Consider the following 69,484-nt stretch of genomic DNA (forward strand, 5'->3'; position numbering starts at 1 on the left):
TTGCCCAAAGCAGTCGTCAACCCTTGATACTGGCTTCCTGCCCTTTCTTTCTTCGCTCCTTTCCTCAATGTACCCCTCCCCTGCTATGATTCCTGGGACCATCTCCCAGAAGAACAACGGACATCAAATACTTGTGCCAAGTTGAGAAAGCTGCTCTCTCTCCCGTGGCCCCCGTTGAAGGACCCAATATTTATATTTTGAGTGTCTTCCAATCTCTATCTCTGACCACACTCCAAGCCCACCTAAGTGCCCTTCGGGTCCTGGACACGGGAGGTCTCGGCCTGTGGCTGATGCTTCCTGCCTGGTCCCTGCTGTGCACTTGGCTGTGGGTCCTGTCCATCCAGGGCTCCCGGGGTGCTCGGGACTGGCCATGCTCCAAGGCTGCCAGAGGGACAAAAGACAACAGTGAGTTCCCGCTGACGTTGGGGTTCCTGGAGGGTCCTGGGGTGCTAGGATCTGTGTCATAGTCCTCATGGCTGAGCCCTCCCCTCCCCACCTAGCTGTCTGCCCAGCTGCCACATGCGAGGCTTGGGTCTACTGCCCCTTTGCTGGACTGATTGGTCCAAGGCCTTCTGTTATTGTTGCCATGCTTCTATGATCAAGTTCTCTGAATCTTAAGTGCGGTGATTTCAAGCCAAGGTAGTGGCTTTAGGGATTACTTGGGAGAAAGATGCCAGCCTATCCTGAAGAACATCCCAATATCCCATTTATGTCCCGTGTGTAAATAAAATCTCAGTGCCCCAAGTGAGGGTCCAGGGACATATCCTTCCCTTCTCTCTCTCCCTCTTTAAGAAAACACTTACTGACAGTTTGTGGAACACACTTCGTAGGCACCTAAGTGCTTCACACCCCCTTAGTTCACACCCACAAAAATCTTCTGTGAATCCCAATCACAGAAGAGGAAACTGAGGTTTAGCCCAAGGTGATGCGGCTGATGAGCCCGACCCACGAGCAAAGCTGAAAGTCTGTGACGTGTCAGTGCGCACGCTCTGCCCTCAACACCCACTCGCTCAATTAACCAAGTCTGTGTGCAGGAGGAGTTTTACCTCCATCTTTTGATAAAGGAACCAGGACTTGGAGCTGCCTACGATCCGAAGGCTCGTAGGTGATGCTCAGGACGTATGTGGTACCCTCCTCGGGGCCAGGGGGAGCGCAGCCAGCTGGAGTGGGGGGAGGGAGCTAGATTATGCTGTAACTCTGTCTGCAAACCAGACCCGTGAATGGAGAGGACCAGGTGCCAGCAATTCTCTGTGCCTCAGTTTCCCATAAAATGGGTCTAAGAATGGAGCCTGCCTTCATGAAGCTGGTGTGAGGGTTAAGCTGGGGAGACCATGCTCGGGCTCCGCACAAACCAGATGCTGTATCATAAATGGTCCCTGCTATTGATATGGGAGACATAATAGTCCTTGCAGAAATATTTGAAGATCAGTGACTCTCCACTAAGGTATAAATTGGAATAGAATTTAACACGTCTGAGACAAATTAGAAATAGGATGATGAAAAGATTAGCTTGGATGGAGTCAGGAGCTGGGGCAGCCCTTTGGCAGAAAAATCCAAAATCAGGGCACCTGGGTGGCTCAGCCAGTTAAGTGTCTGCCTTCAGGTCAGGTCATGATCCCAGGATCCTGGGATCGAGTCCCACATCGGGCTCCCTGCTCGGTGGGGAGCCTGCTTCTCCTTTTCCTTCTGCCTGCCACTACCCCTGCTTGTGCTCGCTCTCCTTCTGTGTCAAATAAATAAAGTCTTAAAAAAAAAAAAATCCAAAATCAGAAGGGTGAGATTTGAGGGAGCTCTAAGGAGCACATGAGGCAGAGCTGGGACACAAACTCTGGTTGGCCCGCTCTGCCCTATTCCTGGATCCGTGTCTGAATCCGCCGCATGTCTTGACCCTTCTGCTGACTATAGCCTTGAGGGGTGGGACTCCTGCTGCTGTAATGGAGTCCCAGCTCTGTCCCTGGGCATGACCGAGCCCATCCCAGCTCCATGGCTGTGGCGCCCCCTGGACAGGCCTGGCTTGGGGAGAGCTGAGGTCAGCTGGGGCCAGGGTTCCTCCTTCGGGGGACAGCTATTGCTTGCTCAGGTGAAAGGAACCCTGGGCCACTCTCCAGGTGGTTCTGTGCTGTTGCCCAGTGCATGTCTCTCCAGGACCCTTCCTCCAACTTACTTTCTATGGATGGGAAACTGAGGCACAGAGCAAGGGCATGGCTGGCCCAGGGCTGCACACACTTGAGCCACTAGGGCCTGCATGCCTCATTTGCTGCTTCTCCCCTTACGGGGTCAGGACTTCCATCCTGACCAGCTGTGGGTCTGTATGAAAGTTACTTAGTATCTCCAGCCCTCAGTGTCCCCACCTGAGAAGTGTGGCTGCAGGCTCCGTCTTGCTGACTAGACATGGAGGGTGGGGGACGCGTTCTCTAGAGCCTGATGGGTGTCCAGGTGGGGTAGTGAGTGGTCTTCATGCTCTATTACCTAATGGACTCTGGGTGGCCTAGGTTCTTGGAAACCCAATGCTTCCTGTGGGCACTCCTAACTCCTCAGTTGGCTCATCTGTAGAATGGGTGATGGTGAGCCTCAGTTGTCCCAGCCCTTCCAGCTCTGCTGTCCTGTTCAGGCAGCTGGTGCCAGGTCAGAAGAAGGGCACAGTTTTCCCAGAGACCCTGTGAGACCCCAGGAATCATGGCCTTGGCTGAACGCACCAGTCAAGACCTGGAAAAGCTGAGCACGAACCCAGGGCTTTGAATAAAAATCAAATTCAGCAGTCAAAGCCACTTCACTTGTGTTTTCTCTTATAGGGTTGTCTGGGAGTCACCATGAGGGGAGTGAAAAGGAGAAAGGTATTCATTCATTGGTGCATGCACAGAGTCTTGGTCATCTTCCCCTTCCTCTCTAGGCCTCAGTCTCCTCATCTGTGAAATGGGGAAAACAGCCTGTCACTCCAAAAGCTCTTTGGGGACAACCACACATGGGGCTTTGTGGGTACTTCTCTCCTCTGTCCATACTCTGTATAGCAAAGATTTCTAGATTTCTAGATTTGACTAGAAAATCCTACAAATGTTGGAGTTGGGTAGGGGTCCTGTGCTTGGCCCAGGAGACAGAGAAGCTTCCCAGCCCCCTCCCCATCCAGCTGTGTGTGTAGACATTCTGCTCCTTCCCTCCCAGGCCTCTCCTCCCTCTGAGGGCTGCCTGCCATGGCCAGGCCTTCTTCTGATGGCTATACCGGGCCACCTTGAGAGCCCATGCTACCTTCCTGAGGGGGCTGCAGAGGACTTTCCATCAGAGTGAGGGATCCCGGACACGGGGGGGCACACTCACATTTGGAACTCTCCCAGGTGCTGGGAGCTTATAACAAGCAGGTTCCCTGGCTCTTGACATAGGAGAGTCCCACCCGGCAGGTCTGGGAATGGGCCCCGGATTCTGCATTTTGCACAAATGGCCAGAGGCTATGCTGACACGGGGGTTCCCTGGCACCACGTTTTGAGAAATGCAGGTGTGGTGACTTATTCCCCTGCCTCAAGAGGGGTCATAGAAGTAGCTCAAAAGAATCGAGGTGATGGAAGTTCGGGGAACTGCCTCCTGCTCTAACCCAATGAGCTAAGGAGAGCCCCACACAGAGCGGCTGTCACCAACCCTTCCCTACCCCGCCCTGCCCCCAACAGGTACTGAAGGAGGGCCACAGGGGGAGGGGGCTCAGACCACAGGGAGGGCAGAGCCCCACTGAGGTTGGGATCAAACACTGACCTGAAGCCTCTCTGGTTCTGTGTGGGTCCAGGGGTCCGGGGGGAGTGTCACATGGCCGCCTTCAGCCCCCCTCGGTTCCAGGCTCCAGCGAGCTGCTACTTTTAAGTTCCCCGTTTGAAAACAGGAAATAGGCTATGTGACCCGCTCTTGGTGCCCCAGCCCATTGGCTGATGACAGACAGTATATGAACCCCACTGACAGGTGGCCTCACAGGGCAGGGGTGGGGCAGGACGGGGCAAGGCAGGGCCAGCCCCGAGGGATCCAGTTCTGAGGGATCTAGATGGGCCTCACACAGCCTTGCAATGAGCTTGGCTGTCCCTCAGAGTCTCAGATAGTCTCTGGCATTCCAGCAGCATCCCCTATCCCGCTTTAATATTCATTATCCTCCCCTGCGAGCTAGGCCTGATGGGAGTCTTCATGCTCCACTGACAAGTGCAGAAACAGAGGTTTGGATCACAGAGCTGCAGGGATCAGAGCCAGTGCCTGGTAGGGAAGGGAATTGGGGTAAACTCACAGTTCCACTTGGTGCCTTTCTCTGGGCAAAACTGCATTCAACTCTCCCAACAGAAAGTACTGGGGAAGTCCGAGCTCTGGGCTGTGATATGATTCACAGCCACGAGTATTTGTGACCTTGAGGGTAGGAGACTGGGACAAAACAAAACAAAACAAAAAAACGAGCCTTGCCAAGAGGGCCACCATGTATTTCTTCTGAGCTAGGATCCCCTCCTTCCCCATTAGAGGCAGTCCCACTCAGAATTCTAACTGGGGTCCCTTCTTTGCTTTTCTTTGTAAATGACAACCTATGAACAGACCCCGAAACAATAGAGCTTAATTGTACCTACCTTGGAATTTTATATAAATTGAGCCACGCATAGAGTTTGTAGCTTTGGTGTCTTGTTTCCTTCGTTCAACATTTCTGTGCATAAGACGCATCCACTTGTGTGTGTGTGTGTGGCTGGAGTTTTTTCATTTTTGTTGTTGTGTTGCTACATTATTTGAATACATCATTATTTCACCTTATGTTTTTTTTTTTTTTTTTTTTTTTTTTTTGGTCTGTGAATGCACATTTGGGTTATTTCTGGTTTGGGCCACTGTGATCAGTGCTGCTGGGGATAATCTTCCATGTTTATCCAAGCGCCCATGCTTCTGAAGGTGAAACCTGGGTCTTAGATTATGAACCGCTGAATAGCTTTGGACTCTGCTGGATTACAGCAAACGCTGCCCGCCCCCCACCCCCCGCCCCCCCCTCCCCGTGGCTGTGGTCTTGGTGTTCCCAGGCACCACCCCAGCGCCTGTGACTTTTAGGTGCTCTGCGACGCCCCCCTACACTGGATGCGGTCAGTATTTTTTTTTTATTGTAGTCCTTCTAGTGGGCGTGTAGTGGCGTCTCATTATGATTTTAAGTTGCCTTTCTCTAATGAGGAGTGACATGGAGCATCTTTTCGTGGGCTTAGTTTCTATCCTTCTATCCTCTGTTCCATTGCTCATTTTAAAAGAAGAGCGAATTAATGAATTAATTTAGGGGGCCGGGGCAGAGGGAGAGAGAGAGAGAATCTCCAGCAGCGGACTCCATGCTCAGTGCAGAGCCCAACTCGAGACTCGATCTCGCGACCCTGAGACCATGACCTGAGCTGAAATCAAGAGATGGACAGATGCTTCCCGGACTGAGTCCGCCCAGTTGCTCATGGCTTCTTTTCTTCATGGTTTGTAGGTGTTTTTCATGCGTTCCTTTGGATCTACATGGTTTTCAGTATTCTGTCTCATCCTGTGGCTTGCACTGTACTCTCTAACTCTCTAAATATGGTCTTTGGATGAACGCAAGTTGCCACCTTGAAAGTATTCAACCTTATCAGTCTTGGCTTTCACAGGGCATGTGGTACCTTAAAACCGTGGAGAGATTTCTCTTCCATTGTTCTTTCTCGTTGATTCTGCAACACCTTGGCAAGCCACTGGGAGGTTTAAGCAGAGTTGGGATGCAGAAGGCACTTCAAACACTTCTGGTCCTTAGCAACCACGGAAGAAGGTGTTGGCCCCTTCTGATGCTCTCAACACCTTTCCAGTGTGCCTTTCTCATTTGGGGTTCTCTAATGCCCATAGAGTAGTTGTTCATGTATGGCGTGAGGTAGGAGTCCCTGTGCTTTCCCTCCATGTTTACCGGCCTTGTTTATTGAAATGGCCACCAGGTCCCACGGCTGGGCAGTGCTGTCACTATGGAAAGGGTATCCATGTATGTCAGGGTGTGGGGCGCTCGAGGGGAGTAGCCTGAACTGTGTGCCTCTGGCTGGCGGGCCGGTGAGGGGCCGTACCTCACTCACCTCTGCCCCCCACCACCCCAAAGAGGGCCAGGCATGGCTGGGGGATGCCGGCTCTGTATCCTTCTCCCATCTGCCTGGGCCTGGAGTCTTCGAGCCTCTCACCCAGCAGCCAGCCGATGTGGGGGAGGGGTGTGTGGAAGCTGCTGCTTCCTCTTCTGGGCACAGGAGGTGTTCTCCGGAAACCCCCGAACACGCAGGGGTGTCTGGCTGGTGTGGGAAGGACTGAGCTGGCCCAGGGTGGTCACGGTTGGCCCCCGGCTGGCTGTTGGCTCCCCTGGGCCACACAGAGCTGTGTGCAGTAGAGAAGGGCAGGCGAGGCCCTGTTAACATGGGGGCAAAGACGGGGTGTCCCCCCACTGTCGGGCTGACACCGAAGCCTGAGGAAAGGGCACCACAGGAAAATGCTGGCATCTCAGAGTCTGGGTGTCTCTTCCAGAATTCAGACAAGTTGGACCTTTTCAGTGACTTCCTCCCACAGGCAGAGTTAAGTCCAGACTCCCTCTGGAGGCCTCCTGACTTGCCACTTGCTCACTTCCTGACCTCGCCCTGTGCCACGCCCAGCATTACCACACGCCAGACTGCCCGGGCTGCTGTCTTGACCTCAGCCTGCCTGGTGCCCTGTCCTCGCGGTCCCTTCAGCCAGCAGCAGCCCTCTCTTGGTTCTTTCCACAACTGGTTCTTTCTCATTCTATGGCTCGGTTGTCCCTCCTTGGCGTGACCCTCCCTGACCCCTCTGTTAAGACCTACCATTATTTTGCTTCTTTGCCAGTCTCAAATGCCATGATGACGGGGACTTTGCATGTGTCAGCATTGTGTCCCCAGTGCCTTCCCCAGAGCCTGCCACATAGGGGGCGTTCGGCAGTAGTGCGAGACACGGGCGACTGGGTGCCTGCAGAGAAGGGGTGATTGGACCCATGACTCACGTGTGACCTCGGCAGGCCACCACCCCTCTCTGATTCTGCTTTCCTTAATTGCAACCTGCACCACTCCTAGCACCACTGGGCAAGTAACTGAAGGGTGGGCACTACCCCTCACCACGGCTCCAGGTGTCTGATGAGCTTGATACTCCAACACTGACATGCCCCCTTTGATAAAGGTGTGTCCCCACAAGTGTGGCGAAGAAAACCCGAACTGGTGAGGTGTTCATAGGTGATGCAAAATCGGGTCATGTCTATCTTGTTTTCCTGTAGCTGGGTGAACACACAGAAACCTTTCAAAACTCTCAAAGGTTCTGGGTCACCTGGGTGGCTCCTTTGGTTGAGCGTCCGACTCTTGGTTCCAACTCAGGTCGTGATCTCAGGGTCCTAAGATTGAGCCCCATGTTGGGCTCTGTGCTTAGCTTGGAATCTGCTTGAAATTCTCTCTCCTTCTCCTCTGCCCCTCCCCTGTTCACACGTGCTCTTTCTCCAAATAAATTTAAAAAACAAAAAACAAAAAAAAAACAAAACAAAAAACAAAACTTCTCAGAATTTCTGCTACCGTATGATCCAGTAATTCCACTTCTGGGTATTTCATCAAAGACAAAGCGCTAATTTGAAAAAAGACTGGCATCTCCATGTTCACTGCAGCATTATTTTATAACAGGAAACAACCCAAGTGTCCGTGGACAGATGAATGGGTAAAAAAAATGTAGTACCAAGATATAATGCAATATTATTCATCCACAATAAAGAATGAATTCTTGCTATTTGCAACAGCATGAGTCAACCTTTCACATACTACATGGAATAGATCAGGCAAACACTTGGCAATGTCTTACATGTGGAAATTAACAAGGAAACAAAAGCTCATAGATACAGAGAATGGATTGGTGTGGGGGGTGTGAAATCAGTGAAGGGGATCAAAAGTACAAACTTCCAGTTATAAAATAAATAAATCATGAAGCTATAAAGTACAGTTAATACTATATATACTGTATACTGTATCATTTATTGGGATGTTGTTAAGAGAGTAACTCATCACAAGAAACAATTCTTTGGCTATGTTCTATGACTAGACTTACTGGGGTAATCATTTCATAAAATATACAAACACTGAGTCATCATGTTGTATACCTGAACCCAATATTATTATAAAAATTATTTTTCAGAAAAAAAAAACCTTCAAAGGAGCTTAATACTTTATTTATTTATTTATTTATTTTTTAGTAATCTCTGCACTGAATGTGGGGCTCGAACTCATGACCAGGAGATCAAGAGTCAGTGCTCCTCTGACTGAGCCAGGCAGGTGCCCCAATACTGTGGGATTTTAAAACTGGGGCCACAGACTGGGCGGGGGGGCTTGCTATGGGTTTTCTGAGACATAACAGGTCACGAAGATTCACACCTATATTTACTTCTACGAGTTTTTTATTTTAGCTCATACATTTAGGTCTTTGACCCATTTTGAATTCATTTTTGTAGATATGAGGTAGGGGACCAATTTCATTCTTGTGCATGTGCTTGTGGCAAATGGTGCAATTTTCCCAGCACCATTGGATGAAAAGACTACTTTCCCTCCTTCGCTTGTCTTGGTGTTCCTGTTGAAAAGCAGCTAACTTTTTAAATTTAGCCATATACCATGGTGTCTCGCTCTGCTAAAAAGCATACCTCTGTAGCATCTTTTAAAAATAAATTTCTATTGAAATACAACAAGCGTAAAGGAAAATGCAAATATTGTAAACGTCTAGCTTGATCAGTTTTCACAAGGAATTCACACCCATGTAACCGCCACTCAGATACCAAAAAAAAAAAAAAAAAAAAGAACATTACTGGCACCCCCGAAATCCCCTTTGTCCCCACTGCTGGTCACAACCTCTAACCTCTTCCCCTGTTGTAACCTCTATCCTGGCTCCCATCACCCTACCTTAGTTTTTCCTGCTTTTGAACTTTATATAAATGTTATCAGAGAGTATGATGCTTTTGCATCTGGATTCTTTCACCCAACATGATGTTTATGACGCTGTGACTCTTGTGGGCTCCAATTTCATCCACTTTCCTTGGTTATTAGACTAGAGCATCATTGTTGGTATATTCACTTAAATATTTATCGCATGCCAGTTCTTGTTCTAGGCCTTGAGATAAGACAGGGACCAAGACAGAAAGGTTTCTCTTACAGACTAACATCAAAGACAGTAAAACAGGAAATATACACAAGGTGTTGTATACAGAGAGGTGCGCTGGAGAAAAATACAAAATAAAGCAAGGAAGGTGTGCAGGGGGAGGGGGTGCCGTTGTACTTAGAATGGTCAGGGAAGGCCTCCCTGAGAAAGTCACACTTTTAAGTAAAGGCCTGAAAGAGATGAAGGAGGGAGCCATGTGGATTTCTAGAGGAAAAACATCCCAGGCAGAAGGAATGGCAAATGCAAAGGCCTAGTGGTGGCAGCAGGCCTGGCATGTTCTGGGAACAGCCAGGAGACCAGTGTGGCTGGAGCAGAATGAATGAGGAGGTAGTTCAGAGAGGGAACTGGGGGCAAACAGCAATTTCAAGGACCTCCACTGGCTTTTCCTCTGAGATGGGACTCATTGGAAGGGTTTCAGCAGAGGAGTGATATAATTTCACTCTCGCACACACACTCTCTCTCTTTTTTTAGACCGACTCCCTGCGGCTGCTGTGTTGAAGACTGTAGCTGGAATCACGGACAATGGCTGGGAGCTCTTGCCATAACCCAGGGGAGAGACGACGGCGATGTGGTCGTGGTGGATAAGGTAAGAAGTGGCTGCATTCTCTGTTCTGAAGGTCAAGCTGAAAAATGTGCTCCCAGGTTGGCCATGGGATAGGAGAGAAGATGAATCAGTTCCGTCGCTCTGTCAGCGTTCTTCAGTAATTTCATCGTTACAGATAAGAGGGTGGTCAACATCCTGTAGATAGATCTGTGGACCATCGGAATGATTTCCCTGGGGTAGAGGCAGTCCTTCTAACTCAGCAGCCATCCCCCACCCCAGGCCACTGCAGGCCGCCTGTGCAGGTATATACCTAGAGGCAATGTGGGGTGGTGATCAGAGCCAGAACCTTGGTGCCGGACACCTGGGAGCAAACCTTAGCTCTGCAGTCACTACCCATGGGTTAATTAACGTTTCTGTGCCTCAGTTTCTTCACCTATAAATTTTAAATAATGATAGCCAGTATCCCGTAGCTGAGATTGATTGGGTTAATATAGGTAAAGCCTGGTGCATAATAAGCATCATGTAAAAATGTCAGATATTTTGGTTTACATGAGAAAATGTCCAAATATGAGCGTTTTAAAAGGAACGTTTTAATACCTTCAACGGAAAACCAGTGTCACTTGCGCGGAAGAACTGGAAACCATAAAATGAAATAAATGTAATTTAATGGAAGCAAAACAGCGCTGTTAAATTCTAGTTAGACATCCTAACAGAGCCGAGTGGACCGGGCAGTGGTAGACAGAGGCTCAAGCCCCATTAGTTCCAAACACGGAGGGCTTGCTCCAGCTGAAACACAAGGTTTGCAGAGCTTTAAATGCTCGCTCTACTCTCACCTGACATGTAAACCCATCACACTTTTGAAAATACTGTTCTGGGACTTCTCAGTATTTAAGGCTTTAGATGACTATGGGCTTACTGGTTGTCAAAGGGTGCGGCGGTTAACTCTGGCTCCCACAGCTTTCCTAGGTTTTCCTTCCACAGGATGTATGGGGCGTGTTTCCGGAGCGGGTCTCTGGTTCCCTCTAATACAAATGTGGCTCACTAAGTGGGACACAGTTAGTCCCGGGTCCCATTGACTTGCTGCCCAGGCCTGTTCCTGTTCGCCCTCCTGCCTAGTCTCGGGAAACCTCTGGGCAGCCCAGGGTTGGGCGCGGGGCTGGGCCCTCCCGCCGGGGGCTAAGGGAGGGTGTGGCCTACCCCGCAGGTTGGGTGGGCCCATTGCGGGGCGGGGCGCCCGGGCCGGGGTTGTGCCCGTAGGGCGGGGTGGGTGGGTACAGCGCGGGGGAGGGGCGCCTGAACCCGGGGTCTAGGGCGTGCGGGGCGGGGTGTCGGGAGCGGGGGGGTGTGGCCCGCCGGGCGGGGTGGGTGGGCAGAGCGCGGGGGCGGGCGCCGGGACAGAAGGGGCGGGGCCTGAGAGGAGCCGGAGTGGAAGTCCGAGCCTTGAGGGTTGTGCCCAGACCGCAAGGCGGAATTGGGGCGCAGGTGATTGTGCGGTGAGTGCCCCTCTACGCTGCACGGGAGCGCAGGGAGCTGCGCCCGGGACTCGGACACTTGGCTTTTGAGCTGTCCCAGGCGTCGGGCTTGGGGGGGGGGATACCCTGGTTTTCCCTTCGGGAGTCCTGGGGTCTAAATGGAAGGTCGAAGGAAAAGGGGGAGTCTCGAGGTAGCGGAGGCCCCTGGCGGACAGCGGCTACAGAGGATGAGGAGGCTTGGGGGCGTGAGCAGGACTTCCGGGCCCCCTGAAACTTTGAGGTCTGGAGAGAGGCTGTGTGCTGCCATCCTGACGGGTTTGGAGGGGGAGCCTGCAGAAGGAGAAGTTCCGAGGCACAGGGCTGGCCTTGGAATGAGATTTCAGTTCTTAGAGGAAGCCTCCTCAACGCTCAGTTGCGACTCCTCTTTTTGGGCCGCAGTTTCCCCATCTTCATCATGCCTGTGAATGGGTGGGTATAGGTAGCACTGCCTGGATGGTCTCTAACCCTGCCCATATGGCCTTGTAACTCTTAGGGGAGCCTCCTGCCTCCTTCCTTCCCTTGGTGGGTGTGCAGACCTCTGCTCATCCCCATCCCTTCCCACAGGGGCCCACACCCGGGCCTGCCCAGCCTCGCATCCTCTGTGCCTTCTGCCCTGTCCTTTGGTCCTCATGTTGGGGAGCAGCCATCCGGTCCTACTGTTTGCTTTCCAGGAAACTAAAAAGCCTCCCCAAATCTCCTCCCACAGCTGGATCCCTGGCTGTGTGTCTGCTCTTGGTTGTCTCCCTCTTTCTGACCCTGTAGGCTTCTCCTTTGTGTGGCCTTGGTCTCCGCATGGACTGTTCTTGTCTGCCATGTCACCTGTCCCCTTGGTGAAGATCAGAGTGACACTCCTGTTGCCTCTGCTCTCCTGTCCCCATCACTGTGCCCTTAAGTTCGTTGGTTACTCAGATCCCCTTTGCCAGTTGGGGAGCTGAGGCTGGAAGGGACCCCTATTTAGGCCACCCACCTCCCACCTGGTGCAGGACCCCTCTGGCTGCATATGGTCAGTGATGATGACTTATGGGGGTGCCTGTTCATCGTCCTGCAGCTCTCGTTACACTGAGCTAAAATCGACGGCTTGCAGATTTCCACCACTCAGTTCCACTTCTGTCTCCCGGAGCCATGTAGAGTCAATTCACTTTTTTATTCATTCAAATGATCTTTATCGATACACTGGGTGAGACACTGGGCTGTAGCAATAAAAAACAAAAAAAGTCCGGATGAAACTCCCTGCCTTAATGGATTTCATATTCTAGAAAGGAGTAGGACAACAATCAAATAAGTATATACATGATCTATCAGGCAGTGAGAGGTGCTGTGGAGAAAAACAAAGCAGACAACGGGGGTGAGGGCTGGGCTTGGGTATTGCAGGTTTATAAAGCATAGTCAGGGAGGGCCTCTCGGAGGTGGTGACAATGGAACAGAGCCTTGAAGGAGGTGAAGGGTGAGCTATGTGAACATCTGAAGGGAAGGACAGAGCACCCGTGGAGGGAAGAGCACAGAGTCTGTGCAAAGGCCCTCAGGCAGAGGCATGCCTGGTGGGAGCAGGTCCAGCTTGTTCCAGGAGCAAGGAGGAGGTCAGTGCGGCTGGAACAGGATGGGTGAAGAGCGCGCGGGGGGGGGGGGGGGGGGGGGGGAGGTTAGTAGGAGATGAATGCGGAGAGGTAAGGGGTCAGGAAGTGGGGGTCCATTGTGTGGGGCCTTGAAGGCCACTGTGAGGACTTGGGTTTTTACTCCGAGTGCAGTGAGAGCCACTGGAGGACTTTGAAGAGAGGAGTCACCTGCTCTGAGTCAGGGCAGGAGGCTGAGGGGGAGGGTAGTGACCTGACCGCCATTGCCATGCTGGGGAGAGACCCTGGGGGCTTGTATGCACAGCATAGAGGCCATGGGACAATATCAGATTTTCCGATTTGGGGTCAAGTTTGAAGGTAGGGTCAGGAGGATTTGGATGTGAGAGAAAGGTGGAGTTGGGGATGACTTGAAGGTTTTTGGCCCGAGAGTCTGGAAGCTTGGAGCTGCCATCTCCTGAAATGGGGGCTGTTTAGGGGGAGGAGCTGGAATGCTGACTTGTGCCTACTATGTCTGAGATGCCCGTTATGGGTCCACGGGCAGGTGCCTAGGGGCAACTGGGAAAGTTTAATGGGGGGGTTGGAGCTGGAAATAAAATTTGGGGCTGGCATTTAGAGCTGTAAGAGCCGGCGAACTCACTTAGGGAGAGAGTGGTACAGAGAAGAGACACCCGACCCGGGAGCTCTGGGGCTCGCAGCAGCAGGAGCCAGCCAAGGAGACAGACAGACGGAGCGGCCAGTGGGATGGGAGAAGTCAGAGATGGGGTGTCCCCGATGGCAGGGAAGAGCGTGCTGCGAGGGGAGAGAGAGCCGTTCTGATAGATGCCTTTGGCCTAGCCAGCTGGTCGAGGGCTGAGAACCCAGCTGAGACAAGGACAGTCTGGGGGGCTGTGCCTGGAGGGGACAGGTGGGAAAGAATGGAGGACAGCAGTACAGACAACACACGGGATTCCTGCTGTGAAAGGAGGTTGGGGAATTTGGAATTGGAGCTGCCAGAGGAAGAGAAGGCTCTGGGTGTTGGTGGGAAATGGTCTGAACAGGTGATATAGGGGCAAGAAACAGGACTTTAGGGACAATTTTTATGAAATAGGGGATGATTGGTCATCTGTTTTCTCTCATGCCCAATTGAAGTCAAAGCAGGAGAAACTTAAGTTGGACATGATGGTGAACTTCCTGAGCTGGTTGTTTGAGGACCGCAGCAAAGCCAGGTTCTCCCCCAGGGACGTTTACAGCAAGAAAGGACAATGCCTGCTCAGAAACAGGGTTTTGACCAAATGCATCCTTGGGGATTCTTCCTGCTTTGAGGTTTCTGGAAGGAGGCCAGGGGAAGAGTTGGGGCTTTCCAGCTGCTGAGGGGGATAGAGCATCAGCCCTTAGAGCTCAGGCCTGCCTCTCCTTCCTGGTGTCTGCAGATCCTTGATGTCACTGGTTGGATGTGTGTGGCTCAAGCATTTGTCAGTTGCTCCAGACTTGGGGTGTTTGGGAAGGACTCCTGCTTACTCTCCCAGGTTGTCCCCGGGGGGTGAGCACAACTGGAGGGTGTGTCTCAGGTCCAGGGAGTGGCTCAGTGCAGGTCATGGTGGATGCACAAGGCTTTACAGCAGAACTGATGAGAAAGACCTAGTTACTGCACAGTAGCTTGGCCAACTCTGGCTTCCAGGCCATCCTTCTGGGATTTCCCCGGGAAGTGGGGTCTGGGTGAATCCAGACCTGCCAGCGTTGTGCCACTCAGCCTTGGCCTTCCTGCTCAAGGCTGTGCCTGCTCCATCAAGCCTAATGATCTTTGCAGGGGGAGAGTGTGGTCTAGGTTCTCTGGATACAGAGGAGGGAGGAGCTGTCCATCCTCAGGCATCGGCTAGGTAAGAGGAGTAGGTATTGTCCGGTCTTAAGTGAACTTTGCAACATCTTTATTTCCTGGCTGCACGCCTGCCCTCCAGGCATGGGGTCAGAGGGAGAGTGCCCACCCCATGTCTGGGCTCTTCCCAGAGGGTGGTGGTTCTTTTCCCCAGGTCCTGGGCAGGAGTGGCAGTGGTGTTGGGGTTTCCACAGCCAAGAGTCATGCCAGGGCCAAGTCCAGAGGTCTTCCTACCTGTCCTGTTCTCCCCTCTCCCATCTCTCCATGTCTGCCGTCCTGACTTCTCTGCCTGGCCGTGGGCCCAGGGCGGAGGCCTGCCTGGCCAGAGAGAATGGCCCTATAGAAGCCTCTAGATGGGGAATGCCCTCCCGAGCTTCCAGACATGCAGGCAACTTTGCCTTACCTTATCTCCTCTCTGGCCAGCCCAAGGCTTCCAACCTGAGTGCTGGCAACAGTCTGAGTTGGAGATGTCTCCTTTTCCTTCCCTTGGCTGGCATAGGAGGGCAGGCACAGAATGTTCCAGGCCCTCCCCTTCCTCGGTAGATTTTTGACTCATGAGCATTCCCACCGTGCCTCCCCGAGGCTCTGCCCTGTGCCAAGCTTAGGGATGCCAGGATGAGTAAGACCCAGGCTTCTACTCGGGCCGAGAAGGGGGAGAGACACATAAACAGCATACAGGAGAGAGACAAAGTCTCCAAGGGCCTTGGCGTCTCCTCCCTCGAGTAACTCAGAATGTCCATGTTTTGGAAAAAGAAGGAGGTGTTCCTCTTCCTTTTCCCTTTTGCTTTCGCTTTCTCTGGGCACTGCACCCGTCCATGTCCCTGATCCCTGTGACAGTCGCGGCATGGACCCACCTGAGAGACTTTCTTCTGCTGCTTGGGGACCCTCCCGGGGCCTGGAGCTCGGAGAAATCAAAAACTTCCCCTCAAACTCCCAGAGCCCAGAGCCTGAAGGCTGAGCCCAGAGTAAGCCACGGGCAGAGACGACAGCATAAAATGTGGTGAGAGAGTGGGAAGGAAGCGAGGGCCTGGGCCGGGAGATAGTTGGGAAGGAGGCGGTTTCAACTGGGGTCCGTGCTCCCCCGAACTTTGAACTGACTTAGTGTACACTTGGATTTTTGCTTCACCTGGGCTGAGATCTTTATAGCAATGTTCTGGTCTGCCCCCTGGGGTTGTGGTGGGTTACCCTAGCAGGCATGGGCTTAGGGGCCCTGTGGGGGATCCCAAATGTGGGGGAATTAAGGGCATGGATTCTGGAATCACACTGCTTGGGTTCAAACCCCAGCTCCACCTCATCTGCCTGGGAATCCTTGTACAAGTCCCTTGGCCTGTCGGTGCCTCGGTTTCTTCATCTGTAAAATGGGTCGATTGCAGCCCCTGCTTCAGAGTGGTTGGGCGGGTTGAATGAATTCACATGTGGGAGCACTTAGACCAATTGGCAGCCCTTCACATGTGCTTAGTAAATATCAGCTGTTACTGGCGAGAGCACAGCCCTCAGCCTGAATCCAGCCAGCAGGGCAGAGCCTGCTCCTAGGGACCCAAAGAGAGTTAATTTCCAGATCCCTTGGGAATCCTTGCTCTGACTATTAGCTCAAGCCTTACCAAGCCTTCTTGAGCCAGGGATGAAGTGCAGATTTGGAAACCAGGAGCCTTGCTTGAACTCATGGCTGCTTCAAACTCTCTGTAGGACCCCGAGCCCATTTTTTGCCTTGTCTGGGCCTCATTCTGTACATCTGCACAAGGGGGAGCTTGGAATCCTGGACTGGGTCATGTCCCAGCAGAGCCATGGCCTCCTCAGAGTTGGGGTGGGGCTGACTCGTCACTCCCCACCCCCGCCCCCACTGCCCCCTGCCTGCCTTCAGAGGAGTTCTGCACTGACCTCACTCTCCTCCCCAGGTTATGAAATGTGTACCCAGGAGGCTTTCCAGGCTCAGAGGAGCCAGCTGGTGGGGTTAATTGTCTCGGGGTCCCTGGAGGGCTTCGAGAGCATCCTGGACTGGCTGCTTTCCTGGGAAGTCCTCTCCTGGGAAGACTACGAGGGCCTCAGCCTCCTGGGCCAGCCGCTTTCACACTTGGCCAGGCGCCTCCTGGACACTGTCTGGAACAAGGGCACTTGGGGCTGTGAACAGCTCATCGCGGCCGTCCGGGAGGCCCAGACCGACTACCAGGCCCGGGAGCTGTCCAGCTGCTGGGACCCCCACTCGCCCCACCCAGCCCGGGACCTGCAGAGTCACCGGCCAGCCATCGTCAGGAGGCTCCACAGCCACGTGGAGGGTGTGCTGGATCTAGCCTGGGAGCACGGTTTCATCAGCCAGTACGAATGTGATGAAATCCGGTTGCCCATCTTCACGTCCTCCCAGCGGGTAAGGCACTTGGGTCTTGGGTAATCAGAATTCACGGGAAAAGGGTGCTTAGTCACCAGGACGGATTTGTCTTGGGGGGGGCGGGCTGGCCTTCCCCCTAACAAGGTCACCCGGCAGGTAAAAGTTGTTCGGGACCCGTTCTCTGTGTCTTCAGGACTTCTCTGCGGAAACTCTCCCTCCTTAATCTCCCGTCTCTTCTCATCTGTGAAGCATCAGTAAGGTTCTCAGGAGAAGTCAGTGACTTGATTCGTGTAACCCTTTCGGCAGTGTCTAGTGCATAGGATCCACTCGTTATCCGTCCCATTGGCCGCCATTAGTTGTGTTACAACGGTACTCTGTACGCTTTTTGACGGTCTTAAATTAACAGCTCAACATCAGAATTCATTAAGTTGTATTTCGTAATTAATTATTACATTATATTTAATAGATAATTTAACATTTAATTGCTACTCGTTCATAATTAGCACACTGTGGACCAGTGCTGTTCACTTGTCTATGTTGGATTTCTGATACGAACTTGCTTTTGGCTGATAGACATTCAGAGCTGGGGTATAACTCCCTCTGAAAAACGCCATTCCATGAGACCGGAGAAGTGTCTTTTGGGTGGTTTTGAAACTCTTTATTCATTTTACCCTAAAGAGCGACCCTCAGAGCTCTTGAGATACAGATGGAACCGTCACTGACATCCCCTTTTATGTACTGGAGAACTAATGCCCAGAACAGTGGTTTGATGGCAGGGAAGTCCCGTGTTGGACCTGGTACCTTGACTCCCTTGTTCATTGTTAATGTATGCATTTATTTATTCAGCCAGAATCTATTTTTTTAAGATTATTTATTTATTTGAGAGAGAGCAAGCATAAGTGAGGGGTGGCACAGAAGCCCAGGGAGAAGCAGGCTCCCCTGCTGAGCAGGGAACCTGATGAGGGACTCGATCCCCAGACCCTGAGATTGTGATCTGAGCCCAAGGTAGACACTTAGATGATGGAGCCACCTAGGCACTCTGTTGGCCAGATTCTGTTTAGATGCTGTTTAGTATGTGCCGGGCTCTTAAAGCTTCTTGAAATAGACACTAAATAAATACTCATTGATGGAACACCTCAGTTATTGAATGAATGAATGAATGAATGAATGAATTGGAATTAAATGGCAGTGTGAGGATGAACCGAACTGGGGAATGTTCTAGTTTTTATTTGTCAGTTAAAAAAATGTCTTTGGTGATTAGGTGAGTCTAGGTTGGGACCGATGGGATAAGCCAGTGTGTCCTCAAGGCTGTTTGAAAGCTGGCTCAAGGAGGCTGCATGTTTACAGAGCTCACGTGCTGTGGGCCCCTCTTGTTACTCATCAGTGCATGTGAAACCTACAGTTCTACCCTGGGCCGGCCCCAGCTCCTCAAGCCTGGCCCTGTGGGGGTTCCAGAAAGCATGTTTGTCATTGCACCTGCCCTGGTGTCTTTTGTGATCCGTTGTGGAGAGTGAATCAGCCCCTTTGGGAAGTTCAAGGATTGTGTCTTGTCATCTTTGATCCAGTGTTCAACAGTGTAGTCTGGTGTGGATGCTCTGAGGGGTTTCGAGAAGGTAGCCTCGAGCCTAGAGGGGACAGGACATGCATCGAGGAGGTATTTGGATTGATGAGAAAAGGAAATAGGGTAATCATGGGCCAAAGAAGAAATCATAAGGGAAATCAGAAAATAATTTAGAACCAAACAGTAATGAGAATCTGATTTATAAAAATGTATGGGGTACAGCTAGAGTGGAACATAGAGGGAAATTTATAACCTTAAATGCTAATATTAGGAAAGAAGCAAGGCTGCATTTTAATGAGCTAAAACTCCATGTTAAGAAAGGGCTGGGTGGACAGCAAAAGCACCCGTCGCTGGGACTGTGCAGAGCATGTGGCGGACAAGACCTCTGAGGGTTATAGGCATTTCCCAAGGGACTGGGTGGCCCGAGGTTTAAGTTTCTGGAATGCAGCTTTTCTCTAAGCTTTTTCTGAGCTCTCTGATTCTCCAACTTGATGGGTTGCCTTCTGTGGCTGAATTTCTGATTCATTGTGGCTGGCATTTGTGGTATGTCCAACTGACCTATCCCCCCAACCCAGGACTGCTTTGTTTACTCTCTAAACTGAACTTGTAATTTTCTAGAAGGAGGCGGTTGTCATAGATTTCAGGTTGAGGACTGAGAAAATGCTTCAGTTGAAGAATTAGATGCAGTGTTGCAAGAACTAGATCCAAGTTGTAGAACCAGATCCCTTAAAGACCCAAACAGTAGTTTGCTGAGTGAGTGCCTACCATGTGCCAGGCATGGTCCATAGCCCTTGAAGGTTGTGATTTCTATGCCACACTACAACCTTCTCGGCGTGTCGTGTTGGTTCTACTGTTTCTTAACAATAAAGGAACTGTCCAAACCACCATCTGGGAAGTGGCCCAGCTAGAGTTCCAATCCAGGCCTGATTGTCCCCAGAGCAAATGCTCTTCTCTTTCTGACATGAAATGTGGGGCTTCGTGTGATGACCTTGCGCAGTTGGGTGTAAGAGTTGTCAGCAGACTTGAGGCTATCAAACCAGCAGTCCATCTGACTCATGCACCTGCTCAGGCTGCTAGGCCAGGGTCAGACTGAATAGCTTGACTCTTTTGTGATATTAACTGCAACACCTTTAACTTGGGAAATGTAGCATGCCAGCAAGAAAGTGTTTAATTTCATATGGTGTGATTTCAACATGTTCCCATCACTCACAAAAAGACATAGAATGTTACTAGTATTTTCCTCCACTGCTACCCGTAGCCTGACTTTCGTGTAAAATCATTTCTTTGCTTTTCTTCATAGTTTTGACACCTTATGCAATAATTCTCCAAACAATGTGTTTTGCTTTGAAAAAGTTCTAGCAAGCACAAGCATAACAGTGTCAAGGAAAGAGATGTCCTGCCTTTCCTTCTTGGATGCAGGCTTCCAGGGGCAGGGAAACTGAACAGGGCCTCAGAGACTTGGTCTTGGCTTTACTGTTTGGAGGCTTTCTAAGGGCTCCTGCTGGGAAGTCAGTGGGCAAGGTCATTGAGTGAGTCCTGAGAGCTGGAGGGTCTGGTATGGCAGCGATGAGTCAGAGGCTGGATGTCCAGGAATAGTCAGAGGAAGTGGGCTGCTCTGTGTGTTCAGTTGTAAGCTTCTCCAAGGCTCTTCCAGCTCCCAGGAATAGGGAAGCCAGATACTTCACAAGGGTGAAATGGGTGTCCTCAGCTGATCCAGGCCACAGGGGTTGAGAGAAAGAATGATATTAGCCTGTGGTGTAGACGAGCCAAATATAGATAAGGATTAGAGCCAGGTGTGCCTGGACATCTAGGAAATAATTCCCCTGAACATGTGTGACTCTTAAGTCACGTTGCTCCAATCTCCTTCTACTTATGGTAGAGCCATTATCCTGAGATTTCCCTTCCTAGTCCTCTTGTGTTGGTTTTCTTCTATCCTGAGTCATCTAGTCTTCCTTTGTCTTGGTTTGTTCTATTGTGGGAGATGATATCTTCCAGAATCTGTAAAATGAGTATCTGGGAATTAAAATTTTAAGCTTGCATATAGCTACAAGTTTCCTTGCACTTGATCAACATTTTGGTTGGGTATAAAATTTTGGGTTGGTCATTATTTTCCCACATGAGATGCTTTCTTTGGGCATATGATGCTCCTTAGTTGGCTGCTCATGACTGAAATAGACTCCCTAAAACTTACCGGAAACTCAGAGCCTATAGGTGAAACCTGTCTACCTTGCGTTTCACTGTAGACGTTTAGGAAGTGATGGTATTTGTATCTTTAGACCATTCCTCCTAGGCTGGTCTGACTGCCAGAGTTGTGGGACCCCAGTGAGTAAGAGGGCTGGCCGGTGATTGTGGTGGAGAGAGGTCTCTGCGTTCAGCACTCATTGTGCACATGGTCATTTAAACCTTCTTTTGGGGGCATGATGCCCACGTCCTTTATTGTGCCTGCTGCCTCCCAGTCCGGGGACCCTGTTTTAGCCTTTCCAGATATAAATCTCCATATTCTGCCACGGCAGGGCAGGAACAGTTGCTGTTGGCTTGGAGTGGGTCAGGGGAACAAGAGATCTGTTTTTGTTTTTGTTTTTTTAAAAGATTTTATTTGTTTATTTGACAGAGAGAGATCACAAGTAGGCAGAGAGGTAGGCAGAGGGAGGGGGGAAGCAGGGGAGTCCTATTCGGGGCTCTATCCCAGGACCCTGAGATCATGACCCGAGCTGAAGGCAGAGCCTTAACCCACTGAGCCACCCAGGTGCCCAAGAGATCTGTTTTATAAACCATGTTGACTCAACCCTCCTTACTTGAATCATTTCCTTTGGTTCTGGAGGTACCTGATGCTCTTAATTCCAGAGATCTTTATAGAGTCTGAGATACATGTTATGTGGTTTTCAACTTGCCCACTGTTGGCTTAGGATCCGGCTTTCTGGGTTCTTCTAAGTCCATTACTAGTCATTCCTTTGGCAAGTCCTTGAATGCATGCTCTGTGCCAGGCACTCTTCTAGGTGTTGAGGAAACAGCAGTGAGCAAAACAGACAACAATCCTCATCCTGGAGATGCTCATGTCCTGGTGCAGGGCGATGGACAATAAGCAAAAGGAAGCAAATGACAGGGCACGTTGGAAAGTGATGGATGTGCTGTAGAAAATAACTAGAGTGGGTCTGGGGTTTGAAAGTTACAGGAAGTGGAGGTAGTGATGGCAATTTTAAATAGAGTGTTCGGGGAGTTCTCAAGAAGGTGATATTTGAGCAAAGGCTTGAAGGAGGTGAAGGAAGGGGTCATGTGGACAGCTGGAGAAAGGGCATTCCAGGCAGAGGGGACAGCCCCAGCAAAGGCCTGGATGTGGGAGCATGCTTGATATTTCCAGAAACCCTGAGGCTGGTATTCTTAGTGGAATGAGCAGGGGGAAGAGCAATAAGGGGGGAGGTCAGAGAAGTTAAGCAGGATCCCGAGGGTCACAGACAGCACTTTGGTCTGTTTGGAGCCTTATAGGTTACTGTTGACCTTGGGCTTTTACTCTGAGAAAAATGAGGGACATGCTGGGACATTTGTAACAGGAGAGGTATGATCCGACTTTTAAAGAATGACACTCAGCCTGTGGTGTTGAGAATAGATTCTGGGGACAGGGACAGAAGCAGGACACCAGTTGGGCAGCATTTGCCATTTTCCAGGTGGGCACTGATGGTGGCTTGGACAGTAGCATAGAGGAGGGGACAAGAAAGGGCTGGGCTCTCTAGCTGTGTGTCCACTGGGGTAGACACTGGCCACATGTGGCTTTTGAGCACTTGAAATGTGGCCATGGGGTTGGGAATTGTGGTCCATGATGGGGATTCTGCTCCGAAGACCTAATATGAAAGAAAGAATGTAAAATATCTCAGTAATTTTTTATATTGATTACATGTTGAAATGGTAATATTCTGGCTATATTTGGCTAAATAAGATATATGATTGAAATGGATTACATTGGTTTTTACTTTAAAAAATATGGATACTAGAAGATCCAACATTACAAATACAACTCACCTTTGTGTGTACCCTCTGGGCAGCGAGCGTTCTACTTCTGTTGTGCTGTTCTGATTATGTGTTCGTGTTCAAGCCAACAGGATTTGTTGGGCAGATTGTAGGGGAGAGGCTTCCAGGGCGATTCTGGAAGTCTGGGGCAGAGCAGCTGGAAGGGTGGCATTGACATTAGCTTGGGAGGAGGAAGGCTGTAGGTTTGCAGGTGGGTGTAGATGAGGAGTCTGATTGTGGATATGTTAAGTCGGAGGTGTTTTGGGGACATCTAAGTGGAGATGGTGGGCAGGCAGTTTCGGGTGTGCGTGTCCAAGGTTCAGGGGAGCAGGTGAGGTTGGAGATGGAAATGTGGGCATCGTGCTCAGGGATGGTATGCCCAGCCTCGCGGCTCCATGCAATCACCTGTCTTCCAGATGAGTTCTCACTTCCAGAATTGTTTTTCCTATCCTTGCAGGTTTACAGATTTATGGCTTTTTTTTCTTTAAGTTGTTCCTTTTTAGTGGGAGCCAGATCGGGTGTGTGTGTGCTCTAGTGTTCGCTTCATCATGCAGCATCTAGTGACTTCTTTAAACTCGTCTTGCTGTTTGGGGGTTTTTCTGGCCTCTAACTGTGGTGGAAGGGAGACACCTATGAAACTCTAGTGATCAGTAGAAACCTTCCCACACCATCTCCATCTGCCTTTCTGGAAAGATACTTTTTTTATGTTATTTTGCTCTCCCCATAGGCAAGGAAGCTCCTCGATCTTGCCACAGTGAAGGCGAATGGGTTGGCTGCCTTCCTTCTACGTCATGTTCAGAAATTGCCAGTCTCGGTGGCCCTGCCTTTTGAAGGTATATACTTATATGTTCCTCTCCGTTCACAAGAAAGGGAAAGAAAGGCTTTACAGAGTCCTGATTAAGAGCAGAACTCTGGAGTGAGACGTGCCTTTAGAATTTCACTTCCTGGCTGTGTGGGCCTCCTTAGGACTCAGTTTCCTGATTTCAAGGATAACACCGCCACTAGGATTGAAAGGATTACCATGTGTAGTATTAGCGTTAGCTTTTATTACTTCCGGAGCTGGACAGTGATAACTGGAGCTTCACTAGCCAAACTCTTATTATCTGTGCTGCAAAGGGTACGTTTTGAGATAGGGCTGTTATCTCTTGATTTCTGCAATTTACTGCTCACTATCAGAAACTGCAGGACCCACGGATTTAGATAATGTGGTGTCTCTCCTAGCACACAGCCACCAACCCAACCCAACCCAGGGACGGGAGGGGCTTTGGATCCCACAGCTGGAACCTGGCAGACATCCTTGCAAGGTGCTTTATTTATCGTATCTGTCCTTGATGGCAACCTTGAGAAATCAGTGTCATTTTTTTCCAATTTACGGATGTGAAAACTGGGGCAAGGAAGGTGGGGGTTGAGGTGGGGAGGATGGGTCTGTTTTTAAACCGTCTTCACCGCTGCTTCCCTTTTCGTTGGGAGAAGAGAGATCGTCCGTTGTAAAGAGCAGGCACGAGCCTTGTATGTCTTGTTCCCCTGTCACCATAGGGATTGTTCATTGGCAGTGAGGGCCTCTGAGCTGTGGGTGGTGCTAGCGGAGAGATTTACTACTCTGAGCTCTACCCTCTGGGTGGCAAGCATTGCCTGCAGGAAGGATGGCTAGAAGCCAGCCGGTGCTTGGTGCCTCGATGAGCACCGTTTCCCTGAAAACAGGGCACAGACATCAGTTTCCAACTGGGGCTGCATGGCATAGAGCACGGTTCCCCGGGTTGGGCCTTGGTTAATGTCCACTGTTGATATCACGGGTCGTAACTCTGTGACATGGTGTCAGATTCCCCAGGGTGACCAATCCGAGGTTGACAATTGACCGGTGTTTATTTTTAAAATGAAAGATCCTTGTTTTTCTGGAGAATTTTATATTGGTGGTATCTGGAGAACCTGCATTAGATCTCAGGGTATTTGAAAGGAAGGTGTATATTTTATGTTATCCATGTTCTGTGCTCCTGGTATATCCAGAGGGCTTTAAGAGCAATGATGCTCATCAGCTCTGGGCACAGAAGATGGAAGAGAAATACAGGACAACTGCTTTGGAGGACCATGAATAGAGCGTCAGTATGCTAAGTGTGCCCTGGGAGAATTACTTGTTAGCTTTTGAGTTGAGAACAAGGGCGCCGATCTTTGGTTGGAGCAGTGAACCCGTGATGCCCAAAGGTCCCCCCACCCTGGGGGCCCTGGACTACCACTTCCCCATTCCCTAAAAGGGGAACCGACTCCTGATACAGAAAGTAGTTTGCTCACGTTGGTTATTAGGATGGTAAAGGAAAAGCAGCAGCCTTGTGGACACACCCCGTGTGTAAGAGGGTTGCCGAGGGTTAAATGAAGAGGATGGGGAAGTGAATCTTGATCAAGGACTCTTGTCCAAGTGCTTGACCCCGGCACCCCACTGACCCTGACACCAAACAGTGCTAGGTCCACCTGGATTGTCCAGGATAAAATCCCTGTCTCTTTAGTTTAATCACATTTATCTAGTCCCTCCTTCGTAAGTAAGGTAACATATTCACAGATCCTGAGGATTGGGACATGGTACTACTGTTATGCCTACCAAACCCATCAGTATCATGATAACAAACACCATCTTTCAAGAGTTTACCATATGTCAGACTTTGCTCAATTCTACTGTATCTCGTTTCCTCCTGTAACAATCCTTCAACCTGTGGATTGTCCCTAATTTTGGAGATAAGTATACTGAGAAGGGGAAGGTTGAGTGGCTTGCACAAGGTAATGAGGGAACCAGCTTTCAAACGCAGGCATATCTGACTTCAGAAACTGGGCTGCCGGGCTCTTATACCTTGTGTTTTTCTTTAGAAAGAGGCAGCTGAGGTTGAATGGCTCGAAGGCCATCCTAACCAATTCGGTTGGACAGGTGTCGGCAGGCAGGTCCTCTGACCCCAGCCTGATGCTCTTTTTTTTTTTTTTTTTAAAGATTTTATTTATTTGACAGATAGAAATGACAAGTAGGCAGAGAGGCAGGCAGAGAGAGAGGAGGAAGCAGGCTCCCTGCTGAGCAGAGAGCCCGATGTGGGGCTCGATCCCAGGACCCTGAGATCATGACCTGAGCCGAAGGCAAAGGCTTTAACCCTCTGAGCCACCCAGGTGCCCACCTGATGCTCTTTCTAATCTATAGCTCTTTTTTTTTTTTTTAAAGATTTTATTTATTTATTTATTTGACAGAGAGAGAGAGAGATCACAAGTAGGCAGAGAGGCAGTGAGGGGAAAGCAGGCCCCCTGCTGAGCAGGGACACCCCCCACCCCGCCCCCATGCAGGGCTCAATCCCAGGACCCTGAGATCGTGACCTGAGCCAAAGGCAGAGGCTTAACCCACTGAGCCACCCAGGCATCCCTAATCTACTGCTCTTCCTGATGTCAGTAGGAATAATAATGCCACTAGCAAATATCTTTGGAGTACTGTGTTAGATGCTGAATGAAGCACTTGACATGAATTATCTTAATTGCTCCATGTAAACCCTATAAGGTAGGGACCCCCATTTTCCCACTTCAAGCCTGGGGGTGGGTGAGGGGATTCCCAGGCTTAGGAAGGTTATGCATCTGTCATCAAAGCCCATAGCTTGCGATTGCAGAAGTCGGGGCTGGCACATGCTGGCTCTTCTCTCCATGTGTAACATCACATGCCCTCGTGCAGCCCTCGCTCTGTCAGAGCCCATCCTCCCCACTGTCCTACCTCATCAGCCTCTTCTTCGGTCTTCCAGATGCTGCATGTAAGAAGTATATGTCCAAGCTAAGGACCACGATATCTGCTCAGTCTCGCTTTCTGAGCACCTACGATGGGGCAGAGAATCTTTGCCTAGAGGAAATATACACAGAGAATGTTCTGGAAGTCCGGACAGAGCGGGGCCCGGCCGGACTCCCACAGAAGAGCCCTGTGACGCTGGGCCTGGAGGAGCTCTTCGGCACCCGTGACCACCTCAATGAAGATGCAGACACTGTGCTGGTGGTGGGCGAGGCGGGCAGCGGCAAGAGCACACTGCTACAGCAGATGCACCTGTTGTGGGCCTCAGGGCGTGACTTCCAGGAATTTCTCTTCGTCTTCCCATTCAGCTGCCGACAGCTGCAGTGTGTGGTCAAGCCGCTGTCTGTGCAGACGCTGCTCTTTGAACACTGCTGTTGGCCTGACCTTGGCCAACAGGAGGTCTTCCAGTTCCTCCTTGACCACCCCAACCGTGTCCTCTTAACTTTCGATGGCTTTGATGAGTTCAAGTTCAGGTTCTCGGATCGTGAGCGTCACTGCTCTCCGACCGACCCCACCTCTGTCCAGAATCTGCTGTTCAACCTTCTGCAGGGCAACTTGCTCAAGAACGCGCGCAAGGTGCTGACCAGCCGTCCGGATGCGGTGTCCGCACTGCTCAGGAAATACCTGCGTTTGGAACTCCACCTCAAGGGCTTCTCGGAAGAGGGCATCGAGCTGTACCTGAGGAAGTGCCACCGTGAGCCGGGGGTGGCCGACCGCCTCGTCCGCCTGCTCAAAGCAACCTCACCCCTGCATGGGTTGTGCCACCTTCCTGTTGTCTCGTGGATGGTGTCCAAATGCCACCAGGAACTGTTGTTGCATGGTGGCGGGTCCCCAAAGACCACCACGGATCTGTACCTGCTGATCCTGCAGCATTTTCTGCTGCATGCCTCCCCACCACACTTGGTGCCCTGCGGTCTGGCACCCGGCCTGCTTCAAGGCAGGCTCCCCTCCCTCCTGCACCTGGGCCGGCTGGCTGTCTGGGGCCTGGGCACATGCTGCTACGTGTTCTCAGACAAGCAGCTCCAGGCAGCACACATCGACAGCGAGGACATTTCTCTTGGCTTCCTGGTGCATGCCAAGAGCGTTGTGCAGGGGGGCACAGCCCCCCTGGAATTCCTGCACATCACCTTCCAGTGTTTTTTTGCAGCCTTGTACCTTGTGCTTAGTGCTGACTTGTCGCCGTCCTTGCTCAGACAACTCTTCAGTTGTCACGGGCCACGCAGCTCGCTGCTGGCCCGGCTGCTGCCCCCCATGTGCGTGCCACGCTCAGAGCACCAGGAGGGCAGCATGGCCGCTTTGCTGCAAGAGGCTGAGCCCCACAACCTCCAGATCACAGCAGCCTTCCTGGCGGGGCTGCTGTCCTGGGAGCACCAGGGCCTGCTGGCTGGGAGCCAGGTGTCCGAGAAGGCCCTGCTCCAGCGCCAGGCCTGCGCCCGCAGCTGTCTGTCCTGCAGCCTCCGCAAGCACTTCCACTCCATCCCTCCGGCCGTGCCGGGGGAGGCCAAGAGCATGCACGCCATGCCTGGCTTCATCTGGCTCATCCGGAGCCTGTACGAGATGCAGGAGGAACGGCTGGCCCGGGAGGCCGTGCGGGGGCTCAAGGTCGGGCACTTGAAGCTGACGTTTTGCGGCCTGGGCCCCGCGGAGTGTGCTGCCCTGGCGTTTGTGCTGCGGCATCTCCGGCGTCCCGTGGCCCTGCAGCTGGACCACAACTCCGTAGGGGATGTTGGTGTGGAGCAGCTGCTGCCTTGCCTCAACGTCTGCAAGGCTCTATAGTGAGTGTTGCTCAGTGGCGCTGGCTCGGTGTGGGGGAGTGCCGGCGCTGAGGTGCATTGTGGGAGCTCGGCACTGGGCCCTGGGAGTCTGGGCCCTACCACCCCTTTCTAAGCAACTCCAGCCCAGTCCCTTCCCCAGTCTGGGCCTTAGTTTCGCAGTGATGATGACCCCATGCTTATGGAGTGTCCTGCCTGTCAGGCACTGTGTTACTCACTTCCTACGATTAACTCCTTTCATCTCGGTGAACACGCTGGGCCGTCTCCCCGTTATCCTCTGTATGAGGCCCAGAGAAGCAAAGTCCTTGGTCTACCATGACATTGGAGATGGCAGAGCTGGTTTGAACAAATCACATCTTTCTGGTGACAAGTCCTTACTCCCCATAAGCAGCCTGCCCCAGGGATAGATTTTGGGGGCTCCACGAGAACCTTGAAGTGACACGTCCTGTTTTGTGTATTATGTGTGAGTTATTAGGAACCACCCACAATTTAGAGGTGACTGAGTCCCCATGAGAGATTTTGAGATCACAATGAGATGCGAATTTAGGGATCCAAGAGCTGGAAGGGGCTGCAGAATGGCACCTGCCCTTTTATCCCTCATGTGGTGTGGCACCCCCGTGAGATGATGCCATCATCTGTACTGCTTCTGGACCCCCATCTGGAGGTGGGAGGTTCCCCCTTCAGAACATCTCTCTCCACGTCTTGGGCCAGGTGCACGCAGAGGGCATGCTCAGGAGGCTGCAGGCTCCCCCACTTCCCTCCCTGCCTTGAAAGGGCATGTCCTGCTCCCTATTTAAAACCTCTGAGAAAGCAGAAGTGGTAGCTTAACGTTAAAATCGACTCACAGCCTTCTGGGGTTTTTGGTCTATCCCACATGACGTTAATTTGACCCTAAGCAAGGGACAAACCTCTCTTTGAATAGATTAGGATGGCATACCTCCCCTGAGCCAAAGCAGCCAGATTTTCTTTTTCTCTGGAGCAAACATATGCATATCTGTTAGAAACTATGGTGGCCTGTGTTATCCCTTATATAGGGTCCATGCTCATAAGTTTATAAATATAAGGTAATAATAACACAATATGTAGCGTATTTTGTAGGTGAACATGTATATTATAGATAGTATACGTTAAAAATATATCAGGAAGAAATAGTCAACACATTTAAATTGAGTGATTTGCAGAAAGTTTAATAAAGGGACTGTTTTCAGAGGCTTGGGTAGCAATTAGGAAGAGCCTAAAGGGATACAGCAAGGTCTTGGGGCCAGTGACTGTGGGGTGGGGGTAGGGATGGGACTGTCACCCTCTGTAGGCCTGGAGAAGAAGGGCTTGGGGGGCAGGTGTGGAGAAGGCTCTCTGATAGGAGTAGAGGCTATAGAAAGCTGGGAGAATGGAGCCCTGTCCCTTCTTCCTCTTTCTGCTCATGCCTTGATCACCCAACCTGGAGTTGGGTGGCTGCTGCAGTCATCCGTGGGCATCAGCTCCTCAGGACCAAGAGCCAGGTAGAGAGGGAAAGTGGATCTGGCCAGGCAAATGAAGATGATTCTGTTTCCCCAGGAAGGAGGAATCCCCATATTTTCACTCAAGAAGTCTGAGGCCTGTCTGTGGGGGTCATTTTCCTGACAAAATATGAACATTTTTCTGGATGGTGGACCTGTCGTTCTCAAAGGGGTCCTCAAACCCCAAGAGGTCGGGAACCACTGGCCTGGTTGATCCTTATAGACCAGTCCACCCATAGAATGAGTGGATCCTCTCTTTTCTCAGTTAAGGAAAGCCCGCGTCACTCCTGGGATGTGTCAAAGGACTGAGGGGAGGCTCAAGGTCTGTTTCTATTTTCAGAGGAAGGTGAGGAAGGTCTGGTTCCAGTGCTCAGCCTATAGGTGCAGAGGAGCTTCTGGAAATGCAGATTCTAGGACCTGTCCCCAGTGATTCTCATTCTGTGGGTCTAGGGTGGTCTGTAGGAACCAGCTTGATTTTCCACGAGCCATAAAAGACCTTGACCAAGTTCTACTGCTCTTTACTCTCTGTACCAAAATTGCCAGCGCTGCGTGGGAGGGGAAAGGATGTGGAGGTTGCTGCTTGGGCCTTTCCTGTGTGTGTGTGTGTGCGCGCACGTGTATGCCAGAGAGAGACAGACAGACAGAGACAGAGGCTAGTGGATGGGGGTGGGTGGGCTCCTCTCCCCCATAGCCACACTGTCTCTCTCCCACTTGAAATGTTTCCATGCCAACGAAACACTCAGGCTCCAGGAAACGTGTCTACAAAGTGTCCCCATCTAGGTTTCTTTCGACCCTTGCTCTGACTCCCAGCTGTGGGCTTTCACGGTTTTTTGGCTGTGACCCACTGTGAAAGAGAAGGTACAAGCAGGCACACAGCCATCTAAAAGTGAAACAAAAACTTCACAAAATGGCTTTCCTGTGTAAACTCAGATACATTTCTGCCCTCTTCTGTTCTTTTTCCCTTTTAATAAAAATGCTGCTAGACCTTCAGAGTTGATTTTATGACCCACCAACGGGTCACAACCTGCAGCCTGAAAATTGGGGCTCTAGAAGCCCATAGAAGGCATGAGGGGGAGAGAAGCATGTGATGTCGTGCTCAGGGGTGGGCTTTGGGGCCAGACTTTCGGAGCCCTGATGCTTTAGGCGCTGAGTGACCTTTGCGTGGTCACTCCCCTTGTCTGTGCCTCAATTTCCTTCCCCTGAATGACATCATAATAGTACCTACGCAGTGAGCTTTCCTGAGGATTAAATACCTTTACTTTTGGGAAGTGGTTAGGTGAGCACCCACGCATCGGGTGCTGTATGCACACGAGCTGTCCTGGTTATAGGGAAGCTTCTACCCGTTTTGGGTGCTCCCAGGACTTTACGTGCACTGTCTCTTTAAACCTGACCTCCACATCCAGGTGGGGCTGGGAATGCCATCCTTTCCCTTCCACAGAGAAAGGGAACAGCAAATAGCCCAGATAGAAAAGGCTGCTAAGGATCCGAATTTCCACTGAGAGATCCCAGAGCCCAGGTCGTTAAACTTTAAGTTAGGGTCTCTGGGATCTGCCTGAAGATGGGGATCATGGGCACAGCTGTTACCATACACAGATCCTGGGGCCCCACCGTCCCCCGCACCCAGGAAAGGGGTCTGAGAGTCTGCATTCTAGAGATGCTTTCTGAAGATCTGGTGATCAGGCGAGTTTGGGGGGGGTGTGTTGCCCTCCAGTACCCACCATCACCTTCTGGGGGAGGCTCTGGCTAGTGCCCACCCACCTTGGAACCTTCCGGAAACTTCCTTCCGTGAGGCTGCTGTGGAGATCATTTCTGTGTTACAGAGCTGAAAACAGTGCCTCGGGCAAGGCCAGTGACCCCCCCCCCAGGGTCCCAGTGTTCTTTAACAGGAGCCATGGGCGCCCAGCTTGCTGTGCCGTCCCCCACCCAGGGCCTGACATCGGCACCCTGACCAGGGATGGGGCTTTTCCCAGTTCTGGGGTGCTCAGGGCCTGTGGTGTTTCCCAGAAACCGGCCAGACGCCGGCACTCTCGGGCCTGAGTGAAAATCTCTTTGGGGGGGATTCTTGCTTCTTTGATTTTTCTCTCATCCACTCCCTTTTCAGATTTTTTATTTTGTCTTTTTTTCAGCTTGCGGGATAACAACATCTCAGACCGAGGCGTCTGCAAGCTCGTGGAGCGTGCCCTGCACTGTGAGCAGCTGCAGAAGTTAGCGTAAGTCGGGCTTGGCTGGGGACATTGGTCGGGGCCTCGTGCCCCCAGCCATGCTCCAGGTTATGCCATGGGGGCAGTGGCTGTGAGCAGCGCCAGGGGCATCCCCCTGGTCAGAGGGTGCGGGTGGCTCCTGCGTGGAGGGAACCGGCCACCCTGGGCTTGGGTGGTCACTGACCGCTGTGCTTTGTCACCACGGCTCCTCTTTTTTGGAACCTTCCAGACTCTTCAACAACAAACTGACCGATGGCTGTGCACCCTCCATGGCCAGGCTCCTCTCGTGCAAGCGGAACTTCCTGGCGTTAAGGTGAGCGCGGGCCTTTCCTAGTCCCTGGAAACTGCCTTTCTTCTGCCCAGCTGAGCCCACCTGGTCTGGTCTTGGCCCCGGCTTGGCCTCTGCTGGGCTGGCAATCTCCTGGCTACAGATAGGGCCAGTGTGCCCTCCGAGCAGAGCTTTGCCAGCGCTCTGACCTCCCCAGCAAATTCCAGACTGGCTCTGCTGAGGGCTTCCTGACCTTTGACCTTCAGCCCCCAGGGCTGAAGAGGGTTTCTAGGACCTTTTCCTTCCCTGTGTCGAAGAGTGTCATGAGCTCTCTGGGGCTACAGAGCTGTGGGCAGAGGCGTGCACAAGTCCCCTGTCATCATGGCGATGGCAGCTAGTCATCGAAAAGCTCTCAGAAGGTCCTGTCAGCGCTTGGTGGGTGCCGGCTTTGTACTCCAGTCCCTGACGTCTGCATTTTTGCTGCTCTTGGTCCTCCCGGCTGAACTGGAGTCTCTCTCCTGAGACCATGAAATCTCCTCTCCTCTTGGCCACTGGCTCGGCCTGGCTTCGCTCTCTCTCTCTTTCTCTGGGAATGCCTTGCCTCCTGGATTTATGCGGCCGCCAAGGAAGGCAAAGCCAAGAATTGCTTTCATCCATTCTTTCTAAGGCTTGGGCTGGGTGTGGGGATTGGAGCTGCCATTTTAAAATTGCTAACTGTGGAGTTCAGGCTCAGGCCGGGCTACTGAGGCCAACCCCAGAGGGGCCTTTCTGTATAAAGGACTCTCTTCTGCCACCACCACCTGCTCCCGGAGACTTAGAATCCTGAGACCTGCCGTGGCCAGAGGCCAGGGAGGGCCGTGGGGTAGCGGGAAGGTGTTCCATGCAAACTTGAGGCCTGGGTTCTAGGCTAGAATAGCAGGAGAGTGGAGAGCATGGGGCTCTGGAATGAGACCAACCGAGGTCTGGGTCCAGGGTCCCTGAGATTCGAATCCTCATTTGCTGCCTGACCTTGGGTCTGCCCAATGTCTCTGTGACTCTTTTTCCCCTTCTGTAAAATGTGGATAATAATGATAGCTTTCTCATAGGTTGTTACGATGATGAAATGAGTTAACATATGTAGAAAGCTGACAGAATAGAGTCAATATTTCAAGTAGTGAGCTCAGTGGCTAAAAGATGGAGTATCATCATGAAAGTTCTCTGTATGGATGTCCATCGGTAGTTCAGGTCTCTGAGGAGGGATTAGATGTGCCAGAAATTTGTCGGGGAAAATGCCAATGAGGAGCAGCAGGGGAGGGTGCTAGGGGAGGCTGGGGGAGTCAGCAGACCACAGGGCAGGTCTGGCCCTGAGTGAGGGGGAGAGGGAGGGAAAGAGGGCTGGGAGGAAGTGTCATGGCTTTCCGTGCAGTTCTGAGAGCAAAGATGGCGGCAGCTAATCCTCCCACCGAGTTTGCCCAATGGGTCTCAGGTCTCCCGGTCACTGGCTGGGAGCCACCTGTGGGAAGCGGGCCTTGGTACAGAGGCAACCTTGTGTTTCCCAGCCCAGCAGCAGGGCCTTTAGTTACAGGGCCTGTGGTCAGAGGTATGAGAGGCTACCACGCTCCTTCTTGAAGGGGATAATGCTGCCTTCCCTATGACATTGTGAGCTACAGTGGCTTCAAAGGTCTGAAAGTTCTCTTGAAAGAGGGAAGTGTTTTATTAATTCCAGGAAGCCTGGGTTGTGAGCAAGAGTTCTGGGGCCCTCCCTGAAACTCTCAGAGTAATCTAGATGTGGCTGAAGCCTCCCCCCTCCAGCCCCTGCTCAGCGGGTTCCCCTTCCCTCTCCCAGCGGCCTGGGCCTGCCCTCTTTCCAGAACAGGTGAATTCTCCCACCAGCCACAATGGACCCAGGAAAGCTGAGGGAACACAGAGTCTAGCCCCAGCCTGTGGCTGACACAGGAGGAAAAGGTGTGACAGTGAGTCACCCTCCCTCCCCTGGGGAAACCACCTCTGAGGACGCCAGCCTATTGTGCCTCCTGCCTGTACCTCTCACACTGCTTTGCAAAACAGGTTTCCCCCACTTCTTTCCCTTTGCAGCTGGGAATTGAAGTAGCAGGAACCATTACTAAGTTCCCCCAAACGGGAATAGGAAAGCACAGACACTCCCTGTTGGGCGGGCAGGAACGAGAGGACAGGATCCTGAGTCCTATAGGGAGGTCCTCAAAGCTTTTCTCCATGTTCTGTGTCTGGGACATATTTTCCCTACCAGCCCCTGGCTTTCTGGGCACTCACATCCCCCTGTCCCGCACTCTCTTAGCCTCCCTGCCTTCCCTTCCAGGCTGGGGAATAACCACATCACTGCCACAGGAGCCCAGGTGCTGGCCGAGGGGCTCAGAGCCAACGCCTCCTTGCAGTTCTTGGGGTAGGTCGGATTCTGGGTCAGAGGGACCTGCGTTGGGATGGGGGTGGGAGGGTTGGGGGACTTAGAGGTAGGTGACATATTTCAGCCAGAAGGCCCCAGAGGCGGTGGGAGAGAGTGGGTGGCCCTTGGCTGCTTTGGTGTTTGTCTTTCACTCAATAAACAGGAAGTTCAGGATGTCAGCTGGTGGTGGTGGTGGGGGTTGGTGGTGGTGGTGAGCAGTGCCCATGAGCCGGTGGCTGCAGGAAGCCCTCTGGGCCTTGCTGGGGCCAGGGCGGTGGTTCTCGTCTTCGTGTGTCCATCAGAACCACTTGGGAGCCTCCGAAGAATGCCATTGCCTGGGCCCCTCCCTAGACTGATTAAATGAAATGCCGAGGTGTGGGGCTTAAGAATCGGTCATTTTAAAAAGCTCCACAGAGGCTATGCAGCCAGAGACGAGAAGCAGGGAAAGAGATGGAGGTGGACGGGGCTGGAGACTGGCCCCTGCGTGGGAGAGGGGCTTCGCCAGGTCCTTCAGAACAAGCGTTGCCATGGGGCCGGGCCAGGCCTTCCAGGGAGGACAGATGAGTCAGATGCGGGCTGGGAGGGCTGTCCCACAGAACACAGGTCCCCAAGAGAGTGTTGCTGGGGTGGCGGTGGTCAGTGGGGAGGTGGTTTCCTTTGATTGCCAGGCAGAGTGACCATCCCCCCAGGAGGGCATCCGCGCAACAACCCCCTCCTGTCCTGCCTCCCCTGGCATGAGCTAGGGTCTGTTGGATAAGAAATGGGTGTTTGAGGACCCAAGGCTCTAAGAAGAGAGACTAAACCCTTAGGGCCCAACCCATTTCATAGGCAGGCGAGCTGCCCACAAGCTCGAGAGATCAGCTCCTTTCCAAGTTGCATGCTGAGCCCCATGGAGTCCAGCACAAAGGCAGCCCCAGCCCTACCAAACTCTCTGGGCTTGGGGTCACAATTAGTGGATTGGAGGGAGGGGTGCATTCTTTTTCAACAGGTGTTTCTTAAGGCACCTGTCTGGACCAGGCACTGTGCTCAAACCTCCCGATGCTGTCCTCTGATGCGAACTGTTCTCAATATTGGTTTTTTTCTTCTTGCTTAATGATAATCTTTCATACCCTAATGACCTCATTTTTGAAGGACAAGCTGCTTAGTATTCCCTGGGCTGGATGGCTATAATCTATTTAACTGGGGCTTCTGTTGAGATGCACTGAGGTTGTTCCAGGGTTTTTTTTTTTTTTTTTTTTTTTTTTTCTGTTACAGGGTTTTCTGCAATCTCCCTGGGGCACAGAGCCGTGTTGGTCCATAGCCAGGGCTCAGGAAATATCTACCCGATGAATGAAATTGCAATGAACCTCTTAGTTTGGCCAGCTTTGCTCCCGTGTGCCCAGCCAGGTCTGGGCTCACTTTCCGTGTGTAAAACAGCCAGGTCGCAAGGTCTGAGCTGGGCGCCACCTTTGAAAAGGGACACATCCATCCCAACCCAGCGGGTCTGAGGGGGGACGACCGTGGAAGTGAAGGAGTTTGGTACCATTTAGGAATGGGGAACGCTAGGGAGGAGCAGAGAGAGAGCTGGTTTGTGGGAAAAGAGTGAGACTTGTTTTGGGTGGTCCCGGAGGGTAGTTCAGGGCCTGGGAGTAGCAGTCACTGGGAAGCTGCTTTGACCTAAAGCTGAGAAAAAATGTCACAACCCTTTAAGTTGTCACTGAGAGGGAGTTCCCTGTCCCTGCGGGCATGAGCTCCTGTTCTGTAAATCTGACAGTTTGTAAATATGGCTGAAAAACCTCTAACTGTAGCTTGGCCATCCTTCCAAAAATGTGGAGGTGGGTCCACTGTGCTGGGACCTAGGAGCCCCACTGAGACCCTTCTGGAATTGGGTGGTCCTAGCCCCTCCGGCTGGGGACGTAGAGGGGGAGGGCAGTCCTCATGCGGGTCTAGAACACATAGCAGTTACTCACGGACTGACTGACACAATCTGTTGCCCTTTTTAGGTTGTGGGGCAACAAGGTGGGTGACGAGGGGGCCCAGGCCTTGGCTGAAGCCTTGGGGGATCACCAGAGCTTGAGGTGGCTCAGGTAAGCTTCGGGATCTGCATGGCTGTGGGGAGCCAGCATGAGGAGGAAGGAGGAACCTGGGCCAGATTTGAAAGTCCTTCATTTGCTTCAACTTTATTTTTACCCCCTCCCCCCACCCTAAGAAAAAAAGACCCTTGGATTTGGAATCAGGACAGTTGAGTCTTTCTGGGTGACTTTGGAGTATCCCTTCTCCTCTTAAGGGTCTTGATTCTCAAGGGCAACTAAGTGGCTCAGTCAGTTAAGCATCCGGCCCTCGATTTTGGCTCAGGTCGTGATCTCAGGGTCGGGAGATCGAGGCCCATGTCCAGCTCTCCACTGAGCATGGAGCCTGCTTAAGATTCTCTCTCTTTCCCTCTCCCTCTCCCCCTCCCCATTCTCTCTCTCCTTCTCTCTGTGTCTCTCGCTAAAAAATTTAAAAAAAAATTCTAAAATGGGCCTTGATTCTTTATCTATAAGTTGAAGATTTGGGGCTGCCTCAGATGTATTTTATCTCAAGGACCAACTCCCGTCCATTATTAGTGGCTGCCCAGGACATCATGTCGGGAAGGAGTCTAAGGCTGCTTCCTGGGCTTCACGAAGGAGAGCATGGTAATCAATCAGTCATGTCCGAGGTGAAATGGACTAGGGATTAGGGCCATACATGTTGTGCATTTTGCCCTTCTTGGCTAAGCTTATCTCTGTGGTCCCTCCCCGCCCTGACATGTTTTCGATCCTTGATTTCGTTCAGCCTAGTGGGCAACAACATTGGCAGCACAGGGGCTCAAGCCTTAGCGTTAATGTTGGAAAAGAACGTGGCGCTGGAAGAACTCTGGTGAGTTGGGGGGGATCCCCTGCTTTGGGGAGGCATTTAACAGCCTTTCTTCATTCCTGGGTCTCCTCCATGGAAACGGAAAAAACAGGGCTGGATAATCGATCAGTTGGGCTTTTGGGATTGTCTTTCTCTCTGTCCCGGGTGGCATAAAGCATATGGGTTTGTGTCCTTCCTCCATGTGGCATAATGGTGGGGAGCAGAGACTCTGGAATCCAGCCGGCTGAGCTTCCAGGCCCGCTGTGATCTCTGGCAAGTCATCGAACAATCCCTGCATCCCAGGTTTCTTACCAAATGGATCTGGGGACACAGTAAAATGAGGGGATGACTGCTTCGAATGGTAAAGCATATGTTATTGTATGCAAAATGTTTTTTTTCATTTTTAAAGATTTTATTTGTTTATTTGATGGAGAGAGAGGATACACAAGCAGAGGGAGAGGGAGAAGCAAGCTTCCCGCTGACTGGGGAGCCTGGTGTGGGGCTCAATTCTAGGACCCCCGAATCATGACCTGAGCTGAAGGCAGTCGCTTAACCGACTGAGCCACCCAGGTGCCCCTGTTTTGTTATTTCTTTTTTAAAAAATTTTTTAAATTTTTAATTAATTAATTAATTATTTTTAAAAATTTATTTGATAGAGATTACAAGTAGGCAGAGAGGCAGGCAGAGAGAGGGGGAAGCAGGCTCCCTGCTGAGCAGAGAGCCCGATGCGGGACTCGATCCCAGGATGCTGGGATCATGACCTGGGCTGAAGGCAGAGGCTTTAACCCACTGAGCCACCCAGGTGCCCTGTTTTTCTAAGGCGAGTATCTAAGAACACTGGAAAGTAGAGTGAGGGTCACCTTGGAAGGTGGAGTGGGGTTTGGAGCAAGTTAAAAGGTGAACTGGAAATTGTACTTACATTGCTGACCTGAAACTGATTCTAGGTTTCCCGTCCTTTAGATGCCACTAGTCTGGTCTTCCTAGGATGTGTTCTGGGCAGTCCCTGGTTATATCAGGGAGATCAAATGCTGCTTTCTCCAGGAAGTGGAAGGGCATTGAAACCTCTGATCATTGTCACAAAATGGATATTTTAGTGGCCTTGGCTGTCAGCAGGGCTCCATAGCTCTGCTGACATCCCATTGGTTATATCCTGATTGACTGTACCCTTTGGAAATTCTCATTAGAGGCAGGTCTCACCCTTGGGTGTATCAGTTATGATGACATGGCTGGGCTGCAGGGCAGGAAGAACTCCATGTCCAGGGGCTCAGACCAGTAAAGGATTTATCATCTTCACCTTGGACCAGTCTGGAGGCAGGGGGGCGTGGAGCTGGTGTAATGGCTCCAGCAGGCCAGCAGGGGCCCGAAGACGCTTCACATCCTCAGTCTGTGGCTTCAAGGTTGGGTGCCTCAGGGTCACCCGATGGTTTCTGGTACCTGCAGCACTATTTCTGTGTCCCCAGATTCAGTCTGTATATCCAGGAAGGGTAGGAGGCACAGGCAACCGAGGTTTCTGTCTTGGAAAGACAACTTCCAGAAGCCCCATCGCTAGCACTTGGCCATGTGGACATCACTGGCCAACACGGCCATCGTGGAGAGTGGGAAATGCAGCTTTTTTTGGTTGGTTTGTTTGTTTTTGGATCAAGCACAGGGCTGCGCAAATAGAATAAGGCTTCCATGAATAAGAAACGGAAAATGGCTGTTAGGTCACTGGGACATGAGGAAGCCTGGGGTGAATTCTCTCCCAGAGACACCCCCAGAATGAAAACCTTCACCCCCAACTCTCCCTGTTCTCACTTTTTCTGTAAAATGTAGATTTTTCAGAAGTCAGCTTTTCTAACTGGGGGAGGGGAGGAGATTAATCCTTATTGACATCCTCTTCCCTAATAAACGTTATTGTATCAACCGGATTTTCTCTCTTGCTCTTGCCAGCCTGGAGGAGAACCGTCTCCAGGATGAAGGTGTGTGTTCTCTTGCCGAAGGACTTGAGAGGAATTCAAGTTTGAAAGTTCTGAAGTAAGGACCCTTTGAGCAAGAGCCGGGATGATAATGACTGGTCTGGTGGGGGGCTGGGGGTGGGTGAGTGATCTGGGCAGCTTCCCACCCGGTTAACTCAGGGATCCCCCAGACACAGAGGGGGATTCCAGTGCGAGTTGTTTGCTGGGGAGGTGGTCCCAGCTCACGATGCTGAGAGGTCAGTGACATGACATGGGGGAGGACACGGACCCAAGAATAAGGGTGTCATCAGGCAGTTATGACCCTGCTTATCACCGAGGGCAGCGGCGGCTCAGACCTGCTGGGGAGCTCCAGAAACCCCTCCCCAACCAAGGAGCGAGGCAGCCGGGATATTTATCCACCAACTGCGTGTCCTGCGTCCATGTGCTTGTGGGAATATGAATTTTCTAGAGCTTCCGGTTTGCCCTGCACATGGCTGAGTACGCGCTGGGGGTCTGTAGAAAGTCCTCCGGCAGAGAGTGGAGGTTTTCCCAGCAAGCAGGCCCTGGAGTTAGAGGGGAAAGCTGAGGACATATGGATGGGTTGCCAATGGCATCCGCTATGGGGTTTACAGGACTTGCCTGCCCCCTCTCTGGGGGCGGGGGTCATCTCTAGCTCAGGCAGATGTCTTCTTCCATCATTGCCAGTGGTTTCTCTTATGCTGTGCAGGCAGGCATGCTTGCCTTTATTCATGGGTGCATTCATTTATTTCTTTGTTGTGCATCCATGCCTACATTCATCCATTTATGTATTGATGCAAGAAATATTTCCGGAACACTAACTGTGCCAGGCACTATTGCAGGCCCCGAGGATAGAGTGGTGGAAAGAACAGAGCAGGCTTCATCCCCCTTAGCTCTTTGGTTCTAGTGGGAGAGGCAGATAATGAACAAGTAAGCAGATACACAAGATGATGTATAAGGGCTCTAAAGAGAATTCAAGGGAAAGATGTGTCTGGGAGTATCTGGAGGGGCAGGGTTGCAGCTGCCTGGGCAAGGCCTCCCTGGGAACGTGGCACTGGAGTTGAAACCTGAATAACCAGAAACATTATTGTTCTTGTAATGCTGAGGTCTCAGGAATGTGCACCCCAGGTGGACCAAACAGCAAGTGCAAAGGCCCTGCAGCAGAAAAAAGCTTTGTGGTTTTGGGAAGGGCAGGCAGGGCCTACATGGTTGGGGGGGAGGGTGGAGGGAGGAAGGGGCAGGGTGGGTGGGGCACATAGGCCTTAGAGCCATGGGAAGGATCTGGGGTTTTATTCTAGGGGCATTGAGAAGCCTTGGGAGGATTTTAATCTGGGCAGTGACATGATCTGATTTACATCACAATGAGATCATACTTGCTGCTTTGTGTAGAACAGATGGGAGAGGGGTAAGATGGAAGTGGGGAGACAAGGCAGGAGCTCCTGCTGTCTTCTAGGCGGGAGATGAAGGAAACTTGGATGAGGCTGGTGGTGGTGGAGAAGGCTGGTGAAGGTGGGTAGGCTCTGGTTGAAGGTCCTGTGGAGGGTCCAGGAGCCACCAGCTGGAGGGCGGCAGCATTGGCCAGAAGTGGTGGCCACCCCTAGTGGTGGGCTCGGCGGGGCCTCCCCTCGCCCCCTCAAGAAAGGGACAAAGGATGTGAGGAGGAGCCCAGCTAGAGGTCATCACCGGCTGGTGCATTCTCGAGGATGGAGCCGTGCCTGCTGGGGTACCAATGGTCTTACTGGAAAGGGACAGCCTCAGACAGCTCCTTGTGTGACAGGAAGGGTGGCATCCGCCCTGGCGAATGTGGCCCATGGAACACGCTCGGCTTCAGAGGCGGGCAGACAGCTGCCTCTGGGAGTGTCTGCTTTGCCGCCAGCCCGCTAGCCACTCTGGCAATGCTTGTTTGTGTCGCTTTGCAGGGGCGAGGAAGTTGCCAAATGTTTGGGGGAAAACACTTCCACTCGTCACTTGGGTGAAACCGAGCTGGGAGGACTGGGGGATGCCTGGATTGTCTAAGGGGGGACGCCAGGCTTTGCACATGGGGGAGGGGGGTCTGGCAGTAGTACCTTAGTTTAGTACTAACCAGGTGTGGACCTGGCATGTTTGTCCTCCATCACCGACACAGACTTAGCCCAGGTGACCCCAAGGGCTGCCAGGGATAGCAGCCGGCCTTGTTCCCCGCTGCCTGGTAGAATGAAGCACCCCTGAATCCCATCATCCCTCATGGTTTCCCCATTAAAGCGAGCTTCCTGGGGCACCTGAGTGGCTCAGTCAGTTAAAGCATCTGAGTTTGCCTCAGATCATGATCTTGGGGTCCTTGGATCGAGCCCCCCATCAGGCTCCCTGCTCAGAGAGGAGTCTGCTTGTCCCTCGGCCCCTTCCCTCTGCTTGTATTCTCCCTCAAATAAATAAGTAAAATCTTAAAAAAAAAAAAAAAAAAGCAAGCTTCTTATGTATCTTAAGGGGGGAAAAGAAAGGAAGAAAGAAAAAAGAAGAAAAAAAAAAGCCTGCTTCCTTCTTTTTCCAGGCAAAGTGACTACCAAACATTGGTTCAGTGTAAGGGCTCTGGTACCTGATGGGTTGCCTTTGGACCCCGGCTCCAACATTACCCACTGTTTCTCTGTGGATTTGTGTTTCAGTGGCACTGAGCATAAAGGAGGGTAATAATGGGACCCTGCTCTTAGGGTCGTGAGCGTTACTGAGCTGACGGAGGTATTGGCCTGGTGCATTGTAAGAGTTCAGCAGATACTGGCCCTTGTTATTATCAGTGTTGGCTTTGGGGCCGCTTCCTGGATGGTCCTGAAATCCTGGAGGAGGCCTACACTTCCTGGAGATGTCTCGAAGGCCAAGCTGTGAGCTAAAAGAACGGCAAAGGGTAGTGGCTCTTCCCCCATTTTCCCTAACAGGGTGCCTTCTCCCCTCCCAACTGCCAACCTTGTATTTGCTCAAATCCATGTCCTTGTGTCCCCCATCTCCTCCCCAAATGGAAATATTGCCGTCTATTGATTATTTCCCATGAGTTGAGTACGAGGCCAAATGCACCACCATTCCTTTTTGTTTGTTTGTTTTGTTTTGTTTTAAGATTTTATTTATTTGTTTGACAGACAGAGATCACAAGCAGGCAGAGAGGCAGGCAGAGAGAGAGAGGGAAGCAGGCTCCCTGCTGAGCAGAGAGCCTGATGCGGGGCTCGATCCCAGGACCCTGGGATCATGACCTGAGCCGAAGGCAGAGGCTTTAACCCACTGAGCCACCCAGGTGCTCCCATTCCTTTGTTTTAACTCAAACTCCACAAGGTAGGTGCTCTTTTAGGTCTTACAGAGGAAGACCTAAAGGAAGTTGGCATTAATTTGCTGGAAATCCAAAAAGGAGCAGTATAAGCTGGATTGGAACCCAGGGAGTAAAACACACATACTTAACCTCTCATGCCAGATCGCCTTCCAAAGGGAGTAGCTACTTGACTAGATATACGAATCCGGGGAATGGGGGAGAGAGGGGTGCATTTCCTTGGGGGCCTTGAGCCTTTGTGGATGAGTTCTTTGGGAATCTCAGACAGAAGAGGGACATGTCAAGGGGGCAGGTGGACTTCTGTAGGCCGGCCCCCTCCCAAAGCCGCCTTTAATCGGACAGGCCCAAGAGGAGAACCGAGCATCCTTGAAGCTCACCCTTCCGTCTTCTTCTCCAGGCTGTCTGACAACTGCATCACCTACTTTGGGGCAGAAGCCCTCCTGCGGGCCCTGGAAAGGAATGACACCATCCTAGAAGTCTGGTAAGGCCGCTGGGCCATCCCCTTTACCTCGTTGAGCCTCCTTTTTCCAATCTGTAAAATGGGGCCAGGAGAAAGAGGGAACCTGAGCATTTTCCCTCTGGGCTCTGACATCCCATGCCATTCTGCTTGCAGTGGATCTAATTTCTGTCTGGGGAAGATGTTTTCCCATTTCCCAGCAGGGACCATGTGGTTCATTTTTAAACCCTGAGTATTCAGGAAGGTTTCTGTTCCCGGTGACAGTGTAGGAAGGGGTGTGGTGGAAGATGGACGACACATGAACTTGGGAGCATTGCACCTGCCTTCTCAGGTCAGGGCTGTTGTCTCTGGGTGGAGGTGACATTGGGGGGCGGGGGTGGATGGGGGGAGGAAGATGCTGCTGCACAGTGTTTCCGGATCTTTATAATTAAAAGCCACGTTCCTTCATGTGTTTGGAAAAAACACTGAGTCTCACCTTCAGAGATGTATGTTCCTTCCTTCCATGGATGTATTTTTCACTCCCAGAGTAATTACAAAGGTTTCCCCTGGTTGGCGTGTAACAAGTGAATGTCCCACTGTACATGTTTCAGGCACTGAGCTACAAGCCAACCTTTCAAAACTAGGAGATTCCCCCATGGAAATCTTTATTTCTGAGTTTTCTTCCCAAGGCTTCCAACTCTGGGTCCCCACGGGAAATGCCAGCAAGTAAGCAGAGTAGAGTAGGGCTGACTCCACTGAACTGGGCAGAGCAGCTCATGCCGATCGCATACCCAGCAAGCCTGGCGCCCTGCACCAGTCTCCTTTGACTGCTCTATGTGGCCTGTCTCGTCCCTGCAAACTTGTAACCCCTGTTTTGCATATGCTGACAGACCGGTCCCTCCCTCAAAAATCATATCAAGGCAACAGCAACAATACATACTGGATGATGAAGTTAAAAATAAAAACTTGTCGGAGTCTACCCCAGGAAGAGATTTTTTCCTTTCCGTATGATTGCATAAGCCTCGTAGACCGTGAGGTCCTCGGGTCCTGGGCAGAGCGTGGGTTTTTGTTTCTGTGTTTGTATTAAACCATCACATGGTCATAGGAAATGTCACATTCTGCGTCCAGGGGGAAGAAGCCAGCATCGGGTTGATATTTTAAGGGTTCTGATGTTATTTGCCACCTGTTGGCAGGACTTGGGAGGGCATGAGGGTTTGCTCATTGCATTCTTGGTAGATTCTACTGTTGCCTTAAAAAGAATCGCGGGCCTTGGAGAGTTGGGGCCGGCCGGGGCCCGTGCGGATTTTCTCTGCAGAGTCACAAAGTCTTGCTTCATCACACACAATGATTTTGTGAGCTGCCCTGGGTGGACCGAGGCTAACGCCAGCAGGGCAGGGCTGCAGCGGGGCCCAAGGGCCAGGCCATCGAGGCCCAGGTTTAGAAAGTAGCAACCTCCCATTAAAAGCAACATCCTGGGGCGCCTGGGTGGCTCAGTCGGTTGGGCATTTGCCTTCGGCTCAGGTCATGATCCCAGGTTCCCGGGATTGAGTCCCACATCGGGCTCTCTCCTCCAACAGAGAGCCTTCTTCTCCCTCTCCCCCTACTTGCTGTTCTACCTGCTTGTGCTCTCTCTCTGTCAAATAAATAAATAAAATCTTAAAAAAAAAAAAAAAAAAGCACCATCCTGGCTCAGCACTCATCTGAACTTCTCTTTGCTTTGTCCCCTTTAGGCTCCGAGGCAACTCGTTCTCTGCTGAGGAAGTGGAGAGGCTCGGCCTGAGAGACACCAGACTCTTGCTCTGAAGCCTGGGGGCCAATGTTGATCTCAGCATGTTTGTGAGCAGGCTGCGGGTTTGGACCCCTAAAGCTGGATTACAGAGCCGTGTCCTGCCCAGGTCAGGGCTGGTGGAGTGGGTCATCTCTGTGCCAGCAGAGGAAGGAGCAACAGGGTCCTTCAGAGCAAACTTTTCTGCAGCCGATTTTGCGTCTGGTTCTGCCCAAGATTCAGTCCACGGAATGTAGCAGAAGGGCAGCTCCTCCCTGCCTCCTGCTGATCTGACACAGGACAGCGGGGCCCATGGATGTTATCGTATCCTTGTGGATTCGAGAACTGGATCCTCAGGAGAGGCCCCTTCCTGCCTGACTCACAATGAGGAGGGGAACTCAGGACGCAACTTTCCGCCAGGTTTTCACTCCTGGGTGGTCATCTCTCCAGGCTGTTCCCCACATCTGGGCCCTCCCCCCATTCTGGATCCCCCTGCACGTGGGAAGGATTCAGAATACTCGATGTTTTCAGCTTTGATATTTAGAGCCACAAATGCAGGGTGGGAAGGGCTATAATTTACCTGCTGTCCTTCCCGATACTTAAGACATTATTGAAAGAGGACACGTGACAGCCACTTAGTTCCCCCAGACATTCTGGATTTTCAAGGAAAATAAGACCACACTACAGCTGATATCGCACACACACTTTTATTGCTGGGGAAATCAAATAGTCTTCAGTTAAGCTTTTGGAAGCCGCTCTCCACCCAAATGCAGTGTTGTAGAATCAGTCCTGGCCAGGATTTGGAGCGATTCCCCCAGGGCTCTGGCTGGTGCCTGGGAGAGGGACTCTGACAGCAGACTTCCAAAATAGATTCAGAAGAGGTGATTCGGTGTTACGTGATAAAAAGTTATGGATCAGAAGTTTACAGGGGCAAGATCAAAGACTTTTCCTTATAAGACAGATGTTTTCCCGGACTTTTTTTTTTTTTCCCCCCAAATGATGCATGTTGAAGCCTCTGTAAGGACACTGGTTAATATTTACAAACCACTTTGTTTTATTCCCCCCAGTTTGTTTTTTATAAAAAATACAACCACGGATTTTACACTGTAAATAGTCATAGCGAAGAAAATGGTGGAGAGCCCTCCCCCCACCCAAGCTGTCTTCATTGTGACCAAATATTAAAAAAAAAAAAAAATCCTGAACGTTGTCAGATATTAAAGCAGCAGTTTTTTACTTGGAGAGGGAAGAATGATGTTTGGACCAGAACACTTATTGTTTAGGGCAAAGGCAGTTCTTAGAACTAGGCCCTGCAAACAAAACTCTCTGGGCTTCGGCTTAGAAATGCCTAACCCTGCGTGAAGTCTGAGGCCGTGCGTAAGTCTCATGGTGCCCTGTGGGGTGGCAAGGCCAATGTGGGCTCCAGGAGTCTTTAGCAGGAGAAGGATGGAGAAGGTTCTGGAACAGCTCTTCTCAGCAAGCAGCCTCCTGGGAAGGTCTTGCTGAAATAATTCTCAGCTGCATTTAATGAGCTCAGGGGGCTCCTCACCAAAGTGAGATCCGCTCCCTGGCCAGGTTTTGTGGGCTTGGCTTGCGAAATGCAGCGGCATGTCCGTGGGCTCCCGCGTGTGGGCTTGCCTGTGGGCTCTCTGCTCGTGGTGTTCGTTTCTGTCCAGTCCACTGTTCTGAGACAGAAGATTGGGAGGGAGGTGGGGATCGACAAGGCCCGCTTTCCCTGAGGAGTCAACACAGCAGTCCGTGCATGTGGCAGCATCTTGGATTGTAAATTTCATTTTCCTGAAATTCCTTCAGCAATGATTTATGGGCCAGATATGGTAGGAGCATCGGTGGAAGAACAACAGAGACACAATCCCGGTCCTCAAGGCACTTAGGTTGGTGAGGAGGGGAGAGGTGGGCAGAAAACTAGTGAACTGGAAGATACAGAAAATAAGGTCCACTGTGGTAACTGCTAGGAAGGAAATAAACAGAGGCGCCGGAGTGACTCAGTTGGTGAAGTGTCTGCCTTTGGCTCGGGTCATGATCCCAGGGTCCTGGGATCGAGCCCCATGTGAGGCTCCCCGCTCAGTGGAGCACCTGCCTCTCCCTCTGCTCTTCCCTTCCACTCACGTGGGTGCACTTTCTCTCTCAAAAAAAAAAAAAAAAAGAAATGAAGGTTCAAGATAGAGGGGAATCTTCAGATTGGGGATTGAGCAGAGACATGTAAGGGTTGGGACCCTAAGAATGAGGAGGGGCTGGCCTTGCCAAGAGTCAGGGGGCTTGTTTACCAAGGACAAGCTTCAGGAAGACCTGTCATGGAGAAGAGCCCAGTACATGTAGTAGCCTGAATAACGGCCCCAAATATTTAACTCCTCCTTCCTTGAACCTGAGAATGTTGCCTTATGTGGCAACGGGTACTTTAAAGATATGATTTAGGGGCGCTTGGGTAGCTCTGTTGGTTAAGCGTCCAACTCTTGATTTTGGCTCAGGTGATGATCTCAGGGTTGGGAGATTGAGCCCCACATCAGGCTCTCTGCTTAGTGGAGAGTCTGCTTGAGATTCTCTCCCTCTCCCTCTGCCTGTCCCCCCTTAAGCTCTCTCTCTCTCAAAAAATAAAAAAATAAAAATAAAGATGTGATTAAGATGAGGATCTTGGTTGGGGCACTGAGTGGCTCAGTTGGTTAAGCATCTGCCTTTGGCTCAGGTCATGATCCTGGGGTCCAGGGATCAAGTCGCACATTGGGCTCCCTGCTTCTCCCCCTGCCTCTGCCTCTTTCTCTCATGAATAAATAAATAGAATTTTTTTAAAAAAGATGAGGTTCTTGGGATGGGGAGATTTTCCTAGATTATCTACATAGGCTGTATTTGTAACCAAAAGTGTTTTTATAGGAGAGAGGTAGAGAGGGTGATTTGACACAGAAGAAGAAGGCGGTGTGATCACTGAGGGAAGTTGCTAGACTGCTGGCTTTGAAGGTGGGAGATGGGGCCCCATGGGGGCAAGGAGTGCAGCTCTGGAAGCTGGAAAAGTCAAGGACAGGGAATTTCCCCTAGAACCTGTGGAAGGAACAGCCCTGCTGTCACTTTGATTCTGGCCTCCAGGACTGTAAGAGAAGTAATTGGTGTCATTTTAACCCACCAAGTTTTGGGTAATTTGTCACAGCAGCCACAGGAGACAAATACATTTAAGGCAAACTAAGGGGTGAGTGTCACTACATGGGCTCGGAGAGGTAGGTAGGATCAGTTCACGAAGCGCCTAGTTGACCATGGTCAATGGCTTGGGCTTGATCTTAGAATAGTGACCAGCCATTGCAGAGTTCTAAGCAGGGTCAAATGTGACCCAATGACATTTAAAGAAGACCTCTTTTGCTCCTGGTTGGAGAAGGGACTGGATGGCATAGGGGAGGGACGAGCAGAAAAAGTAGACAGAACCACCTAGAAGCTATTGCAGGTGAGAGAGGCAGTTGTTTTAATGTGGTGTCAGCAAAGGTGGAGAGAAGAGGACGGATTCCAGAAACATCCTAGGAGTTGATTCCCAAAGGCTAACAAATGGAATGGATGAGAGAAGAGGGGGAGGGGAGATTCAAGTCCCCTCGATTTTTTACTTGAGTCACTGGGGCACACCATCTTGGAGGTCAGCTGGGAAGACAGATGGGAAGCAAGCTTGGAAGTGGGAGGGACTTTGTTTTGGATTGTCTAGTTTGGGATACCTGAGCGACATCAAGTGGAGACACCAAGTTATGCCCTGAATCTGAAGCCCATGGGAGAGGTCATTGCCAGGTTTAACAGCATGGGTGTCCTCAGCCTCTAAAGGGGGATGGGCTCATTGGGCCCAGATGTTATAACCCAGGGAGAGATTATGGAGAAGAGTTCAAGAGGGCCCAGCAAAGGGTGCCACTGGGACCTAGATATGTCCTTGCCGTCAGAGCTCAGAGTAGAAGCTTCTTAAATTTCCAAAGTCCAGCAGATCCACCAAAAGCATTCTGGGCCCAGGCAGGTAACTTGCGAACAAGTTAGTTCGACTTCCAGAAATCACTTTGCAGAACAGGAACAGATACATTCCAGATTTGTGGCTGAAAATACATAATTCTTCTGTGCAGGGGGAACAAAAAGGTACCAGAGTAGGAGAATTTTTTTTAAAAGAGCTTCAGAGTTTCAATTATATTCACCATCATCCTAGAAGAAAAAAAAATGTCAATCTGAGTGTTACCCCCGCCCCCCACATAGTGCCAAAACCAGATACTGGAACGAATATACCCCGCAGAAAGTGTGGGAGGTGGAATCACATTCTGAGCAGGCTGAGTTGAGACTACATACAGCATCATTTCATTATTGCACCAACACATCTTCACGCCTCCGTCCCCACTCAGGAGATGGGCGCAGCCCAGTGGGCGAAGCACACAGCGATGGCACACACTGGTAGTGCCGGCACGCCAGGGAACACAGAGGCCCGGGCCCTGGGTAGCAGGTTTCCCCAGGTGAGCGGCAAGGTCATGAATGACCTGCCCAGGATGCCCCTTGGAGAATTACATGGGGAGAGCCTTCAGCTGTGCAGACTGGCAATCCCAAATCATTGGATTCTCCAAGATTCCTTTTTTTTTTTTTTTTTTTTTTGGCTCCAGATTTAATCCCACCTATCATCACTTCTGGAATAGTCCACAAATTCAATCTTCTAGGCATCACCACCCCTCCGTTATCAATCACTGAGAAAATCCCTCCTCTCCCATTTTTACTTGGAACAACATCCTTCTTGACATCTTCAGTTCCACATACCTGTCCTTCTCACCGTCTCCCCTCCACCCCCAGGAAAGAAGGGCCTCCTGAGGGGTGCACCCTTGCCTTGCCTGGATTACTGCATTAGTGTCTTAACTGGCTGGCCTGTAGCCCACACATGAGCCTGTTAACAGGTAAGTCATATGAGCCACTGCTCTGGTTGAAATTCACCAGAACTTCCCAATCTAGCTCAAGGTGAAAGTTAAGGTCCCCTGGCCCGCCCCTGGGGTTTTCATGGACTTCCCCCTTGCCACTCAGACACCCATTCCCTGTGCTCCAGCACACGGCGTCTTTGCCGCTCCTTGACCATGCAAACTGTGTCCATACTTTTGCACCTGCCTATTTTCTCTTATAGGAACACTCTTCCCTAGACAGTGGCCTGGCTGGCTTCATTTACTGCAGGTCTTTGTTCAAATGTCAGCTCATCAAGAGACCCCTTCCCTGAGCCGTCTACCTCCAACAGTAGTCCCCAACCACTCTCTGCTCCCCAGCCCTGCTTACTAGTGTCCTCCCAGCACAGGCCAATTGACATACGTGTGTTTCTTCCTTCCCCTAGAATGTCAGCTCCATGAGAAGAACAAGAGCTGTGCTTGCCGCAGAGTCCTCTGGGGCTAGAATAGTGCCTAGTGCATAACTGATGCTCAAATATTTGTAAACCTAACGGAGAATCGACCTGCTTAAAGGAAGCAGAACATAGAAGTTGGGCAAGATTATAAAAACAAGGGGTGCCAGGGTGGCTCAGTGGGTTAAAGCCTCTGCTTTCTGCTCAGGTCATGATCCCAGGGTCCTGGGATTGATCCCCTCATGGGGCTCTCTGCTCAGCAGGCAGCCTGCTTCCCTTCCTCTCTCTCTCTGCCTGCCTCTCTGCCTACTTGTGATCTCTCTCTCTGTCAAATAAATAAATAAAATCTTAAAAAAAAAGATTATAAAAACAAATTGCCTTTCTCCTGACACCATCAGTGTCTCCTTCCTAAGGGAGGAAATTTTCTTGCCACGTGAGATCATTTTTAATGTGTTTACTGTACCAAATGGGATCCCAGAGGTAGCACAGAAGTCCCAGTGAAGAGCCTTAGACCCCTTTTCTCTGTGGGTATGTTTTTCAAATCACACAGAGATCATTTATCATTGATAACAGCAAATAGCTCCAAGAGAGGAGCAAGTATTTTTAGTTCAGCAGGATTAGGGGAAAGATGATTAAAGTAATCACTTTTATCTTATCAAAAAGAGCTTTTGGGTGACTGGAGTAAAAGCCCCCAGAGAGCATGTTCAGTTGCACCTGGAGACCCACCCCCCAACCACCCCCACTGCTAAGAAACAAGCACATCCTTGGAATGGCAGACTCTCTACCCATCCATGGACTGAAACACCAGGCCGGGCTGTACGGAGAAAAGGCCCATGCAGTCTCCTTGCCTGTGGGGACGCCTGGTGCAGTTAGCCCCCGTGGTTCGGAGCTCATTCATTAGCCCCTTGGTTTGGAGTTATGCTGAACGCCCCTATCCCAGGAACAGTAGGGAAATGCCTGGAAGCATGGGAAGCTGCATGAACAGCCAGGAGTTGCCATTTCCTGGGATGGGGAAGGCAGAAGGACGTCAGGGGGAGTGGAGGAGTATCAGGAGCTCCCTTCTGGCTCTGTGTGGTGGAGAGGCTAACTAAGCGGGCAGTACCATCTGCAACACTGAATTTTGTGAGGCTGGAAGTAAGAGGTAGCCTGTGGTAGCCATTTGGGGAGCACGGGGTAGGGTCTCAGAAGTGACGGCTAATCGTGTTACTGAGAAGGTTTGCTGGGGACCTGCGTGGGTGTTACTCCAAGTCATAGGTCCCTCCCAGGCCACCAGGTTTCCAGCTCTTGGGAGAAAGAGCTCCATTTAATCCAATGGCTTTTGGTTGGGTTCCTGCTGTGTACAATGAGAGCTATGCAAGATGGTTTAGAATCAGAGCTAACTACCCTATTAAAATCCTTCAGTAATAGTAGCCATCAAAAGAAATGAAATCTTGCCATTTGCGACCGACGTGGATGCAACTAGAGGGTATCATGCTTAGCAAAATAAGTCAATCGGGGAAAGACAACTATCATATGATCTCCCTGATATGAGGGAGAGGAGATGCAACATGGGGGGTTAAGGGGGTAGGAGAAGAGTAAATGAAACAAGATGGGATTGGGAGGGAGACAAACCATAAGTAACTCTTAATCTCACAAAACAAACTGAGGGTTGCTAGTGGGGTTATGGACATTGGGGAGGGCATGTGCTATGGTGAGTGCTGTGAAGTGTGTAAACCTGGCGATTCACAGACCTGTACCCCTGGGGATAAAAATATATTATATGTTTATAAAAAATAAAATAAAAAAAAAATCCTTCAACGGGATCCTGTTCCTAAGCTAAAGACCAAAACTTGACTCCCAAGGTCCTACCTGCCGGGCTCTTTTGTTCCCCCATTTACTTTGCTCTGCCTCTTTCACTTCCTTCAACGTTGTCATGCACAGCCTTGTTCCCTTTGCCTGAAGTGCTCCCTTTCCCCCTGGGCTGCTCGTCATCTTCCTTATTTCATCTTATAGGTGACTTCCTTGAACAGGCCTGCCTTCAGTGCCCGACTGCCTCTTACGTGTGTTCAGAACAGTTCTCGTTCTGGGGCTCACTCCATCCTCGGTAGCTCAGGAAGTGATCTTGGAGCTAGTCCTTTAAGGTCTGCCCTTCCTTGCCAGAGGGTATGGGTGGAATCTCTCTCAGACGCCCCTGTGCCCCTGTGTTTCTGGGTCCATGCTCGGTAGTTCAGCCAGCAGTGGAACAGGCTCTGTGGCGGTGGAGGGGATCAACAACAGGGCCTGGGGCCATCTGCAAAGACCCTTGGAAGAGGGTGGACTTTGGTTAGGCCTGAAACAAGGGGAGGATTGGAAAGCAGAAAGGAGAGGCATTGCAGTTGGAGAATTTGTTCCAACAGAGCTGGAAAGATCCTGACTCGAAATCAGGAGAATCAGGGTCTCAGCTCATCTCCTGGGTGACCTGGGACAAGTTATTTTCCCTCTCTGGACCTTAATCTCCTCTCTGTAAAAGGAGAGGCTGGCTTAGCAAGGATTGCAAATAATAGCACCATGACACTATTCCCCCATCTTATCCCCTGGCAGACATCTCTTTTCCCCGGAGAGCCTGAATAGTTTTAGAATTGTTTTCAACACAATGTTCTAGGCAGTCATTACCAATTGATGGGAGATGGTAATTGAGATAAGCCTTGTTTATCGGGCCTGGCTTGGAAGAATATCTCTTGGATGAAGTCAGGCTTTGACACTGTCTGATTCAAGGAATGGGTCACAGGAGGACTGAGCAAGGGCTCTCACAGCTGGCAGGTAGGGCAGAAAGCAGCAGGCTCAGCAGCACCAAGCACGATCATCAGAAAGAGCTTCAAGGGGCACCTGGGTGGGTCAGTGGTTTAAAGCCTCTGCCTTCGGCTCAGGTCATGATCCCAGGGTTCTGGGATTGAGCCCTGCATCGGGCTCTCTGCTCAGTGGGGAGCCTGCTTCCTCCTCCTCTCTCTCTGCCTGCCTCTCTGCCAACTTGTGATCTGTCTGTCAAATAAATAAATAAATAAATAAAAAGAAAGAGCTTCAAGACGTCTTCATCCAGGGGTGGCAAATTGACCTCTTGGGGGCCAGTAGAGAAAAAGGAGAGAAATGTGCCAGGTGAATAAACTACGGAATGGTGAGCAGTGTGACAAACAGGGGAAAGGGAGACTGCCCTGTCTTAAAGGATTCAAACTCTTTCTCTCCCACTCCCCTCCATCTTCTCCTTCGTCCTCCTCACTGTACAGGTCAAGCAAAAATCGTCTTCAGGCTGAATTGTTAGCCCAGACAGCCAGATGGTGACCTCTGAGTCCTCCTGACTTTACTGGAGAATCTAGAGCCAGGAGGGAACAGTGTCGCCTAAGGCCACGCTGTGAGCCAGGCCTGTTGATTTCCATTTTATTGCTTTCTACATCACTGAGGTCATGAAACTCAGGACATAGGATAAGGATGAACGAGGGAAAGACAAAAGTGCATTGAGGCTTAGGTTTTCAAAAGATGTCCGTTTCATCCTCGGTGCTTAGGGCCAGGGAGGCGGGTGGCCTGTGTACTAGTACTGTTAGTAATCACTCATGTGACTTCTTTTATGTACTTGCTGGTTTAAACTGCCCAGATCTTTAGAAATGTCACTTTCCACTGGGGAAATTTTCCCTCTCATGATTAAATACACACACCTCTCTTCTTTCCTTAGTATTAATCACCTTCTCCTATAATTGGTACTTAAAATGTCAAAGGAGAAGGAATTAATTAACAGGAGTATCCAGTGCAGCAAGGCATGCTCTGAAGCAAGGCTCTGGGACTGATTATAAAAAGCACTTCCTTAAATATTTTGAGCACTTTTGGGAATCAGAAACCTCCCTTCTAATTGAAGGATCCTTAACTACACCCCAAGTCCTGGCTGGTGGCCAGGGGTGCAGAGCTGAGTGAGGCAGCGGGTGGAAATCCCTTCTTCGCCACCCTAGGGAGACCTCCCTTCAAACTGGGATAGGTGGCGACAGAGGTTTCGAAGCAGCAGAGGTCCCGGGCAGAATCTGAGGGAGGAGAAGAGATTCAAAACGACTGAGCTCCTGCTGTGTATCGGAAACTTTACCTACAGGGTTTCACAGCGGTTCTGTAGGATAGGTGATGACTGTTATCTCCATTTTACAGATGGGGATACTGAGGCTTAGCGTGGTCGTGAGATTCTCACGTCAAGAGGCTACTAATTAAAAGCGCAAAGCATTCACATTTAAGTCTGATTCTAAAGCTTTGCTTTTTCATGGAATCCTATTCCCAGCTCGTGTCACCCCAGACCCAAACTCCCTGCAGGAGTTTTGACAGCTAAGTCAAGTGCCAGGACCCGGGCCTGGGAGGTGGAGCCGGGAGTAGCACGGCGCCCCGCCCCGGCTCCGGTGTCGGCCAATGGTGACGCGGCATCCGCAGCCTCTTGTCCAATCAGCCAGAGCTCCGCGCCCACCTCCCCCGCTCCTCCTTCCCTCCCCTCCGCTTTCCCTTTTGCTCGACCGAGCTTGACGGAGCGGAAAGTCCCTTCAGCCGGCTCCGGGCCGGCAGCCATTGGAGGAAGGTCTGTCACAGGGCTGCCCAATCAGAGCGTGCACAGGAACGCATCTCGGGCTGCGATTGGTCAGTTCGGCGGTTGCCCCTCGCCCCCGCTCCCACTCTCTCTCTCTCTTTCTCTCTCTCTCTCTCTCTCTCCACCTCCCGCCCCGGGAGGCTCGGAGGCGGGGCAGGTGGGGGCGGGCCCAGGTAGCAGGTTCGGCTGCGCCCGGGCCGCGCGTCGGAGGTAAATATTAAGGCGGTGGGTGTGGGGCGCCGGGGCCGGACTGGGACGAGGGCTAGCGAGACTGGGGAAGGGGCGACGCCCCGCTGCCGGAGGTGAGTGAGTGAGCGGGCGACTGAAGCGGCGAGAAGCAGGCGGCTGGGTCCTCTCGGGCGTCCCTCCCTGGCCTCGGGGCGCCTTCGGCCGCCGCCGCGGCCGTCGGGCCCTCGGCGCCGGCCCGTTAGTTGCCCTGGCCGGGAGCCGACCAGGCCCGCGGGGTGCTGAGCCCGCTGACGTCAGCTCGAGCTTCCCCACCCCCGGGGCTTCCCCCCGCACCCCCCACCCTGAGAGGGCTCCCGAGCGGTGGGAGCGTGGTCGCCGCCGCCGGGACCTCCGGAAGACAGAGGACTCAGGGTGCGAGCCGCGCAGGAGACCGTCTCCTCCGCCGGCCCCCATGTACAGATGGGGAAACTGAGGCACGGGCCTCCCCTGTTGGCCTCGAGAGCCTTGGGCTGTAATATCTTCTCTCTCGTAGCCCAGGGGCGTATCGATCGGTCGCTTTGGGGGGTGTTTGTGGCTCCTGTCCAGGAGGAGCTGTCGGGGTTCTGGCCTCGTTAATGGCGTGTTCTGCTTTTTCTTTCAGTTTCCCCCTTCCCAGGGTGAGGATGGTTCTCTACAACAACCTGGAGTTGTTTAGTTGAAAGGTGTGCTCTGTCGAAACAAGGTATTCTTTTCCGTCCTTCTGTTTTCCTTTTTAACGATCTGTGGGGAGATCAGGAAGTCTCGACAGAAGAGAGTGTTCCTGGATTTGTTTCTCAGCTGGGTCAGCTGCCCGGTTATTCATGTACTTGGCATCTTTTCTATTCCACCCTGTGGCATTTGCATGTTTCAGGATGGTTGTCATCTTTCAGCCACCGAGCCTTTCAATCTCTCAGCCCCCACCATCCCCGCCACCATCCTCTCCCCAGTTCTCCCTGGAAAGTTGTATCCTTAGCTCAGCTAAGAAGCATTCCTACCTTGCTTTTGAATTCGGGCTAATAGAGATCTTAATAAGATTGTTCCTTTGGCAGTCGTTGGCTCCCCGAGAAAAATCCGGGCCTTGAGGGAGGGTGTTCATTCAAGTGTTGGTTTTCTGCACACCCCCTCACGCCCCAAGTAGACTGAATGGCCCTGAGGATTAGGCTGCCAATTCCCCACTGCGTGGTAGGTGGATTGGAACTAGAACAGTATTAGGAGAAAACGATTGCTGGGAATTCTTGTGGAAGTTCGTGTACTGTGAATGTTGATATCCCCCAGAACGTTCTCCGAGGTTCTGCTGCAAAATGTTATAGTATTCCCGTGAAGAAGCCCTCCTGTGGATGGTAACTTTTGTGGAAAGCTGATAAGACCAGGGCACTATTATATAAAGCAAACATTCAGCAGTAGTGATTTCTTATGGTCCGACATGCCTGAACTGTGATTTCGCTTGACTTGGCAAAGTCCTTATCATAAGAAGAGAGAAAGGAGTAATTATCCTATTCATCGAATGACGAGTATTTTGTTCCTGATTTCCACAGTTTCTTCTTAAATTTGTCAAGGTATTTCCCCTGGTTACACAGAATTTATAGGCATCACACATGGTGTGAAGACCTAGGAAACCAGCTTCAGAGGAACCTCAAAACAACTTGTTTTTGTAATTGTGAAATTTGTCTTGTTTTTCTCATGTGTGTAACAATGCAGTGGGGGTAAACATTAACCGTGACTTCATTTATTCGAAGCTTTATGTATGTATATATATATATATATATATATATATATATATATATATTTCCTTTTTTTTAAGCTGGAAGATATGCTTTTAATCACTTAAACAATTAGGATGAGGAAATGGATTTTCGGCTTGCACTTTTATCACCTGAGTTAAGCAGATCATTCGTTCATTTTACACGTACTGAATGCCCATTACATGTTAGGCAGTGGTTTGGCACTAGGAATACGAAGATGAAGGACTTGTGGGAGTTCCCAGTTTGGAAGTATAGTGGTGGGGCTTAACTCTAGGGAGACTGCGGGGTTCCCTGTTCTGCCGTGAATATACATGCAGATACGGGAGCCAGACTCTTTTTTTAACTTTATAAATCCCGCTTGTTTTAGGAACGGGATACTTGTGCACTTGGGACATAGTAGGTGAGGAAAGATAAAGCTGACTCTTTTCTGGTCATGGAATCTCTGTTTTTCTGTTTTTAGCTGTTTAGTGGTAGAACAACTTATTCTTTTAGTGAGAGAGATTCTTCCTTAGGATGGTGATTATTCTGGTTATCTAGAAGCTTTTGGAAAAAGACCTGTGTGTCTTCTTTCTTTGGCGTTCACGCTGACCTTCTGTCTCTTTGCCACTTATAATTGGGGGCAGTATTTTTGTACTCTAAGTTTTATTCTGATTTAGATAGTCTTCTGTGGTTTTTAGTTAGGATATTTGAGAAGACGCAAAAATGTTCTTGAATTAGATCTGTCTTTGTTTTCTCTAGTGAGGTTCTTTGAGCAGTATAACCTGATAGCTTGGGAATTAAAAAGACATTGTACTTTCTAGATAACCATTGTCAGTTGTATGTAGCTAATGCTGTTTGTGTGTACTATATATTATCTTTTAGAAAGTGGTAATTCTGACCTTTAATATTTTCGTATAAAACATTTCTTGACCATCTTTTCATTGCATTGATAGGAAACTGATAAGTATTTGTGTCTTGGTTTAATGGCTTTATTTTAATACAGTTAAACTCTCCTTTGTTCAGAATCCAGACCCTCAACAAGCTCAGATAACCGGATATACTTTCAAGTCTTTGTGACCCTGAACCAGTCCCTCATCTCAAATGTTGTCAAAGGAAAGGCCTTCTTTTGTTCCATATGGTTTAGGGTTAAATATATCATTGCATTGCACCTCTGTGGTAATTTTCATTCAGTACTTAGAGTAATGATCAGGATATTCATAATCACTCAATTTTCCAGCCTGAAATAAGTGTGAAGGCATTTAGATGAATCACTTGTGGTATATTTACATTCAAAGTGTAATTAGAGGCAATTTTAAACCAATTAGACCTGAAAGGTAGTAAGAGAACATAAAGTAGGGCACTTATCATACCTTAAAAATGCCATACTTCTCAGCGTCTAACACTGTGCTGAGGGCACAAAAATACTAAACAAACTGAGAAACCTTGATCGATAAAGAACTCGTTGACAATGGCATTTGAATTATTCCCGTGTCGTCTTTAGATTTTACTGCTTGGGGTTCTTAATACTCAATTTAACTGTTGTGCATATCCAGTGAAAGAACGTTGTCATTCTACTCATTTCTGCAGTGGAGGAAAGTCTCTTTATTAACCTGTTTCTGCTGTAATGGCAGTATATTGAGATATTCACTACCATTAAATTTATTATCTTGTATCGCTCTGGAGTCATAAAATTCCCCATTCACCTTTCTCAAACTATCAGTTGCAATGAAGAGAATCAGTGTTTAACATGGTAATTCCAAAGTTATTCTCTCTTAATGTGTGCTTTCTAAAAGAGGAAAGACCACAGCCTTTTTATTTTTGGATAATGCTTTTTACATGTTTTATAAACTTTTGCTCTGGCTGCTCCAGTGGTCTGACATGACCCCTGCGCTTATTAAGGTGAAGGCCTCTCCCCCTTCTGCAAATGCAGGTTAGAGCAAAGCTGCTCCCGTGTGTTCGCTGTAAAATATGGTTCTTAATAATGATTGGTAAATTGCCTTCCACCTTTTTTTATAATCCAAAGGAGTTATATTAAATTTTACTGTGGACTGTCTCTTAAACAATTAGCAAAAAACACTTCTGTAACCAAATTCATATAAACCATAGCATCCTAATGCATTACATACAGTAATTTAATTTCGTCTTGGTCATATTTCATTACCCACTGGTGGGTTTTGTTTTCCATCATGACATGACTTGTTAAGCTAGGGAACCAACGGAGTAGAAATCATGGGTATATAATGTTAAGATTCAGGGATGTTCCTATTATTTAAAGATATCATTTTTAGGAATTTTAAGAAGTAATTTCTTTTCTAAAGAGAATTACCATACTTGAAAAGCAATTTTTGGCCAAAAATATTTAAATACATTTATAAAGAGAACAAAACAACTCCCTTTTTCAGAAATTTCTTTGTGACCATCTCAGCCTTCTGGGAGTAACCCAGACCCTGTCCCTGGAGCCAGGCCTCTGTGCTTCACTCCTGAAAGGCTGTTCCGAATTTATGTATACCTCTTTCAGTTATTGTTGTTTGTTCATCCCCTGGCTTCTCAGAACTGGTTAGAAGGAGTAAGGTAGAAAGCAACAAGGCCATAGAATGAGTCAAATGCACCCTGTAGGAAACCACAGAAAATGGCTGATTGCAAGGGAAAATCAGAGACTATAAATCTGTAGAAAGCAGACCCAGAAACTCAGAAAGCATAACGTCAAGCCTTTTAATAAAGTCACAAACATCTTTGCGTCTTGAGAGTCACATGAGAGCTTATATTCATATTGATAATTTGATGATTCAGAAAAGAATACTTGTTGGCATTTGAGAAGAATTTTAGTCAGAAATAACAAATCCTTCATTTTGGCGCTTTAAAGGAATGCAGCCAAATTAAGGGTTTAGGTCTCTGGGTAGCTTTCAGTGAGGGATTTCGGGGTTTATGATGGTGCCAAGATAGGGGTTTCCACAGGTGTTTTATGTAAGTGGCAGATATAAATTGATTCTGTTCCTGCTGAAGTAGACAGTGCCCTCAAGTGGAATTAAGACAAACACATTATAAAGAAAGGGGGGAAACGAGCAAGAGAAAGCGAGAGAGAGAGAGAGAGAGAGAGAACCACTTTACACCAGCTCTGCCCCTGCCTTTACTAAATGTTACACAGATATTTCAATAATGTCATTTTAAAGAGTTGCCAAACTTTTCATCTTATCTTGGGTAACTTGCATGTCTCATTCTGGGTTGTAGGGGGACAGACTTTTAAAAGCACTTGACCAATTCTAGAGTACATCATTATCTAAGGACGCATTCCATGTATAGATTTGCTGGATTATTTAATCATTAAGTTCAAATATTAAACTCAAAATGTGGTTCTTTAGTTTTAGGAGTATTTATTTCTAAATTACAAGAATAAAATAGATAAATATGGTAGTGCTGTCAACCGCTGGTGTGAAATGGAATGGAAATGGATACCTCTACCTCAAAGAAGGATGGAGGGGCACCTGGGTGGCTTAGTTGGTTAAGCGTCTGACTCCTAATTTCAGCTCAGGTCATGATCTCAGGGTTGTGAGATTGAGCCCTGCATCGGGCTCTGCTAGGCATGAAGCCTGCTTAAGATTCTCTCTCTCTCCCTCTCCTTCTACCCCTCCCTGCCCCCCTCCCCAAAAAGAAGGATGGAATGAGTAACTGTATTTAGAAACCAAATGGCCACACTCATGTGACCGAGAATACATAAAAAATTTTTTCAGTAAGATAATTAACTAAATCTTAATTTGATTTGATGAAATTGTATCATTTTTAACCATCAGTTAAAGTAGGGTTGGGAAGGTTATTTTAATTGTGAAAGATTAGTATTGTAAAAATTTTAGATGAAAATTTGAAACTGAGTAATGATCTTTTTGTATTTGTTTCAAGGATGACATAGTTAAAATTGTGGTATAAAAAGCTCGATATTTGTTACTGTATTACAGTTTTATTCCTTGTTATGTAGTCCAAGTTTTAATGGCTACAGAATTGATTTTTAAAGACATCTTTACTATAATCAGATTTAAACTATTTGAGATTTTGAGAAATTAAATGATGGCTCTGATTAATGTGATTAACATCTGCTTATCTAAGGGCAAAATGTGCATGATGAAGGAAATGAAATTGGAGAGCAAATAAATGATCCATTATCGAAATATGGAACATAGATAAACGAATCATGGTTAACCTTTCAGAATATGATTCATCATTTTTTTGATAAAAGATGTTTATCATAATAATTAGGGTCGGTAACTTTTTACTTAAACTGTGTGTAGAGAAATAATAGCCTTTTTGATTTATGTGTGTTCTACCAAAATACAAGCTTATTCATTTAAGTTAGGCAGGATCTATTAAAAATGCTATTTTTTAAAGTTAAAAAAATCTATTTAAATATGTATATGTTATCTGTTATTCAAATTTGGTTTCATAAATTTCATTGCCTTGGAAACGAACACTGTTGTATTGTCTTTGAAGATACTTTGCAATTGGCTTTTCTTAATTAAAGATGCAAAATTATGGTAGATACAAGTACTGTATGTCTTTTAACCTTTTTAGGTACTTTTGGAAGTATTTCATTTATGTGTGTGTTTTTACTAATAGAATGAGATCTTAAGAAGTCTTTAATCTTAATTTTAGCTCATGTAGAATAAAGTGTAAAGTTTCTCTTTGCTTGTCCTCCAGGCATTTTGCTTTGCTGTCTTTTTACAGCATGGACACCAAATTGCTAAAAACGTGCTTTGGGACTGCCAGTGAATTTATCTTTTGCGGTTTTACTACAAACTTAGTAGTTCCATTTTTTTTGAGTTAATATTTTGGAGTTAATGTCACAATGAGTTCAGGCTTATGGAGCCAAGAAAAAGTAACTTCACCCTACTGGGAAGAGCGGATTTTTTATTTGCTTCTTCAAGAATGCAGTGTCACAGACAAACAAACACAAAAGCTCCTTAAGGTACCAAAGGGGAGTATAGGACAGTATATCCAGGATCGTTCTGTGGGGCACTCGAGGATTCCTTCTGCAAAAGGCAAGAAAAATCAGATTGGATTAAAAATTTTAGAGCAACCACATGCAGTTCTCTTTGTTGATGAAAAGGATGTCGTAGAAATAAATGAAAAGTTCACAGAGTTGCTTTTGGCAATTACCAATTGTGAAGAGAGGTTCAGCCTGTTTAAGAACAGAAACAGACTAAGTAAAGGCCTCCAGATAGATGTGGGCTGCCCTGTGAAAGTACAGCTGAGATCTGGGGAAGAAAAATTTCCTGGAGTTGTGCGCTTCAGAGGACCCTTATTAGCAGAGAGGACAGTGTCGGGAATATTCTTTGGAGTAGAATTACTGGTAAGTTTGATAAACCATTTTAGTGGGCTGTGTGTGTGTTTGTTTCTGTGTATATTTGTATGCCCACATGTATTGTTTTTTCCCCTTTAAATACCACAAAAACGTTTTCCAGAAATCTTCTGTAATTTTTAATATTCATAATTCTTAGGATTTACTTCCTAATGATAAGTTGAGATGATGCAAAGATGATACATTGAGAACTTTTTATAAAATGACCTACTATAGTAGGAAATACACTGGTCATGTAATTTTTCAAGTCTTTCACATCTTAGAAATTTTAACATTGTCTGTGTTTAAAATGAACTCTACCAGTTATAATTGAATTACTCACCTCACAAATTGTTAATTATCTTGTGACATTAGCATCTGTAGGTTTCTCAGTTTTTCTTAGTGTGTGTGTGTGTGTGTGTGTGTGTGTGTGTGTGTGTTTTAAGATTTTATTTATTTGACAGAGATCACAAGTAGGTTGAGAGAGAGAGGAAGGGAAGCAGGCTCCCTGCTGAGCAGAGAGCCCGATCCCAGGACCCTGAGATCATGACCAGAGCTGAAGGCAGAGGCTTTAACCCACTGAGCCACCCAGGTGCCCCAGTGTGTGTGTTATTAAGTAATGAAAAGTAGCTGTAAGATTTTAGAAAAGTAAGGTGCAGCTACTTGAATGTGCTTTGGTCATCCCTCATAATTATGTGAAAATCATCTTGGAATTTATTTCTACTAAAAAGAGAACTAAGGACTCTGTGATACATTTCCATAATTAATATTAATTCTCAAGAACTTAAATGTTAGTTACATTTTTACATTCTTGCATATAGAATCTCATGTCTTATTTAGTGATTAAATTTTTAAAACAGTGATTGTAAAGCAATCAGAGGTTTGAATCCCAGTTATGCTATTTAATAGCTGGGCTGCCAGGTTACTTACCCAACCTACTTCTCTAAATCTTTTTCCTTATCTGTAAAATAGTGAAACCAGTACGTAACTGTTTTTTGGATAGAGGAGGTGTTTTTGTGATATGCTGATTCAAGAGTTAGCCTGGTGGTGGGCATATAGTAAGTACTCAGTAAATGGAGCTAATGTTATTGTTCTTTTAAAGTAAAATTTTCTTTTTATGACAAAATTATTGTTCCAATCACAGTGTAGAATCTAGCCAGGCTCTCTCACAGTGGGATTATGATTTTAAATTTAATTAATTAGTTAATTATATTTCAGCATCAGATACAGCTTCCTCTTTATTCTTTTTTAGACACTCAGTTCAACAGCAGCTGCTAATAATTATATTTCTTGTATGTGTCATTTAGAATTTTCCCAGTGATTTCCCCGAAATCCCCAGAGTGGATCTTTTTTCTTATGGGTCATCTTCCTCCATCTCTTTATCTATCAATCATTTTTTTTTCCCTCTCCTTTGAAAACTAGGAAGAAGGTCGTGGCCAAGGTTTCACTGATGGGATATATCAAGGGAAACAGCTTTTTCAGTGTGATGAAGACTGTGGCGTATTTGTTGCGTTGGACAAGCTAGAAATCCTAGAAGATGATGACAATGGATTGGAAAGTGATTTTGCAGGTCCAGGGGACACAATGCAGATGGAACTTCCCCCTCTGGAAATAAACTCCAGAGTTTCTTTGAAGCTTGGAGAAACTATAGAGTCTGGCACAGTTATATTCTGTGATGTCTTGCCAGGAAAAGAAAGCTTAGGATATTTTGTTGGTGTGGACATGGTAAGAAACTTTTGGAGTGTATTCTCTTTGTGGGTCTGTCAGTTTTATGACCAATTTTAGGTACAAATTAAGCACTCTGAATAGTTAAAATGGACTAATTTGGAGTAACTTAAAAAATATCTTCTAATTTATCTTTGGTAAAGGAACATTGAGATGGGACAGGAGTCTAGATATAGAGTTACACTTACTCTTTTTTCCAACTTGAATAAACTGGAATAATGTTTCAATCCTTAAATTTGTTCTATGATAGCTGACCAGTAAACAAAAAAAACAAACAAACCAACCCACAGAAATGTGTTATCCGATGCCTTTTTTAAAAATTTTTTTATTTTGCGAAGGTTGTTTTCTCCCCCCGGCTAATCTGTGGTTCTCTTTTTATAGTATTTGCAAAATCTTATTGGCTGATCTGATTTTAATGAGTAGTGTAAACATCAGTTATGGAAAATAACCTGCGTAGAGGAAGAGCGCATTGCTTTAGAGGACAAGATGATTAGAGTATCTCATTATCTCTTTTCATGGTGGTAAAATATATGTAACATAAAATTTACCATTTTCACCATTTCTAAGTTCATAGTTGCATGGCATTTAATTACATTCACAGTGCTGTGCAACCATCACCCCCATCTTCAGAGCTTTTCATCATCCCACACTGGAACTCTGTCCACATTAAATGCTACCTCCCATTACCCATCTCAGCTAGTAATCTGCTGGTAGCCAGGATTCCACTTTATGTCTCTGTGAATTTGCCTTTTCTAGGTTCCTCATATAAGTGGAATCCTACGGTGTTTGTCCTTTTGTTCATTGTTTTGTGTCATTTTTAATGTTACCTTACAGTCATATTTGTTCATAATGGAAACATTCCAATAGGACAAGTTGAATGTTAAACTGTGGGCATGAAGAGAAGGAGAAGAAAGAATCTGAGAACATTTTTATCACAGATTGGAACTATGGACAAGAGTTTGTTAGGTAGAAAGAACGAACTCAAACAGAATTTTTAAACACTAGAATGAGTTAGGAGAGATCGTGACTAATAGACTCTTGTACTCACGATGTTTTTGTGATTATTTTTATCTACTCAGGCATACTGTTTGGTAAGTTATAAATGTTTAGCATCAGTTTATCTGGTGCTTGGAAATTCTAGGAAATGTCATTTGATACCCATTAGACAAACATTACTATGTTGTTTAGACAAACATTTACTGAACGTTTGCCATGTGAAAAGTTAGAGACAGAGGAAAATGTGTGGGTCCCTCAGGATAGTTAATGATAAAGCACACCTTTCATATTTACTTGGAGAAGAGATTGTGAGCTGGGTGGGGGGAGGGTTAGAGAAAGAAGCCACTGGTCACTGGGGTTAGTTTCCCTTGCTTCAGGTCGTTTGGACCTCATACTTGGCGAAAACCCTGTAGGCCTTCCCCTTCCTTAGCTGGCAGTCCTGAGGATCACCTCATCTCCTCGGGACAAGCTGCCTAGAGCTTTGCCCCACCAGCTTCTCCACTGCCTCTGTCTGCCCTTCAGTTGGCCTGTGCAACTGTACATTCCCAACCCCTCTAGTATGCTCCTTGAAAGGAAAGTTCTGGCAAACGCAATATTCTTCATCTCCATGTATTTCTGGTGACAGCATGTTGTTACATACACATTGGTGCTCAGGGCACTTGTCTGACTGGCCCATCTCTTAGTCTAGCTCTGTGAACAGCACTGTACTACTACATGCTAATTGGAATATAAAAGAATTAAATGTAAAAATCTGTTTCGGAGGGAACTCTTGCATATCCCTACAATGTCAAATGTCAATGTCTAATGTCAAAAGAACATTAAAAAAATAGATTTTCTGTGTACAGAAGGGCATGCAGGGGTTCAAATGGAATATTTAAGTGCTCAGGGAGTGTAATAGTGATTAGAACAAGCTAGGGTTAATTGGAGGCAGATTTCTGAGTGAAACAATGTATTATTAATCAATCTTCCCGTGCAGATGGGTGTTATGTAGACTAGCATTTGTTGTAAAGTACGATGAATACTTTCCATTTCTTGCTCATCTGTGAGCTTACTATAACTTGATTATTCTTGGATCTCATTTTTACTAAAACCAAAACAAAAACCAAATAAACAAAAACAAACCAAAAACTTTATTACTGTAACAATTATTTCTGATATATTCTTTTTTCTTTTAGGAAAGATAGTTAAAATTGGCCAGAGTAAAATCTTTTGGGAGATCCTTTTCCAGAGAATGTAGATGTTCGTTCTCATGTTTTATTGAGAAGAGTTTAAAACTTCATTCTATTACTTGATTTCTAGGATAATCCTATTGGCAATTGGGATGGCAGATTTGATGGAGTACAGCTTTGTAGTTTTGCAAGTGTTGAAAGTACAATTCTCTTGCACATCAATGATATTATCCCAGGTATGTTTTCTTTGTGTTTTATATATTATATATATATTAATACAAGGCAAGGTTTCTAAGCTGTTTATTGTTATGAGAATGTAAATAAAAGCTTCAAGATGCATTTTTGGAACTGGACTTTTTATATATTATGGAATTGTTATTAAAGAGAATATCCTTTCTTACCCCCAAGTGAAAACAGCACTTACAGATTTTTATTTCCAAAAGTAGGTGAGTGTGGGTTCGCATTTATACATTATCATTAACTTTTCATCACCTGGTTATTCTAAGTGGGAGAAAAAAGCCCTTTCTGATCATTAGAAGGGTCAGATAATATAGCGAGTGAGAAGCTGGTTTAAACTAGAAGAGCTTTAGGCAGAAGTTAGTCATGTAATGTGATTTGATCTACTGGGGAGAGGATTCTTGCTGGAGGTCCTATGAGATTTCTTCCAGTTTTGAGATGGTGTAATTGATCCGGCCTCATGGCTGTATAGTCAGAAATAGATCACTCATCTTTATACCTTAAAAAAAAAAAAAAAAGTTAAGGAGCGCCTAGGGGGTGCAGTCAGTTGTGTCTGACTCTTGGTTTTGGCTCAGGCCATGATCTCAGGGTGGTGAGATGCAGCCCTGCCTTGGGCTCTGTTCTTGGCATGAGTCTGCTTGAGATTCTCTCTCTCTCCCTCTCCCTCTGCCCCTCCTGCTCATATTCTCTCTCTCACTCTCAGCTAAATAAGTAAATCTTAAAAAAAAAAAAATACCCAGACCATCAAGCAACCTTTTATTTTACCTCAAACATAGGGCACCTAATAGCTGCTGTCAACCAGTTAATAAATTCCTGTTGATGGTGAAATCAACAGCATCTTCCCTCTGCTCTTAGTAGGATCCCATTTACAGCCTAGTCAGCTGCTAGTAAGTTACTCATGAAACTGACAGGCGTTCAGAGGTGGTGGCTTTTACTGAGCATTATGCAACTATGAGTAAATGTTAGAAAGCCTACGTTCAGTAGCCACCAATGTATGAATCCATGAATTAGATGACTTGTACTTCTTTACATTCCTGACAAATTTATAAGGTCTTAATCATTCCCATTTTGCTGATAAAAAACTGGGGCTTAGCTAGGGCTAAGACTGGCTAGGATCCAGTAAGTGGTAGAGCCAGAAATCAAATCTAGACCCGTCTGATTGTAAAGCTCTGCTTTTTAGTGCCCCCTCACCCCACATCCTGTGTGTACACTTCGGATGTGAAGTCTTGCATAGAAAAGCATACTTCTCAGCCTCACATGGATACTTGGGAATATTGTTTCCATGGAAATATATTTTGTCTCTAATTCTATAAATGCTGAATTTTACTATAGCAGGGATCATAGCCAAAAAAAAAAAAAAATGATTTTTCTGCTGCCATTGTTTTCCCTTCCTAAATTAGACACAGAACACTTTTGAGTTCCCCACAGGTCGTTTCAGGTCCTCAGTATCTTTTTTGTAAAAACGAAGGGGCCAATGCTAGATGATCCTTAGGATTCCTTCAAGCCTGTCCTGTTTGCCCTTCCTGTTCCCCACTGGCTTGGCAAATAATAAATGCTTGCTTTTGCTGAGCTGGGAAATGCTTTCTACTACAGCTTTTAGTTTTACAGCCAGAGTACATTAATTTATTTGGATGTATAGGACCCAGATAATAGCTTTATTTCAATTTTGGTTTGTAAAAGTCCGCCATACTTGGCTTTTCTTGAATTTTAGACAGAACATTCCTATACCTACCTCCAAGATTCTACAGTGAACGTTTTATTGTACTTGCTTTCTCATGTATCCATCCCTCTATCCAGGCACTGAACTGTCTTATTTTTGTAAGCATTTCAGAGTAAGCTACAGACATCAGTATACTTCCTCTTTAAAAACTTCACACTTATAATTAACTAGAGAAAAGTTTAGGGTTTTTTTCCTTTGAGATAAAAGACATAAATGTAATGAAATGCATGTTGTGTCTTTTGAGTTGACTAATGCACATATCTTTGACTTAGAAACCCTTACAAAGTCATTAAAATAACTTCTAATAAGAAAAACATTTCTATATCTCAAAGCAGAATAATAAAAAAGTACAGTAAAATATCTCATTTCTGTTCTGTCCCTCCACTTCTGTCACCTCCTTACTCCATCCCTTGCCTCCCACTGCTGTTTGTATTATTTTCTTGCGTATCTTTCCAGAATTTCTTTATACAACATACATATTTCCCTTCCATTTTTATATAAAAAAATGGTATATACACTATTCTGCACCTTGTTTTATTCTCTTAAATTTATGTCTTGGAGTTCTTTGTTTATCTGAGTAGAGAAGTGCTTTTTCTGTTGTTGTTTTTTTTTTTTTACAGTGCATAATTTTCCATTATATTTATTTAACCAGATTCCTACTGATGTATGTTTGGATCGTGTCTAACTTTTTACTATTACAGTTAATGCTGTGATAACCTTGTCCATGTATGTTTCCCACATGTGCTAGCAAATCGATAGGACAGATTCCCAGAAGTGGGGTTGCTTGGTGAAAAGGTCCATGCGTTTGTATTGTTCTAAATATTATTAAATTGTCTTAAGTAGTGTATATAATAATTTATATTCTTTTTTTTTTAAAGATTTTATTTATTTATTTGACAGAGATCACAAGTAGGCAGAGAGGCAGGCAGAGAGGGGGAGGGGGGAAGTAGGTTCCCCGATGAGCAGAGAGCCTGATGTGGGACTTGATCCCAGGACCCTGGGATCATGACTTGAGCCGAAGGCAGAGGCTTTAACCCACTGAGCCACCCAGGCGCCCCAACAATTTATATTCTTATCAGGCAGAGTAGGAGAGTGACTTTTTTAATATACTTCCCATGAGACTATGTTGTTAAATTTTTCTTCTAGTCTGAGAGGTGAAAAGTATGTTTCAGTATGGTTTTAATTTCCATTTCTCTTATGAATGAGGTTAAGCATCTTTTCATATGATTAAGGGTGATTTGTATTTTTCTCTGAACTGTATATTAATACCTTTGTCTTTTTAAAAATTGGATTATTGTTTTTTTTTCCAGTTTCTTTTTTATGTGTTAAGGAAGTAAACACTTTTGTGATATGAGATGCAAATGTTCTCTTCTTGGAACTCTCATTTGTCCTTAGTCCTTTTTGCCTGGTTGCCCTCATTTTTAAAAATTGTGGTAAGATTAACATAACAGTATTTACCATTTTAAGCATTTATAGGTGTACAGTTCAGTGACATTAAATACATTTACTGTGATGTGAAACCATCACCACTATCTATTTCAAGACCTTTTTCATCATCTCAACCAGAAACTCTATACCCATTAAGAAATCACTCCGCATTCCTCCCTTCTCTCAGCCTCTGGTAACTTCTATTCTCTATTTTCTACCTTTATGAATTTTTTTATTTGGATACTTCATATAAGTGGAATCACTTAGTATTTGCCCTTTGTAAACATCTCATTTTACTTAGTGTAATGTATTTTGACTTGGCTTT

At 48.5% G+C, this 69,484-nt stretch overlaps 3 protein-coding genes across 18 annotated transcripts in view; 2 read left to right on the forward strand and 1 right to left on the reverse strand.

Moving 5' to 3' along the window:
• The window catches only part of LOC111157375 (sorting nexin 20), an 8,732-nt gene extending 4,810 nt beyond the window's left edge, over positions 1-3,922 (reverse strand). For 2 of the 8 annotated variants that reach the window (XM_022518730.1, XM_022518737.1), the window contains exon 1: positions 1-216. This exon is cut by the window's left edge. In XM_022518730.1, coding sequence (XP_022374438.1) covers positions 1-102 — 102 coding nt within the window. In that variant the 5' untranslated portion in view covers positions 103-216. Of the gene's footprint in view, positions 217-242; positions 1,564-2,351; positions 3,607-3,738 lie in introns of those variants that run through there. The other 6 variants (XM_022518733.1, XM_022518736.1, XM_022518735.1 and 3 more) reach the window with 6 other exon arrangements.
• A 5,764-nt stretch (positions 3,923-9,686) lies between these two features.
• Positions 9,687-45,915, forward strand: LOC111157341 (nucleotide binding oligomerization domain containing 2). 6 transcript variants are annotated; one of them, XM_022518665.1, is made up of 12 exons: positions 9,687-9,739; positions 16,527-16,993; positions 23,245-23,350; positions 26,273-28,088; positions 31,708-31,791; positions 32,012-32,095; positions 34,365-34,448; positions 36,431-36,514; positions 37,242-37,325; positions 39,231-39,314; positions 42,937-43,020; positions 44,706-45,915. In XM_022518665.1, exons 2-12 carry the CDS (start codon positions 16,535-16,537, stop codon positions 44,776-44,778), a joined length of 3,042 nt encoding a protein of 1,013 aa, XP_022374373.1. In that variant the 5' UTR covers positions 9,687-9,739; positions 16,527-16,534; the 3' UTR covers positions 44,779-45,915. The 6 variants fall into 6 exon arrangements, with proteins under 6 accessions (XP_022374373.1, XP_022374371.1, XP_022374374.1 ...); XM_022518663.1 differs by lacking the exon at positions 9,687-9,739 and adding an exon at positions 11,163-11,190; XM_022518664.1 differs by lacking the exon at positions 9,687-9,739 and adding an exon at positions 14,387-15,631.
• Positions 45,916-54,785: 8,870 nt separating this feature from the next.
• LOC111157321 (CYLD lysine 63 deubiquitinase) overlaps positions 54,786-69,484 on the forward strand; it is a 70,259-nt gene continuing 55,560 nt past the window's right edge. For 3 of the 4 annotated variants that reach the window (XM_022518631.1, XM_022518632.1, XM_022518633.1), the window contains exons 1-5: positions 54,786-54,932; positions 55,460-55,540; positions 61,245-61,896; positions 63,307-63,609; positions 65,905-66,010. In XM_022518631.1, coding sequence (XP_022374339.1) covers positions 61,393-61,896; positions 63,307-63,609; positions 65,905-66,010 — 913 coding nt within the window. In that variant the 5' untranslated portion in view covers positions 54,786-54,932; positions 55,460-55,540; positions 61,245-61,392. Of the gene's footprint in view, positions 54,933-55,445; positions 55,541-61,244; positions 61,897-63,306; positions 63,610-65,904; positions 66,011-69,484 lie in introns of those variants that run through there. The other variant, XM_022518630.1, reaches the window with a different exon arrangement.

This window comes from Enhydra lutris, unplaced genomic scaffold (assembly GCF_002288905.1).
Source record: "Enhydra lutris kenyoni isolate GAN:26980312 unplaced genomic scaffold, ASM228890v2 scaffoldscaffold54, whole genome shotgun sequence".
Taxonomy (NCBI): Eukaryota; Metazoa; Chordata; class Mammalia; order Carnivora; family Mustelidae; genus Enhydra; species Enhydra lutris.

Bases quoted from the DNA above. Each gene is read 5' to 3' on its own strand.
- LOC111157341 (XM_022518665.1), top strand. From the start codon at position 16,535: ATGTGTACCCAGGAGGCTTTCCAGGCTCAGAGGAGCCAGCTGGTGGGG. The intron at 23,351-26,272 runs GTATATACTTAT...TCGGTCTTCCAG, and splicing joins GGTGGCCCTGCCTTTTGAAG to ATGCTGCATGTAAGAAGTAT. The intron at 31,792-32,011 runs GTAAGTCGGGCT...GGAACCTTCCAG, and splicing joins GAGCAGCTGCAGAAGTTAGC to ACTCTTCAACAACAAACTGA.